This window comes from Equus asinus, chromosome 14 (assembly GCF_041296235.1).
Source record: "Equus asinus isolate D_3611 breed Donkey chromosome 14, EquAss-T2T_v2, whole genome shotgun sequence".
NCBI classification, from domain to species: domain Eukaryota; kingdom Metazoa; phylum Chordata; class Mammalia; order Perissodactyla; family Equidae; genus Equus; species Equus asinus.
In genome coordinates this window covers 6515225-6576172 of record NC_091803.1, presented here as the reverse complement: position 1 = coordinate 6576172, position 60948 = coordinate 6515225, and the positions used below count along the sequence as shown (strand labels likewise).

The 60948-nt window shown below is 44.8% G+C and overlaps 1 protein-coding gene across 1 annotated transcript; it reads right to left on the bottom strand.

The window, feature by feature from the left end:
* Window positions 1–406: 406 nt before the first annotated feature.
* On the bottom strand, window positions 407–31827 carry ARPC1A (actin related protein 2/3 complex subunit 1A). The gene is made up of 10 exons (XM_014855990.3): window positions 28465–31827; window positions 23606–23698; window positions 18972–19076; window positions 12281–12503; window positions 10173–10280; window positions 7610–7822; window positions 5489–5564; window positions 5074–5267; window positions 2627–2717; window positions 407–781 (listed from the first exon to the last, which is right to left on the bottom strand). The coding sequence occupies exons 2-10, from the start codon at window positions 23667–23669 to the stop codon at window positions 743–745; spliced, it is 1113 nt and encodes a 370-aa protein (XP_014711476.1). The 5' UTR covers window positions 23670–23698; window positions 28465–31827; the 3' UTR covers window positions 407–742.
* Window positions 31828–60948: the final 29121 nt, after the last annotated feature.

The following is a 60948-nucleotide window of genomic DNA, read 5'->3' as shown; positions in this document are numbered from 1 at the left end:
TTCGGGGACAATAATCTCTAAACCAAAATGATAACTTGTTCCTTTCTCACAGCACTGCACACTCCCATGCAGCACGCCCTTGTGGGTGCACCCTGGGCAGCAGCTGCCCCTGCTGTGGGCACAGGGTGCAGAGGCCTGACCTGGGGGTCTCAGGCTCCCATCTGGGCCCGGCGGCTGAGTGGCGGTGCCTCACGTGCAATATAGGAACAGGACACCCACTCCGCAGAAGCACTGCAACGCTAAAACATGGCATTCAATAAATGGCTCTTTTGGTCAAAGGTTGTATAGACAGCTCAATTTAAGAAACTAAGAATCTAAGATTTTACTCTAAAAACTAACCAGTCTAACAAAGAATTTACTCTTTTTCCACTAAAAACGGAAATCGTATAAGGAAACAAAATCAAAGTCACATTCAGTATTTTTATTTAATTTTTAGTAGACAATTTCCATACCTCCCCACCCTTTAAGTTAGTGTGACAATTTTCCATAATAAACTACTTAAAGAGAAGCTTTGGTCAAGAATGGAATGAAACAGCAAAAACAAAAAAACCCAAATCACTGCCGCTTTTAAAAAACCAACACTTTCACCAATTATATTCAAACAAAAACACACGATATTTGCACGATACGTGTCTTCAGTGTTTCCTTGCGGCTGGCTCTCGTCGCCATCATGCAAATGGCGGGCGGCTGCCGTCGGTGCGGTGTGTCAGTTTGTCAGGCGATCCGGGAGGCTCACTCAGCTTCACATTATCCGAAGGCCCTGGATAGAAGACTCCAAGGTCTTGCAGAGGCAGGAAGAACACTGAGCGTTACTGAGGACTGTCCACCCTGGCGTCGTCCCCACGGCACCACACTGCTCCCCCTCCTCCTTGGCTGAGGAGCAGGACCCCGCACCCCCAAATCCGGTCCTACCCCCCTCTGAGACAGCTCTCCCGGCTCTGCCCGGCACACTCCCCAGGACTGGGCTCCCCCTTCTGGCCCTTTCAGGCCATGTGCTCCCTGGTCCCCATCGCCCGAGCCCACAGCTCCTCTGTGTTCTTGGGGCACGCGCTTCTTATCTGTGTGGTCCTTACTCATGGGGGCCATCTGTGTGCACATCCCTTGCCTCTTCACCGCCTTCTAGACACCCTCATGGCAGGCACGCCTATGTTGTGCAGGCCACACAGCAGCCAGCCTCGTGTACAACACAGAGCAGGCCCTCCAAGGGGGATGGATTAAAGAGAATACTGCACGGGGACTTCCTGGCTTACACAAGGACAAAAGGACAGAAAAGGACTCGGCCTGAGGGATCAAAGAACAAAGGGCCCAGCTGGTGCCAACTACACAGGAGCTGCCACGTCCAGGACACGAAGCATGTAAAGGTGAAAAGGGGGGAGGGGACTTTTAGAAGACTTCCTCCAGAGCGTTCCGGAGGCTTTTCTGTACTAGATATTTGACCCGGGGAGGGGAAGGAATCGAACATCATGGAAACGCACAGGCAGCCGCGGCACTCTGTAAACGGGCGCCTGTTTTGGAGGTTAACCAGGAGAAGGTGGATTCAGAGCCACACACAGGAGCCACCCTCTCTCACCCCTGCTCCTCCTCCCTGGCCCCTCATCTCACCCACCGTCTGCCAATCCCTAAGCGGGCGTGTGCAGAGTCCTCCCGGATTTCTCTCTCACCGTCACAATCCCCTTCCATTCGGCGGCTAAATCTCTCTAGTCCAGAACCTCATGGCCACACCCCCTGCCAGAGCTGGAGCTCCCACGGCATCACCTGTTCACTGCACTCGACGGCCTCTGCCCGGAGCCCACGGCTGCCCAGCCCACTCACACCTTACAGCCTGGTGCTTTTCTACTCGGGTTCTGGAACAGCTCCTCGATGTCTGCAGACAAAGCCCAGCCTCCTCTCTCTGACCACGCCACAGTTCTTTTTTATAGTTCCATCTCATGCTTCTATGACCCACACATAGCCTAACCCACTGGCAGTGCCTCACATGTGGTGTGAGCTCTCTGAGCTCCAGGCCTGGTCTGCACACGCTGCTCGTGCCACTTAGAATGCCTGCCCCCACCCACCCCGTGCACCCTGAAATCCCACTGCATCTGGACACGCAGCTCAGGCACAATCTTTTCCTTGCTGTGCTGACAGCCCATGCATCCCCCAAAAGTCCTGAAAATAAAGACAGGCACTGGCTTCTCTTCTGGAGCTCCACCTAAGCCCCCACCGCCACTCCCTCTTTACCAGACAAGCTCCTCAAGAGCTCCTTCAGCTCAGTATCCTCAGGGCCTCACACCATGCCTCGCACCCAGTGGGCACTTACTCAATGTTTATCAGATTAATCAGTGTAAACCATAAAAATATATGTCTGTAGTTAAGCAGACTGGTGCCCAACACAGGGCCCACTACAAAAACAGCACTCAGCTTTTCCTCAAGGACTAAATGGACACCCAGAAGTATGTATTCCAGCGCCCTGACAAAGCGTGCTTTCTTGCTGCTAATGACTTGTAGGGTTTAGAGAGAACTTTAGTCCAACGGCCTACATTTCTATGTGTGCTGGACTTGACATTTTGTTTCAAGAAATGAGAAACATTATTCTCACGGGAAAAGTTTAACACAAACAAGATTTGTTCTGAAAGATAAAAAATACCTTGAAATCCCAAATTGTCATGGCTCCATCGATGCCAGTAGTGCAAAATTTGCGACAATCTTGCTTGTCCACCTCATAAATAGACACTTGACTGAAAAAAGGCCAAAAGAAGAGAGATTGTAAGGTATGTGAGAGAAGTGAGCCCCACCCTTCCTAACAGTGCAACGGCATTTTAAGGGAACGAACAGTCTATCAACTCTTGGATGTTAAGTTGGCCATCAATATTAGGCTGCAGCAATCTGACTCAAAAAATATTCAAATGCACTTTATTAGCAGATGTCCAGAAAAGAAAAGACAGCAAAGAGGGAAAAGTCAAGAACTTGCATTAATTAGAGTGACGTGGAGAAACAGGACAACCAGGCCACACAGCATGCAAACTGCCTGGAAGCAGGGTGTGGGCAGGACCACAGCAATGACTGAAATGGAAACAATTTAAAAAAAACTAGAGACATGACAAAGCATGACTGAAATCCAAGTGGCTCCAAAGAAAACCTCCCAAGTCACCCTCCAAGGCTGCCAGGGCATATAAACCAAGAGCTCTCCTTGCATTTGAAAGCAATCACCATAAACATTAGCAACATGCAGACCCACCACAAGATTCCAAAAAGCAAAGCAGAGGAAGAGACTAATGAAACAACTTGTCTCAGCCTAATTATCTGCAGAGCTTTCAAGAAAATCAATTCCACATCTCAGACAATATTGTTTTCTCCTCTAAAATGTCTAGAACATTCTCTCTAGGGGATGGGATGGCCAACTATGGCACACACGGCCTGTTTTTGTACAGCCTGTGAGCTAAGAATGGCTTTTACAACTTTAAATGGTTGAAAAAAGATTAAAAGACTATTATTTCATGATGTGAAAATTAGGTGATATTCAAATTTCACTGTCCATAAAGATTTACTGAAAGACATCCACGCTCATTTATTTATGTATCGTCCACGGCTGCTTGCGTGCCACACAGCAGAGTTGTGTAGCTGTGACGGAGACTGCAAAGATCCTCAGAGCCTAAAATATTTCCTCCAGCCTCACAGAAAGAGGGCTGACCCTGCTCTAGGGCAAAGAGGATTTCTATCTACAGATAAAAGTAGACATGCCAATCTGCAAGAGTTTGTCTTTTTATTTTTAACCTCAAAGTCTCAAAGAGGCAAGGAGAGCTGTTTCCTTCCTGATACAGAGTCTGCATAGAAGGTTAAAAAATTCACAAGAAACAATTCTGAAAGTCATTTAAGACAGAAATCTGAAAAGCGTGCAGAAAAGTTTCGCTATGCCTTCAAGTTCTATTACTTGACAATACAGCACAAACATTTTCAGCCTATTTTAAGGCTAGTGGCCATTTACACTGAACAGGATGAAAAGCACAACCTGCGTTTAATAATTCTCTCAAAAAGAAAGTCTAGAGGTTTCCATTATTCTTCCCAACATCATTACCAACATAGTCCCTCAACACAGAAGGTCTAGTCAAAAACGGAAAATTCTATGGTAGCCAACTCTGAATGCAATAACTTAAAATATCAACAATATATTGCATTTTTCCTCTAGATATAAAAAAATAAAGCTTCTTGGATCAAACACAGTTCTAACTATCTTATATAATCACATATGCCTGATGAAAAGTAAGTAACCTCCTCAGCTTTGTCATAATGATGCTAAGGAATTCTGTTTCTCCAACAAATGACCTTCTTACTTGAAAACATTACTTGAAATCCATGGTTGAAACGACAGCTAGAAGTACCCTTCCAAACAGGATAGAACTAATCTTCCTGTCATGTGATCACTACCAGAGGAACGTGACATGATGGAAGGTCTCCTTTTGTTCTCAATCACGTTTTTTGTTTTTTTTAAAGATTTTTTATTTTTTCCTTTTTCTCCCCAAAGCCCCCCCGGTACATAGTTGTGTATTCTTCGTTGTGGGTTCTTCTAGTTGTGGCATGTGGGACGCTGCCTCAGCGTGGTCTGATGAGCAGTGCCATGTCCGCGCCCAGGATTCGAACCAACGAAACACTGGGCCGCCTGCAGCGGAGCGTGAGAACTTAACCACTCGGCCACGGGGCCAGCCCCTCAATCACGTTTTTGAGGAGGCAAAGCCGGGGAAGAGGCTGTAGGCCAGCCCAGCTCACAAGTTCGCAGTAGGATCTGCGCTCCTCACGAGCGACACCTTGTACCACCTGGACCTTGAAGGACAGAACGACTAGGTGGGGGTGGTTCGCTCTCTCACAAGCTGAAAGTAAGAACCTGCAGTTGGGAAGCTACAGACTTCTCGCTGCTCTCGTTCCTGAAGGGATGTCTGGGGTAGTTCACAGAACTTTCATGGGAGCCAATCAAGAAAGAGACAGGAAGAAGGGCAGCCTGGTTACCGAAACATCTGTCTACAGATGGGCGCTGGCTACAGGCGGCGTCCAGGGAGTCAGACCCAGCCCAGGGGGCCCCGGGGGCTGGGGGGCACCTACGTGATGCTGTTCTGGTGCAGCGTCTCCAAGGCTGTATTGCGGTCCTCAGTGGTGGCCCTCTTGTCCATGTTGCGGAAGCGCTCCATGGCAGACATGTTGCGCTGGATGCTCTGTTTTGGAATGTCTAGCTTGGAGACGAAGGTCAAGCAGCCACGGTCATCGTAGTTAAAGAGCATTGGGCAGCAGTCATGGCCCTGCAACAAGACATCAGTCAGCCCCTGGAGGGCACGCGGCCCACCCAGCAAGCCCACAGCAGAACGTTCCCCACCACAAGCACGTCTGACTATTAAAGGCCAGCCGGCTCTTCTAAAAGGCTGCTCTACTTTGTATTCGGGCAGTCACAGAGCACGCATTGTTCCTGTTCTGGAGAATTAAACACGGTGCACTACAAGGAAAAATGAAGAGAAATACTTACAGCAGCTACAACGCTATTCTCCGAGACAAATGATACACTCAGGAGGGGCAGGAACTCCGTCTTTAGAGTGGAGACCCTGAACACAAGAACACTTGTTAAACCGAGATGAAACGGACCACGCAGCTTCTTTACCCACACAGAAGACGACAAAGGCCCCATTCTCACAGGGGCTTCGGCAGTACAAACACACACTATGTTTAAAACGAGCCCCAAGGCCCAGACTTTCAGGAACCTCCAGCGGGAGACGGCCCTGAGACAACCTACAGAAACGGAGGCCTTCGGCTCTCTCTGGCCGGTGCTCCACTCCCTTCGGAGCCCCCCTCCTCAACTCACGACAAACTGGTCCCCAGCAAGCCCTTGCTTTTCCTGTCTCTGACTTTGCTCCCACACCCCTTCAGCCACACGCCGTCTCAGCTCCTCTCGCTCATCCAACGTGCACCCTAGTCTTTGAAGCTCAGCTCTAATTCATCGCCTCCACGAAGCTTTCCTGGACCACTCCAGCCTAAAGTGGCTTCTCCTTTCTCTGACCTCCTGGAGTTCTTACTGTCACTGGCACTCAGGATTGAACATCTTAGTCTGCCATCCTCTCCTCACCTGCGCTCACTGTGGGCCCCAGAGGGCTGGGACCACAAATATTTATGGGAGCCTATTCTTCTCCTCCACCAGGCAGTGGGTTATGAGCTGGGGCTACCACTGAACAAGCAGCAGTCTTAGCCAGCCAGGGGCTCACATGCAAAGAGGCTGGGTTTGTGTTTACAAATACACGTATACTCAGTAGTCATCTGCTCCAGCGCCTGGCCAAGAGGTTACAAAGATACGGCAGGCAAACACATCTGCTGATGAATTAGGACCATATACCTTCATATTAAAGATGATGCATTTTGAAAACTAACTATGTCTCAGAAGACTGGCCCTCCACCCGCCTTGCCCCTTGCCAATACTCCTGGTATTAGATTAAGGTCCTAACACCTCATCGTAAGGCCTTACTGTGGCACATGCGGCTCTTACTAGATGAAATATTTATGTTTGAGGAGAAGAGTGGAGAATGTAATTTGACTTGCAGGACTGGAAAAGCCAAATAAATCAATATGAGGATAGACAGGGGCTTGTAAAAAGCACACACTAAGAGCTTACTATGCATTACAACAAATCATAAATAAATCAAATTACGGTATCAAAACATTAAGAATGACAAAAAGCAAACTACTCCACAAAATGTACAGCACAATCCCACGTGTGCTAAAAATATATATATATATATATATATGTGTGTGCCCATATATGTATAAAAATTTCCTGGAAGACTACACCATTTATAATGGGGGGAGGATGTTTTAAAAAAACAAAGTTTAAAAAAAAATTCAATCCAGTTCAGAAAAAATTACCCTCTCTGAAATGTCACTGCGCAGTAGAGTCAGTCACCTGATGTGACCAGTTCTCGGCAAACAGGTCGACAAGTCAGGAAAGCTTTAAAGGTGGGTTCCCTTTAGCTGCCAGTGGAAAGGATTCACCAGCAAAGAACACAGACTCACAAGAGGAAGAGGGTTCCAACCACCTCCTCTCTCCCTCCAGCACGGGAGGAGCAAGTACGCGTTGTGAGGGCTGACAAGATGCCCACGCTCTCCTTAAGGCCGAGCAGGCACCTCACTCACGACTGAGTCATCGCAATTCGAGTTCTTCCGGCACACACCAGAGGAGCTGGCATCAAGGGTTTGAGTATTACTGAATGAAATTCCAAATTAATGGAGTCATTGTTCACGGACTACACAGAGTAAGAACATTTCTTCTATCTAACTTGAGGTGGATGACATCTACGTGTTGTAAGGAATTCACAGTAGCGGACTAAACTGGCCATTTGCAGAAACTCTTATCAAACCAGGAGGGTCCTTCAGAGGACTCACTCTCAGTACTCCCATTAAGGAGTGTTTATGGAAGTGAGACCTAACTCTTTAAAATTTCCCCAGATGGACAATCTAAGTGTGTTTGTGACTTTAAAGGCTGCCTGGCAGTTCTGGGATGGCCTTTCACGCTCACACCCTGCACTTCCACCCAGGGAAGAAGAGTCTCCGGCCAGCTGCTGAGAGATCCCAGTCCGAAACTCAAACAAAGGCAAATACTCACTGGACGCTTTTGGAGGCATCAGCAACGGACACGGTGCTGTCGTGGCTGACCCAGGCCAGGCGGCTCCCACTGGCGGAAAAGCTGACCCCGTGCACCCAGCCACCAGTGCCACTGCCACCAAACTCTGACATCAGCTGACCAAAAGGCATCTTGCTGCCCCAGGGGGTACTGGCTGGCTTTTCATCTACTTCTTTAATGTAGGCAGAAAACACTCTGCGGTTTAAGGGGCAGGGAGAGAAGGAAAAAGTAAATAAAAATATACGTATATAGAAATAGGCCACAGGTAGCTGCTGTAAGGTATCCCAAAACGCAAAGAGATTGACTCATAAAAAGCAAAACACGAAGGACAAGTTCAGACGCATAAACTTCTTAAGACACAGAATGGTTCTAAGGGCTGCCTGCAGGCCACCCCAGGTTTGGCAAATCCATACTCAACGAGCAGACATTCACAGAGCGCCGATGATGTGTCAGGCACTGCTGTGACGTGCGGTTCTAGAAGCAACGAACACAAAAGCCCTTCCCTCCTGGTGTGCACATTCTGGGGGAGGGTCTGGGTGTCCCCACTCTTCCCTGGCCCACGACAGACTCTGCTAAATGAGCACAGCGTTTAGGAGAGAGTAAACCATTCGCCCCCCCGACAATAAACCAATGGTATTAATCCATTTAAAGATGGACAGGGACCTCCAAAGAGAAAGTGAAGGGAGGTCAGCGAGAGAGGGGGCAGGCTCTCCCTGGTGCTGTCAGAAGGAGAGCTGGCCTCAACTCTCAGGGCCACTGTCCAGCCTTTGTGGCAGGTATAGTCGGAGATGAAGGAGGGGCCTTTACAGCCTCGTGTCATTAGTCTCTCTAATTCCATGAAGCTGTATGTGAGGATGTTTTGACCAAAAGATAGGAAGCAGAAGTGATAAAAAAAAAACCAGCTGGGAATCTATTCTTTTAGTCCCTTTTGCCCTCCAATGCTATTTTTACTTTGTACAGCTTCTCTTCGAAAACTTCTGAACCCAAAGACTCGCTAAATGACCTGGGATATTTCCCCCCAAAATGACAATGGTGGCAGCAGCTCTGAAGAGGCAGGGCACTGGAGAGACTAACGGCACAGTGAGCTGTCTGTCAGTTAGGTGACGTGACCTCAGAATCTGTGTTTTCGATCACCACCACGATGGCTACTGCTTTAGCCATGAGAGGCCAGGAAAGAACAGAGGGCTCTCAGCTGCCAACTCGAGAGTGTGAATGGAACAGACCCGGACCCACGGGACCACAAGTCAAAGCAGTCTACGTGGAAATCAACATTAACAAAAGAATTGCAACCTATTTTCACAACCAGATTTTTAGACACAGCCTGATAATCCAGGTGGTATGGATCAGTACCACTTAGTCCTCCTTCTAAGGGAGCGAGAATGACTGCGGATAACACATCACAAACAACGAAACTCCTGAATATGAAACAAATCTAGGGAATGTCTATGTATCTTTACTGTTGCATTGGTTGTTACTGAGAAGAACCAATCTTTTTCTAAAAAGCGCCTTGACACTACTATACCTCCACTCTCACACATATCTTAAAAAAAAAAAATCAACCCAAAACACAAAAAATCCTCAGATGTTTTTGGATATAAAGCACTATCCAGGTTTTTTGGAAATTCTCCACATAATCTACTAAAGAAAGATGTGTCCCATCTCCCAACCCACCACGCAGTCAACATCAAGTAACATTTACTTGCTTTTTTTTTTGGCTAAGGGAAAAAAAGCCTTCTTGATAAAGAACAACTTTAAGAAGCAAATTACACGGTATGATCCTTAAAGCTCTGAGCAAAGTGGCTGTGTTTCTTCTAGCCTCATGCTAATGACAAATAAAAAGCTTTAAGTGGAAAGGAACAGTACAATAAGAGCTCAGCAGTGCACTGTTCAGCTATGTGTTGTTAATCTTAGTTTCGCTCTGGAATTTGCCGAGTCTGCTGCCTGGGTCACGAAATGACAAACAATACTGTAGTTGGGGCTGAGGTGGGAGAACACTATACTTTCTTTCTTTTGTTTTTTTTGAGGACGATTAGCCCTGAGCTAACATCTGCCGCCAATCCTCCTCTTTTTGCTGAGGAGGACTGGCCCTGAGCTAACATCCGTGCCCATCTTCTTCTACTTTATATGTGGGATGCCTGCCACAGCATGGCTTGATGAGCGGTTCGTAGGTCTGCACTCAGGATCTGACCCTGAGAAGCCTGGGCCCCCAAAGTGGCACGTGCGAACTTAATTAACCGTTGTGCCACTGGGCCAGCCCGAGAACACTATCCTTTCACTCCCAACCATGGACGTTCTGCCTGAGGAAAACTTCCGGGGGCCCGCCCTTGCATCTCCCTCCTACCGCACCTCCGAGTCCATTTCTTTCTACCTCAGTGATTTATGCACCTGCTTTAGCTCCTTTTCTAGATCACAAGCTCCTTTCATCTCAGAGTCCCTCACGGTGTCTAGCACAGTACCTTGCAAAGAAAAGGAACTTTAAAAATGTTTGTTGAAAGATGAACAACAAACAGCTCGAGTCTGCCTGCCAATTCTCATTTGTTCCCACCTGCATTTGAAATCACAGGATCCTGCTGCCAGCAAGACATTGTTGGGATGCCAATCCAAGCTGAGGACCGTGGAGCGAATTGGCTTTTTAATGTGCTTGCTTACCCACCTACAAAAGGAGAAAACCCATTTTAGTCTACCCACACATCAAGCAACAGTCCCCAAATGACCCAAGAATGTGTGTCAGGTGAAGACATCCAGACACGGTTTGTGGCTACCAGGCCTCCTGCCAGGGAAAAGATGCCTTTCTAAAGGAAGAGAGGAAGGAGAGCCACAAAGGGTCCCTGAAAGACAGGCTTTGACTCTCCCACGAGGGCAGCTGGTTCCGAACTTTCCCCGCTACCAGGGGACCCTCATTAGTAAGTATATTCATGGATTAACTCTGGTACTGCCCCATGGAGTTTCAGCTTATGTGTGACTTTAACCGCTGAAACAAAAATTGAGGTTTGAAATTACTTGAATTTGCATTACAAATATTCAGTGATTTGTTACTTCTTTTTGGGTTAAGTTCAGGTTGTAAGATAGCTAAGTCTCCGTGAAGCTGCAAATTCTTTTTTCATCAATTTTTTTTCACCGAGAACTTAGCAGAACCTCTTGTTAGGGACTGGCCTCTAGGCAGGTCTCTGCTCCACTCCAAAGTTTACTTACGTCTAACATCAGTCATTATTCTGGCTGAACTAACTAAATTTCTGCCCCTGAACTGCTGCTTAAAAACCAGACACGTTCTGCTGTTCAAAAGTTGAGGGACTTAATGTCGAGCCAGATGCCTTTCCTTGAATGCTAAATTATTACTCTTCTATAGAATCTTTTTCTTAAGAACTTATCTGAAAAATTTCATTGTGAAAAGCAGACAATATTATAACTTGTTTTATAATGCAGTCATTTAAAACTAAAGGCTTTTCAGACGTTGTTTTAAAGTATGCGCATCGTACCAATGAGAAACTCCCCTGAACATACAGCTTGTTCAAAAGACAGTACCTTGTACTACAGTAAAGCCCAATTTACCTATATTTGAGACCATGTTTCAACGAATAAAAATCTGAACAATCGCTAAGGTTGAAGCTTACCTAGGAAGAAAAGTTGCTTCTCATCTATTCCTAACAGCAAGACTCCAAGTGATTTTTAGCAGGCAACATTCTGATAGCCTTATTTATTTTATGCATGCTTGAAAGAAAAATGCATGTCTTAAATTCATAAATCAATCTTGTTGCAAATTCAGAGACTTTTGTTTCACAGAATCAAAATTTCTGCAGTTTTACTAAATTACAAAATGCAATATGATAATCTCTTCCTTTCACTATTTTAGCAGAAAGCAAACAGTAACACCAACACAAAGAGTAATGTGTACTCTGCTATTTTTAGTGCAAATACAAACACTGCCCGTTTCATACTGAATGACAGCTCTATGTTGAAAGGTATTTCCCACCCTTTCTGAATGCATGCCAGGTACAGCAGAGTCATTTTCTTATCAAAGCAAGCAGGAAGGAGTAGTTCAACTACGTTATGCATAAAAACAAATCTCTGTATTTTGACTGGCTCAGCTACTCGTGATTTATAAAAAAAAAAAAAGTACAACAGTCTGATTATATTTCCAAGATTCTGGTCAGTTTATACTTCAGTGGTTTAAACAAGTAAAATAATTATCTCAAGACAGATTTGCTTAGCAAACAAACTTTAAAGAAAGGAGAACACTGTTATCTGTAAGAATCCTAGTTGATAGTTAAAGAGAGAAAAAAAAATGTTCCTCAGGGCACCAAGAATCTTTGAGTTTAGAATTTATCTATAAGAGGGAGAAAACAGCAATTTGGACAGTACAGCGTGAGAAGAGCAGCAGTATCTTAACAACAAACAAGTCAGGAGATCAGTACATGGAAGCCACAGCATGACATTAACATGAGAAAGAGGTGGGATTTGACTTAAGGTGCACCTAAGAAGGAAAAATGCTCAATCAGAGAAAATGGAGAATTTCAGAGGGGAAAAAAGGTCCAGCTGAGGAAAAACCTGAAGTTATATTTAAGGCTTCACCTAGTGCCTCAAGACACCAACGACACAGCGGCCTAAACGTACAGTTCTATAGAAAGAAATAAAAAATATTTAGATGTTGCTCACCAGTCATTTTCAGACTCGAAGTAACAAACAGAAATGAGCCGCGCTCCACTTCCTACAGCAAATTTGTTCTCTAGCGGGGACCACTTGACAAACGTGGCTGCACGATTAATTCGCAGGATCACCAGGGTTGGCTTCCAGACACCATCTTTCTGACTCCAGACATAGGCATTGCGGTCTGCCCCGCAAGTGACAATGCGGTCGCTCTTGGGAGCCCAGTCGATGCCTGTAATAGGTAAGACATGGTGTCATCTGCTTTGCTTGGCCAATGACACTGACATGGCACAGGCAGGTGGGTACTGGCAAGGCGGCACCAGATATGGGCCTGGTACCTTCCTCCCCGCCCCATCCTTCCCCCATCTATGGTCCTGGTCACCACCTCACACACAAAAGCAAGGATGTTTCTCTGCAAAGTTCCCGTAACTCAGGATCCTCTATGAGGCCAGGTAGAACAGAGCTACGTTATAATGCAGTTTTATAATTGCAGAGGTTACAAAACTAAACACGGCATTCTTTCTACCCACTCACAGGTTTCTGAAGATATCTGGCCTGAAGATCCATTATCTTTTTCTTCTCTATTAGAATTTTTTGTTTTGGTCTGAAAGTAACTTCATTCATTAATACCAGTCATTAATAGACTCATTCCATGATATTAACTGAAAGTCTGCTATATGGCATCCAAATAAAAACAACATACAGTGTAAATAAAAATAATCTTCAATACATAGAGGGGAAAATATAAATTGAGATTCATTATATATTCTTCTAAAGGTCACTGTCATTTAAACGAACCTAAACACCTTTTCGATATGATGTAGGTTCTATGAAAGAGTCCTTGAGCATCTTTGCACCTCAACAGGAAGAGACCTAAATTTGCATCTGAATGTAAGGCTTATTTATTTATTTATTTTTAAGATTTTATTTTTTTCCTTTTTCTCCCCAAAGCCCCCCGGTACATAGTTGTATATTCTTCGTTGTGGGTCCTTCTAGTTGTGGCATGTGGGACGCTGCCTCAGCGTGGTTTGATGAGCAGTGCCATGTCCGTGCCCAGGATTCGAACCAACGAAACACTGGGCCGCCTGCAGCTGAGCGTGTGAACTCAACCAATCAGCCACGGGGCCAGCCCCAGGCTTATTTTTCTTATTTGACCAGACTTTTACTTATTTGACGCCTCTGTGAAGGATCCCAAAGTCAAGGTCAGTTTGTTATACACCTAGAGTAAAATTTGCTATGACTGAGTCATTTTATAGTTATTGATGAGATATTTTCTGCAATTTCACAATGAAAGTATAAAAGTACTACTACTAAGTTTTTATTACAAATATCCCCTAAAAAGTAATAATTAGCATTCTTAATATTTGTATGGAAAAAGTAAAGTGAATATAAATTCAGAGTCTCCAGTCATAAGGCACAGTGACTTTATAGTATGAAGAGTTATTCATTCATTCACCTACATGAACAGTCCGCTCAATTTTTTTTTTTTTTTTTTACTACAGAAGACTCGCCCTGAGGTAACATCTGTCACCAATCTTCCTCTATTTTGTATGTGGGTCATTGCCACAGCTGGGCTGCTAATGAGTTGGTATAAATCTGCACCTGGGAACCGAATCTGGGCCCAGAAAGCAGAGAGTGCTAAACTTAACCACTAGACCAGCAGGCTGGCCCCTGCCCCTGTTCTTTATCTCCACATACTTTCCTCCCCCAAAATGATATTATCCCGCTTTTTATAAATTAGTAGTGGTTATACTTTATTTTAGAACATTGATCTTCTCATAATAATTTCCCAAAACACCCCACTGTTGAATAGTTTGTTAGTTTCCAATCATTTGTTAAAACAGATAAAATTGGAATAAACATTCAGGCACATACATTTTTGCTCTGGTTAAATTATCTATGATAAATTCCCAGAAGTGTGATGCAAAATATTCTTATTTTTATGACTAACTTGGTTACAAACTTCTTGAAAAGAGGAAGCAAGTATTTGAAACTACTGTGGTGGGCAGACCCTAGGGTCGTCCCCATGATCCCATCTGCTGGCACCCATGCCTTTGTGTGACCCCATCCCTTGGGGTGACCCCGCCCCTTTGGGTGTGGGCAGGACTTGTGACTCACTTCTAACCAATGGAATGCTGGAAAGTGATGAGATGTGGGTGATTAGTGTACAAGATTACTACATCAGAGTGCAGAGCCCCGCCTGCTAGAGATTCTCACGCCCTTTCTCCATTGCTGGCTCTGACGAAGCAAATCGCCACAAATCTTACAACTGCAAGGAAGTGAATTCTACCACCAACAACCTGAGGAAGCTTGGAGGCAGATCCTTCTCTGCCCGAGCCTCTGATGAGAACCCTCCTCTGGCTGACACCTACATTTCTAACAGCTTGGGAGACCCTAAGCAGAGGTCCCAGATAAGCTATGTCCAGACTCTTGACCCACAGAAACTGTGAGATAATAAATGTGCTTTAATTTAAGCTGCTAAGTTTGTAGTATTTGTTACACAGCAACAGAAAACTAACGTATCCTCTAACATCCAGAACACTGCCTTGTAAAGAGAAAGCTCAGTGATTTTGTAAAGATTCTGACAATCTCAAATTTCACCCTTTATTCCAAATGACCATCACTCTAATTAAACACATACATGTTTTACAAAAATTTGTGAGGTGCTTATTAAGCATGAGGTGCTTAAAAAAAACAAAATCAGGGGCTCGCCCAGTGGCGTAGTGGTTAAGTTCGTGCACTCCGCTTCGGTGGCCCAGGGTTCGCAGGTTTGGGTCTTGGGTGAGGACATACATACCACTCACTACACGCTGTAGTGGTGTCCCACATACAAAACAGAGGAAGACTGGCACAGATGTTAGCTCACAGACAATCTTCCTCACCAAAAAAGTAAATAAATAACAATCAATAGCTCCTTACTCTCTAAGAAATATGCAAGGAACTGCCTTCTGCTTGGTTTTATAGTTCTAAGCTTACTTCTATAGCTACATCTTTCACTTGAATATGGGAGTTGTAAACCACAGTTAGAGCCTCAAACAATTTTAGATGACATTAACCTAAAACTTTTTTAAAAAGACACACTTGTTAAAAAACCTTCAGTGAGAGGCAAATATTCTTTTTTTCAGTTTTTCTGCCATCAGATGACTTTAAAGGAAAAGGAGGGGAATCGAGCATCTATCCTATCTTTCCTGTACTAATTATGTCTCAGGGTAACCCAGCAGTAATGAAGGTAATTGACTCTTTTATAAATGTATTCCTGCTAACAGAGAAGAAATAGTAGATTTAGAATATCACCATGTTGCAGCCACTACTAAATGAAAGGAGATGGCACCAATCATCGACAGATGCTAACATCACAGAAAGAAAGACGACGAGACATTCTGTGCCTCCTTCATGAAAGAACCACCCACCACCTAACTTCAACTAGCAATTAGAGGAAACACAGAGGGCAGAGGAATACGTAAAGCACCATGGGCTCGCAGTCAGTAAAATCCGGGCTCTGGAAAACAAAGGACTTGATTTCTCAATTTTCTCAACAAATAAATTGCAAAGGCTTAAAAGAGGGAAGAAAGGGAACCTATAAAGAAAAGAAAACAAAAAGATTTAAGAGAGAGATCAATCACAACCACGTGTGTACCTTGGTAGGATCCCAATTAGAAGAGACTAGAGTATTCGTTTTTACTGAAGAGTCCTCATCTTTTAGAGATACCAACTCAAACATGAAATGATGCATCTGGGATGTGCTTTAAAATAGAACAGCAAGAGGGAAGGTGAGTTGAAAAGGACAGGACTGTCTGTGAGTTGATAACTGTTGAATCTGGGTGATGGGTACATAGGGGCGCATTACACTATTCTGTTTTTGTCATCTGTTTAAAACTGTCCACAGTAAAATGTTTTTTTCAAAAGAGACAGTGATCAAACATTTAACACAAAAGCATAAACTTACAGAAAACAACACCAGAACTCTGCTATCCCTTTGATGTTTGCAATACTCTTTTTCTCTGTAGTACTGATTGATTAGTCTTTTCTTCTAGAAAGCTTCAGAAGATAGTTTTTTTCCTGTAGTTACTATCCTTCTGAGAAAATATGTTTGATCCTTGGTCTCCTGCCACAGAGTTATATTTAGATTTTTCCAACAACAGTTTTTTCAGATCTAAAAAAAATGTCATTTGAGCATTTGGACAGAAAACAGGCCCAAGTTCAAAGGATTCCAAAAGAGAAGCAGGGGAGAAAAAGGACATAACTAAATATTTCACTTTTTGTTTTTTTTTGCTATTTCTTTGGTCTTTCATCTTAGCCCTTTGTCATTTACAAGTATTTCCTAATGCTAAAATTCCCATTTAAAATATGAGCATTCTTATTTTTAGGCCACAAAGCCACTGGCAAAGGGACTTCAAGAAAATAGGCCAAAACTAATAGAAATAAGGTCATGGGAAAGCAATAGTGACAAAAATAGAAATTATGTTTTTGGTGCTGGTTTGGTAATCCAGTCAGTCGGCTCCCAGCACTCACTAGCATCACATACAAATCACCAGTCAAAGCCAGAAGGGATGGTCCTGGGTTTTTGCTGGGGCGCACAAGGTCAAAACATGCGCAGTTTTTCTCTGTTTTGGGGGAAGGATATCTTTAAGTTAATCAGAATGTTAGGGGATTAGAGGCAAAATTCCAGGGTCCTAATTAAACAAACAATCCCTATCAGTCCCTTTGCTGCCCACTTAAGTGCAAATGTCATTGAGAGGAGAGGGGAAACTCAAGACTGCAGTGAGAAATGCGTAACTGAAAAGCTACAGAGAACCAGCTTTAATGTGCTTGGCCAAACTGTTGAAAGCAAGCAGTTGAGTCAAGTCTGCCAGAAAACAGGATGAGAAAACTCTACTAGGAAGGATCAAAGAACAAGACTTCTTTCTGAACAAAGCAGTAAGTGAACATGTGCTTTTTAAAAATAGCCAGACATGACTTAAGAACAAAGCCATACATTCTTTGGAAATTTGGATCAGAATTTGGTTTACTAAATTCTGAAAACCACTGCAAAAATTCTCCGTTTTTACCTCCTCCTCCTCCTCCTCCTTTGACACTTGCTTCATAAAACTTAGCGCTGCTGTGCTTGCCCCCTCTATCCATCTACTCACTGATACTTTTTGTCAAAGATGAAAGTTAATGTACACTCAGGAATCTGCCACAGAGCCAATGCTTTAAGATCCCGTCTTCTACAAGTCAACAAGAAAAAGACAAAAACTCAATAGAAAAATGGTCAGGAGTTATGAACAGTAAAGTCACAAAAAAGAAATCAGATGGCATATAAACATCTGAAAATATACTCAACCTTCCTATTAATCAGGAAAACGCAACTTATAGAGACACCATCTTTCACTCATTAGACAGTGCGACCATATCGAGTACGCACGGGATGTGGGAAAGTAAGCACTCTTACACAGGCAATCCGATGATGCCTCGCAAAGGTGAAGAGGGACAGACCCCTGTGCTGTGACAACTCTGCCACAGACAAACATTCACACGTGAACAAGGAGATCTGCAGAGGGACGCTTGACTTAGCACTTGAATGTAATAAGGAAAAACTGGAAACAACCTAAATGCCCTTCAGTGGAGGAAAGAGTGAATAAATGAGGTCTGAAATGCTAAACAGCGGTTAAAAGGAATAAACTTGATCTAGATACACAAACATAGATAGAGCGCAGAAACAACGTGGAATGCCAAAGCAAGCTGCAAGAGATGCACAATACGATGCCATTTATGTAACATTTAAAAATACTAGCCAATACAGCAGTGCTAAAGATTGCTTACGAATGTATAGACAGGTAGGAAAAAGTATTAAAAATGGATTGGGACAATGTCATACCAAATTACAGACTGCAGGAGAGGAATGGGATTGGTGGCAAGAGGGGACTCTACCATTATCTGGAATAATATTCCTTATTAGTAAGTCTTTCTTTCCTAAGTTTTCCGGCACAGGTAAAGATAGTTAATTCTGCGTGGTGGGAATATTGACGTGCGTTATATTACCGTTTGCTCTTTTCAGTATTTTGGAATGTCTTCCTTGCCCCAAAAACAACATGCAGGAAACTTGTGGAAGACACTGCGTTCCCTCAGCACCTGGGAACGCAGTCTGGCTTACATTTTCACACAGCTGCCACGCTGTCTAGTTTTTGCTTTCACGTCTCATCTCCTAATTTAAGCTCTTCAGTCCTCAGAGTAGGGTCAGCGCTTTTCATGACACTAGCAGAGTGCCGTGCACCAGTGGGGCTAAAGGAAGCACTTACAAATTGAGATCACTATTATGACGTTTCCTCAAATTTTCTAAAGAAAACTCAGTCAATGCTGCACAACTTTTGTTTTTGAGGAAGATTAGCCCTGAGCTAACTACTGCCAATCCTCCTCTTTTTGCTGAGGAAGACCAGCCCTGAGCTAACATCCATGCCCATCTTCCTCCACCATATACAAGGGACGCCTACCACAGCATGCCTTTTTGCGAAACGGTGCCATGTCCGCACCCAGGATCCGAACCAGCGAACCCTGGGCCGCCGAGAAGCAGAACGTGCGAACTTAACTGCTGTGCCACCGGGCCGGCCCAATGCTGCACAACTTTAAACATTATGGCAGACTTACTGTGTCGAGCTCTTTGTTTAAACAGAAGAGTGCACATGTGTCAGTACAACAGAAGCTCACGGTGGTCTCCCCTTACCTGTGATGTGTCCGTTGTGCTCCTTGAGTTCATGAGCTTTCACCCACTGGCTCCCGTTCTTCTTATAGATGTGCACTTCGTGATTATTGGGGCTAAGGGCAATCTCTGAAGGAGAAAGTCAACAGTGAACATCTGAACTTGAAACTGTCACCAAAAAAGGGGATATGTTACAGCTGGCATTTTAAAAACAGACTCAAGGAAGGAATAGGAAAGCTGTTTCCAAAAAAGCATTCCCAATATCTACCCCTGAAGAATTCCTTCCATTATTTTTACCTATTTGGACTCCATATTTTTATTATTTAGTTATTTTTTAAAAAATATTTTATTTTTCCTTTTTCTCCCAAAGCCCCCTGGTACATAGTTGTGTCTTTTTAGTTGTGGGTTCTTCTAGTTGTGGCACGTGGGATGCCGCCTCAGTGTGGCTTGATAAGCAGTCCCGCGTCCGCGCCCAGGATTCCAACAGGCAAAATCCTGGGCCCCAGAAGCGGAGCGCACAAACTTAACCACTCGGCCACGGGGCCGGGCCCTGGACTTCATATTTTTGAATGTTTTGTAGAAAAACTAAATTTAAAAATTCATTTTATCAGAGACATATACAACTGTCACTTAAAGATTCTAACCAGCAAGAAATAACAATGTTACTATACTTAGCTGACACAATTTTAGCCCATAGCAAAGATATTCAACATTTTAGTTCACCTGTACAACAGTATTAGCGATAAATATTTAATTTCTGTTAGACTTTCTGAAACGCTGAAAATAGCATATAAGCTTTCATGGACTCAGGTTGGAACCACTAGTTTATTAAAAAAGCTTGATTCTGCTAATAAATTATATTTAAGTTTTCCTTTAGAACAAAACCAATATAAATCACAAAATAAAATTGTTTTCAAGAGAAATCTCTTGGACAAATCTGAAATATTAAAACTATATATAATGGATTTTTTTGAACTTACATTGATTTTTTTTTCTAGTTTTAAAAAAACAGTGATTTCTTAAAATTAAAATTGGGATCTATGACCCAAACTTTAGGTCAGTCATTTAACGTTCCCCCATCTATTATATATCACCTTTTCTCCCCTCCTTAGGGAAGCTTTATCTGTTTTACAGATGAAACTGTGGAACTAGATAATTATCTAGTGCTAAAATCCTAAGACTTTAGGTGCTTTTCTGGAAACTAGTTATATATTTCTCTAAATTTCTAAGATGTATATAGGGATTTCAAAAGCTAAACCCAAATTATAACCTGGAAAATGTTACAGATTTCAAATTATATGAGGCATAACAAAAAATCTGACAATATATTGAGTTTATCAAGTAGTTTAAATGTGGACAATGATAACTTGGATTTCTTTTTTTTTTAAGATTTTATTTTTCCTTTTTCTCCCCAAAGCCCCCCAGTATATAGCTGTATATTTTTAGTTGTGGGTCCTTCTGGTTGTGGCATTGTGGGATGCCGCCTCAGCATGGTTTGATGAGTAGTGCCGTGTGTGCGCCCAGGATCTGAACTGGGAAAACCCTGGGCCACTGAAGTGGAGCGTACAAACCCAACCATTCGGCCATGGGGCCAGCCCTGGATTTCTATTAAAAATAACTGGAAATACTCCAAAAACCTATTGTTAGATGGAAAAATGGAGACAGAAGATACAGGAAACTCAGCTACGAAACTCTGAGAGACAACCACAAAACAGAAGCTCTAGATTCACTATCCTGCCAAGTTACGTATTTTCAAATACCCAAGACAGGGGCTCATATATAGGTCTTCACTTCATCCAACAATAACCTGGAGTGTACTGTTTATATACCAAAGATTTATTTAAAAATGAGTGAATTATGTCTGAACTGCTTTAAAAAAGATAGTGAATCTACAGATTCAAAGCAATCCATATCAAAATCCTACTGGTTTCTTTGCAGAAATTAATAAGTTGATCCTAAAATTCATGTAGGAATGCAAAGGACCCAGAAGAGCCAAAACAAGCATGAGAAAGAACTACAAAGTTCTCACACTCCCAATTTCAAAACGTACAGAGCTACAGTAATCACCAGTGTGGTCCTGGCACTAGGATAAACATAAAGATCAATGGAATAGAATTGAAAGTCCAATAAAACTCCACATTGACAGTCAACTGATTATTGACAAGGGTGCCAAGATAATTCAACAGGGAGAGAATAGTATTCAACAAATGATACTGGGACAACAGATATTCACATGCAAAAGGATGAAGCTGGGCCCCTACCTCACACCATATACAAAATTAACACAATGGATCCAAGACCTAAATATAAGAGCTAAAAGTATGACTCTTCTAAGGAAATATAGGTATACATCTTTGTGACCCTGAATTAGGCAATGGTTTCTTTATCTAAGAAAAGATAAAGCAAAAAAAGAAAAAAAAGATAAAATTCAACTTCTCCAAAATTAAAATCTGTTGTGCTTCAAAAGACACCATCAAGAAAACGAAAAGACAACCCACAGAATGGAAAAAGATTTTATAAATCATATATCTGACAAGTGACTTGTATCCAGAATATATAAAGAACTCTTATAACTCAACAATAAAAAGACAAACAACCCAATTTAAAAAATGGGCAAAGGATCTGAATAGACATTTCTCCAAAGAAGACAGACAAATAGACAATAAGCACATGAAAAGATCTTCCACATCATTAATCATCTGGGAAATACAAACCAAAACTAAAAATAGACACTACTTTATACGCACTAGGATATAGTGGGTATAGGGCTATTATTAAACAGACAGACAATAACAAGTGTTGACAAGGATGTGGAGAAGTACTAGAACCCTCACATACTGCTGGTGAGAATGTAAAATGGTGTGGCCACTTTGGAAAACAGTGTGGTAGTTCCTCAAAATGTTCAACACGGTTACCATATGACCCAGCAATTCAACTCCTACCTATGTACTCAAGAGAATCAAAAACATATGTCCACATAAAAACTTATATGTGAATGTTCATAGCAGCATTATGCACAATAGCCATAAAGTGGAAACAACCCAAATGTCCACTATCTGATGAATAAACAAAATGTGGTGTGTCTATACAATATTATTCAACCATAAAAAGGGATAAAGTACTAACACATGTTACAATATGGATGAACCCTAAAACATGCTCAGTGAAAGAGGCCAGAAGCAAAAAGCCTCATAGGTATCGTATGATTCCATTTAGACAAAATGTCCAGAATAAGCAAATCCATGGAGATAGAAAGTAGATTAGTAGCTGCCCAGGACTGGAAGTTTTGAGGAAAATTGGGAGTGACTACTAATGAGTATAGAGGGTTCCTTTTGAGTAATGAAAATATTCAAACTACATAGTGGTGATTGTTGCATAACTGAACATTCTAACCACCACTGACTTGTATAATTTAAAAAGGTGAATTTTACGTTATGTGAATTATATCTCAATACAGCTGTTATTTAAAAAAAGATAATGAATATAATTTAACTTTTTAAAATAACGCATGGGCATGATACTACACTTCTGTCTCTGTTTTTAGATTTTTTTTTGCTTCCTCCTTGTCATATTATCTGACGTTTTGCTTGCTGTACTGTACCTATTTTTCTTTTTTAAAGATTTCATTTTTTCCTTTTTCTCCCAAAGCCCCCCAGTACATAGTTGTGTATTTTCAGTTGTGGGTCCTTCTAGTTGTGGCATGTGGGATGCCGCCTCAATGTGGCCTGACGAGTGGTGTCATGTTGGCGCCCAGGATTCAAACTGGTGAAACCCTGGGCTGCCGCAGCGGAGCGCAGGAACTTACCCACTGGGCCTTGGGGCCAGCCCCCTTGTGCCTATTTCTGAGAGTCTTCTCCACCCCTTTCTAGTTTGCTGGAGCTGGAAAACTAGAAACTTAAGCTTATTATAAATAACATAGTAAATACTAGTTCAGGGGCCGCCCCGTGGCCGAGTAGTTAAGTTCGTGCACTCCGCTTCAGCGGCCCAGGGTTTCAGCGGCCCAGGGTTTCACCGGCTCAGATCCTGGGCGTGGACATCGCACTGCTCATCAGGCCATGCTGAGGTGGCGTCCCACCTAGCACAGCCAGAGGCACTGACAATTACAATATACAACCACGTACCTGGGAGTTTTGGGAGAAGAAGAAAGAAGAAAAAAAAAAGATTGGCAACAGTTGTTAGCTCAAGTGCCAATCTTAAAAAAAAAAAAATTACTAGTTCATACTGCTCTCGGTACCTCCGGAGTAAACCATATGTCTCTGTCAACAGGTTATTTCTAGGTCCTAGCATTCTTAGTAAGTGCTGGATGAGTGTGATGTTATTGTGAAACCACCCCAGACACTGGGTTCTTAGGACAATGACAGATCTCTCTGATACAAACTGTCCTCCAAGAGGTACTGTGGAAAAAGACGTGGACAGAGTGCCAGAAGCCTTGGGTGTTAGCAACTGGCTCTGACATCATCTTGGTGTAACCAGTGGAAAGTCCTTCCAGTGATCGAGGCCTCAGTTTGTCTAGCTGTAAACCAAAGGACTGACTGAGTTCCCTTCTAAGTCTATGTCTTTTTCACATGTGACACTGAAATGCGCGATCCCTAAAGGTCCCTAAATCTCAAAGTATCCAAGGTACCAAAATAAAGGAGCAAAGTTAACAGTGTACTTACGGGTACGATCCCTGTTCCAGGCATGACAGGTGATCGGCTCTAGTAAAAACTGATGCAGGGACATTATTCTTAGTGTTTTCAAAGGACAGAAAGCTGCAAGGAGCAACAGAAAAAAGCATTTAAAATGGCAAGCAACCACTATTTAAGTTGTCTGAGGAATCCCGAAATGTTTGGGGATAAACAAAAACATTATTGTCCCATTAAAAAAGAATCAATTTCAATGTTAAAACTTAATCATTTAAATACAACTATCATTGTAACCACCAAGGTATAATTTATTCTGTCAAGGCTCATCAAGGGACACTAAAACGATGGGTTAAAGATTGTTGGGGTAGAGGATATTCACACAGCCTCAAATTATCATCCCACAGATTACGTACTAATTACAATGGGAAAAACGTGCCTTTCCAATAAAAAACTACGTCTCCACCTCAACCAAGTGATCGAACTCAGTATTATAAATAGTGGAACAATCTAATCTGATGGGCCTCTGAGGGGAAGCAACACGAAGTGCACGTGATCACTTATAAATAGTGAGCACATGATTAATCCTCCAGACCAGAACACTTTTAAGAGAACAAAAAGGGGCGCTATTAATAATCACGCTGTGACAATAGGTCATAAGACTACCCGGGAGAAACCTGGTAATATGGCCAAGCTACCTACGAAGTATTTATGCCAAACGTATTTACTCTAAATCTAATCAACATCCAGACCTAATTTCCAGTTTACAGGAAATAAAGGGTGGAATTAGTTAAATAACACAAGGGGAAATAAACTAGTTAAAACCAGAACGTGTCCCATTCTATACAACAATTGGCCTAGACTATTCAAAAAAGGCAAATGGAGCTGGGGGGACTGTTCTAGATCGAAAGAGCTATGAAAACCAAATCTGATCAATGAAGCTTGATTGGAATCGACATTTTTAAAATAGCCATAAAAGATGTACTGTGTACAATAGGTAAAAGTTAAATTTGGACTACCTACTACATGACAGTAAGGAATTATTTTCAATTTCTTAACTATGGCAGTTGTTTGCTGTTAGGTAGGAGAATGTCCTAGCACTTAGGACATAAATATGATGAAGTGTTTAGGGGTGAAGTGTCATCATGTCTTCTGTAACTTATTTTCAATCTTTTGGAACAAGCAGGTAGAGAGTAAATGTGGCAAAATGTTAACAACTGGTGCATCTAGGCAGAATATGCAGATGTTTGTTGTATCACTCTTTAAACTTTGTATCGTAACTAAATGAAAAGCAGGAATCTGTGAAACATCATTAAATTAAAAATCATATAAAATTCTCTATCTCAGCCAAACCTAGATCCATTGAAGAAGCAATCACTACCTGAAATAGGAGACATTTTTTCAAAAAAGCAGCCAGCCTCCCCTGCTCCTCCGCCCCCCCTTTTACCATTTCTAAGAGGGGCTCTACCAACACTCTGAAATTTCAATACACTTAAGTACAAGTCACATTAACCTAGGGTGGAGACTGAAACGTGAGACAGGAATCCTGATGCAAGCAGGAAACGAATGGAAGGGCCACCAGAAAGTTGTGAACCAGTTCAGCAGACAAAGCAGAAATCAATCTCAACGGAAAGCAAAAGAAATGTCTCTGCTAATTGTCGTAAAGGAACCCAAAGGTCAAAAGAGATAAGTGCACCCTTAAATAAAACATCTGATATCTGCAACTAGCAGAGAAATGTCAGTGTTTCACATTCTATTCTCAGAGTGAAGATACTTACGTCATTAATTTTTTACTTTTACATGTTCCAGAACGCAAATTGCAACTCAAAAATAAAGAAAAGACCTCTAATTGGAAATTTAAAAAATGTTTTACAGGAATTTAAATGAGACTGCTTAATTTGTTTTTTAAAAAATAAACTTCCAGGGGGCCGGCCTGGTGGCCCAGCAGTTAAGTTCACACGTTCTGCTTCAGTGGCCCGGGGGTTCGCTGGTTCGGATCCAGGATGCGCATCTATGCACCGCCTGTCAAGCCATGCTGTGGCAGGCGTCCCACATATAAAAAAAGTAGAGGAAGTTGGGCACAGATGTTATCTCAGGGCCAGTCTTCCTCAGTAAAAAGAGGAGGACTGGCAGCAGATGTTAGCTTAGGGCTAATATTCCTCAGAAAAAAAAGGAACTTCCAGATGCTCACTGCATAATCCTCTTTATCTCTGATTTCAGATGCTTACCTCCTACAACAGGTTTTACTCATAGTTACTCAACATAACATGTGTCACAGATATCTCCCTAATTAAAAGCAATTTAGTTCGAAAAACACATTTTATAGGCTCATTTGCAAAGTGAAACAAAATTAGCCTGCAAATTAATAATGTAATGTGAATATCTACATGCCATCAAAGCAAACATTTCATGAGCTGCGGACAAAGGCTTTCGCATTTTCAGCTCAGTTTTATAAGCAATGCAGCAAAGCCTTCAAAAGAGGTAAATATTTACACAACGGCATAATTACTTCTAAAATTGCCTTTCTAATTTCGTTATGTCATTCAAGTTCCATATTTGGACAAAGACTCAGACCTATACTTGTTCTATAATCATGCGGCTATTTTGAGTCTGTGGGCCAAAACAACACTCACGTTAGTCAAATTTATAAGGCACCCAGTAAACACAGCCTGTATTCATCAAACTCAGTGAAAGCAGAAGTATAATAGCAGCTTAAATCCTGCACCAAGAAAAGATGTCTTCTGTCATGGAGGGTGATAATTATAAGTTCTAAGCTGTGACTAATATTTAAGTGAAATCTGAAAACCTCTGTCTTAATGAGGGGTAGAGAAGACAAAAACGGACAGACAAAAAGGTGGTGACGTTAAATTTAACAAGCTTCTATTGATGAACTTTTATTGTCCAGCACTGACAGAGAGAACGATTTATAGCACAGTATGATCCCAGGAAGACGCCCGCCCCCAACTCCTTTCTTTACCTGTCACTTTGAGTACAGTCATTCTGATGTTTGGCGAGCTGTGGGCTCTGAAGCCAGGGGGACCTGGGTATGAAACCTGACTTGGACACATACTACCTATGAGACTCTCGGCAGGTCACTCAATCTCTCTAAATCTCATTTTTTCATCTGTAAAACGGACCTACCACTGACATCCCGAGGCTGTTGGCGGGAGGATTAAATGAGATAACAGTGAAAGCATGTAGCACAAAGCCTAGCCCCAAACAGATGCTCTGTAAGTTAGTGCTCTTTCTTCCTTTGACCCAAGGCTTCTGAACTATCCCCAGAAGCACACACCAGTTGGTATCCTCCGAACATGGAAACATCTACATATGCTTTAAATTCTTGGCCCTGGTGCTGGCAGGTATTTGTACAGTGGGAATTCCAGTTCCCTGCTCAGGGTCAGTTTTCAAGACTGTGATTCACCCAGTTTCTAATTGCTCTCATTACACAACCAGTACCAGGTGCTCCAACAAGGTCACCACACCCTCCACCACGTCCAGAGACAGATTCCAACTCCAGGCGCCAGCCTCACCAGCAGACCATCTTAAACTTCTTTATGCAGAATTTGTCTCAGCCTAGGATTAGCTAACTAGATCAAAATCCTGCCACTCTCCCTCCAAGCAGGAGTTTTCATTTTCCAAGATGATCCCTTCCTTTAATGGTGATGTCAACAGAGTCACCTTGGTAGGAAGCAGCCATAGGGCAAAAACACCTTCCTGACTGTTGGACTGTCCTTTGTTTTTCTTTTCTTTTTTTAAGATACCCGAAGAACCCAGGGCCGAGGTCAAAACAAAAGAGCAGATAAAACTGACAAATGAGGTCAGAAGTAGGATAATTCAGGTCATTTAGGCAACGAGTGGAGGTAGAAAAAAGTAGGTTAGCCTTTCCTTCAGGTTCCAAAACTGCAGTATGAGAACAGATGGCTTTATAATCAAAGATCTAAGCAGTGTACAGTAAGTACCGGGTGGGAGCCAGAAACACAAATAAATCTGACACTTTTCTGGTCCTCGAAGTCTGGGGGAAGGGGTGTAGGAGAGGAAGGGAAGAGAGAATAGATGTAGGATGCTCAGAAGCAGTAATAATAGCTAACACTGATTGAGCACCTTCTCCGGGCCAGGAACTCTTCTAAGCAATTTATGCAAACAAACTCACTCGATCCTCAGAAAAGCCCTAAAAATCTTCTTTCTTTAGATGAGGAAGCAGGGACTCGGAAAAGCAATCTTCCCAGGGTCCCCCAACCGAGTGGCGGTGCCGGGACTGTAGTGGGGCAGTCCCACGGGAGGGTGGGAACGCGCAAGTGCCATCTAAGAGGTTCCATACAGACAAGGAGCGAGGAGGAGCGAGGATGTGCCATTCTAGCTCAAGGGAAGGAGGCCTCGGAGCGGGGGAATCTTAAAGAACTCCGGGAAGGGTTTTTCTCGAGTTCGGGAGGGTCCCCCAGCAGCTGAAGGCTTGAGGGCTGCCCTAGACATCCCACGCGCGACGACTGCGTGCAGGGACCTATTCTAGATGCTAAAGAGAGAAATGAACGGGCCCTCGTGACGCTCGATCGGGGGAGGGGCTCCCATTGACCACAATTCCACAAATTGTGATGAACGCCCACAAGAGGTGCAAACAGGGCAATGGAAGCGCAGGAGGATTCGTTAGTTCTGGCAGTGAAGGAGGCTTGGAGCTCGCAGATCTTGGGAGATGCGATCTCTCAAGGGGATCCCAGGGGTTCGGCGGGCCCCACGGAGAACAGGCATCCCCGCCCCCTCAGGAGGCCGGGCAGGGAGACCCGGCCCGCCCCTCGGCCTCGAGCCCCGCGGCCTACGCCCCCGCCTCCCCGCCCCCGCGGAGGCCAGTCCGGGGCCGCAGACGCCGACAGAGCCAGAAGCTCGCCCCAGTTGCCCCTTACCTGGGGTCGGGGCAGTCCGGACGGGCTCGGAGCGGAGAATTCGCGGACTCTGGTCAGTCGACGCGAACAGGCTCCGGCGGGCGCGGGCGGAGGACCGAGGCCCAGAGGGAGCGGCTGACAGATCCCGGAAATGGCAAGGGCGCCTGCGCAGCGCGGCCGCGCGGGCGGTCTGCGCACGCGCACAGCTCGGGCGCGCGGCCCGGGTCCCGGGCGGGGGTTGGCGAGGGGAGGGTCGGGTCGCGGAGTGCCTGAAGCGGCGTCACAAAACGGCTGGAGAATGGTGACGAGAGGGCGTCACCTCGAAAGAGCTGTTCCTCGAAAGAGCGTCTCCGTTCCTCGGAAGAGCTCTTCAGACTCGCGGCCGGAAGTGTGGAACCTTGGCGCTTTCACGAGTGCTGTTGTCAGGAAATGAATGACTGAGAATTGGGGCCTTTCGAGCCACATGGAGCCGACGAACGACTGCGTGCTTCTCCCCGCAGAGAGCCCCCGTCAGAGGCAGTCCCCCTCTGTGGAAAGCCCTCTCCGAGGAACCTTCTCGACCTTTCCTCAGTCAGATCACTTGTACCCTGCTCCCAAGATGGCGCCACAGGACAGAGGAATTGGGGGAATCTAGCAACTCCCCCCAAACACGTGCGGACAGAGCTTGCTGTGCCCATGTGGCTTCTAGAGATGCTCTGAACCCCACTTTCAGCCACACCCGCCGCCCTTGAACCTGTAGGAATTCTGGAGCAGCACCCCTGCCCTTGCGGCCACTGCGGATGGAACTGTGTGGTTCCCTGGGGTGCTTTGCAAGTTTGACCCCAATGCTTAGTGAACCCGTCAAATTCCCGATGTCACCGAGCCACACTGTGTTCTCTGGGGCTAGTTCATCCAGCTGTTCGTGGAGCACGCGTGCCCAGGAAGTAATTGGTGTCACTGTGTCCCGTGGCTACGAAGTCTTGGGTCCCAGGGAGATCGAGGAGAGATTGAGACGGCGGAAAGATCATTGTAGATTAACTGCCTCCTCCCGGAGACAAAGTCTTGGAAAAGGAAGGACAGCGCCGCGTGGAAGCAAGGATTCCTCGTGTGTCTGCAAGTTACATGAGCCAACCCGGAAGTATGTGGAGTTGGTACCCAGAGTCTACATGCCAACAGTGTTTTATTTAGATCCCACCTCTTTACAAAGGACAGTGCAGTTCCTTCTTCGAAGGAGTTTGTAATCTGGGTAGATGAGAATAACACATACAAATGAATAATACCGGATGTTTTATGATAGATGACAAGGGGAGAAATAACTTAGCCCCAGAAAAGTATCAATAAGCCCTTTAATATTAATCTCTGGTTCTATCTTTTGAGTTCGTGTTTTGCATTTTAGCCTAAACAAGGCTTATCATTTGATGCATTTCATTTCATACTTTATGAGTCATGCCAGATGGTAGAATTTTACTGCTGAAGGGGCTCTTTGGGTGGAAACCATCTTATTCTATAACTGGGGAAACAGGACCAGAGGATTCTGAGATTTCATGAAAGTTTTGACACAGGTCAGCGGCAGTCCAGAGCCACTGTCCTGATGCCTAGTCCAGAGCATTTCGCATTATCCCATCATGCCTGGGTATAAGAGCCGTTGGGTTCTAAGGAGGGTGAGTTATTTTTAGTTTTTAGACTTGTGTAATGACACTGATTTAATATCCAAAATGAGGACTCTCCCTGTTAAAAAATTAGTTTCAAGGAAGGAGGTACTGAGAAATGGGAAATGGGAAGGAGTGAGGGGTTGGACACTGCCACGTGATGGTTTTGTCTGCTTTGTTGATTAAATTGGAACTGGAATAGGATTGAATTGGAATTTGGTCAAGCTTCATGCGATTAAATGTTTACTGAGTACACACCAAGTGCCAAGTCTTGTGTTAAGCATTTCCTGCAATGTGCTCAAGAGTTGATTAATATCTCTCTGTCCTCAAGGAACTTAAAATGGGTTAAGATCAGTTCACAGGTAGTTTTAAATAGAAGGAAATGCACAGTGCCTCGAACCTGCAAGGTCCTGGTTAGTGTTTGTTGAATGAAACTATGAATGAATGAAATAAACAGTCTAGGATTTCAAAGAACACAGAGGTTACCACCAGTTGGGAATGGGGGGGGAGGGGCTTGTATAGACACATCAGGACTATCACCAATTATAGATCCAAAAGATTATGTGTTTGCAAAGCCCTAAGGATTTCCTTCTGCTCAAGAGAGCTTTGGTTTAGTATCTGGAATGTGGGTTTGGAGAGTAAGAAGATTGGTTCTTACTTGTGCCACCAGCTGAACAACAGTGAACACTGAATGCCAATCTGCTTCCATTTCTGTCTTACGTGGGTCAGTGCCTGCCACCTACTCACCACAGAGACTGTTGGAAATATTATTGAATCAGTGCCTGTAAAAACTATGCATAAGCAAAAGGGTAAAAACGTAAATGCATACTCTGTGTTAATCTTTAGGCTTTAGATATTGTCCTATTTGCTGGGTATCGTGCCAAGGAGGGAAAGTTTCCTGTAGAAAGGATCTTGTACAATTCAGTGCAGAGGGACTGAAAAATGCAAGTGGATTTTTCCACTGTAGGCTGCTCACCCGGTTCATTTCCACAGCGCAGGGATGAGACCAGTTTATAGGGTGTCTAAGGGCATAAAGTAGTCCAGATGGTATATAAATAGCATGCTGTCACAAATACCATCCTTACAAGGCAAGCACATAAGCGTACTTATGAATACCAGGTATTGTTTTTCTGATTTGATAAATCTGCAGGCCATTGGCCTGTAAATCTGCTGGAGGCAGCGCCACTTCATACGCATTTTGTTTCTAACACTTTTTCCGTGTTGTTATGCAATCTTAGATTATTTTAATAAAAAGGTAGTATGATGGAGTGCTTAAGAGAGTTCCTTGACTTTGGAAATAAATAGAACTGACTCTGCAGCTTACCAGCTATTATGACTTTGGACAAGTCAATCAACTTCTCTGAGTTTATGATCCATTTGTTTTGCTTTGAGGAAGATTAGCCCTGAGCTAACATTTGCCGCCAATCCTCCTCTTTTTTGCTGAGGAAGACTGGCCCAGAGCTCACATCGGTGCCCATCTTCCTCTACTTTATATGTGGGATGCCTACCACAACATGACTTGCCAATCGGTGCCATGTCTGCACCTGGGATCCAAACTGGGGAACCCCGGGCTGGCAAAGCGGAAGGCGCAAACTTAACCGCTGTGCCACCGGGCCAGCCACTCTAAGTTCATTGTCAAATGAGGGTAATGGTTCCCACCTCTTAGGGTTGTTCTAAGGATTAAAATAGACAATGTATATAAAGTGCTTGACAGTTCAAGACACGTTAAAAGCACTCAATAAATTGTGGCAATTATTATTCAAACATATTGTACCAAGTTGATTGTCATAATTTACTATTTCCCGGTTGTTTTTCCCCAGTCTGTGGCTTCTCTTCATTCATTCTCTTGATGTCTTTCAAAGAGCGGAAGTTTTTAATTTTGAGGAAGTCTGTTTATCAGATGTCGTGGCTAAGAAATCTTTGCCTAATCCTAGGTTATATTGATTTTCTCCTCTTTTTTTCTAGAAGTTTTATAGTTTTTTCATTGATTTTAGACCTTATGTTTTTGATGTGTTGTCCTTAACCTAAACTTGAGTTGTTGGGAGAAGTCCTACTTCGTCTTGATATATTATTCTTTTTATACGTTATTGTATTCAGTTGCTAAAATTTTCTTAAGAATTTAACAATTTAAAATTTAATTTAAAATCTTTGCTTATGAAGGATGTTGTTTTGTAGTTTGCTTTTCTTGTAATTTCTAGTTTTGGTCTCAGTGATTCTGGCCTCATAAAATGGCTTCAGAATTATTTCTTTCTCTTCAGTTTTCCGGAAGACTTTGTATAGGTTTGGCATTTCTTAGTTTCTAAACATGGGAGTTTTAAGTTATATTTTTGTTAGTGATTTCTACCTCAATTGCATAATTTCCAGCTTCATTACTCGTTTGTTTTTGCTTCTTATTCTTTCAGTTACTAAGAAAGGTATGTTAATGTCTCCCAAATGATTGTGGATTTATCTGTTTCCACTCTAATTCTGTCTTTTTTTTTTTTTTCCAAAGATTGGCCCCTGAGCTAACAACTGTTGCCAATCTTTATTTTTCTTCTTCTTTTTCTCCCCAAAGCCCCCCAGTACATAGTTGTCGATTCTAGTTGTAGATCCTTCTAGTGGTGCTATATGGGACGCCACCTCAGCATGGCCTGATGAGTGGGGCTAGGTCCGTGCCCAGGATCCAAACCAGCAAAACCCTGGGCCACCAAAGTGGAACTCGCGAGCTTTGCTTGGCCACGGGGCCAGCCCTTAATTCTGTCATTTTTTTCTTTTCTTCTTTTTTTTTTTTTGAGGAAGATTAGCCCTGAGCTAACATCTGCCAATCCTCCTCTTTTTTTTTTTTTTTTTTTGCTGAGGAAGACTGGCTCTGAGCTAACATCTGTGTCCATCTTCCTCTACTTTATATGTGGGATGCCTGCCACAGCATGGTTTGCCAAGCGGTGCCGTGTCTGCACGCGGGATCCGAACCAGCGAACCCCAGGGTGCCGAAGTAGAACGTGTGAACTTAACTGCTGCACCACCGGGCTGGCCCCTAATTCTGTCATTTTTAAAACTGTACTTTGAGGCTATATCATAGGTGTCTCTGTGTTATAAAATTCATCTGCTGATGAATGTTTTTTCATTATGAATTGTTCCTTTCTAATAGTGCTTTTTGTCTTAACATGTACGTCTCTGATATTAATGTAGCTATACTAGCCTTCTTTTCGTTAGTGTTTGCCTAGTGTATCTTTTTCTCTCTTTTTGCTTTCAGCTTTTCTGTTACCTTATGTTTTTAGATGTGTTGCCCTTAAACAACATATAGCTGCATTTTATTTTTATAGCATATTTATCTCTTGACTGAAATATCCAGTCCACTTACGTTTTAAGTAATTAATGATATATTTGAGTTTAACTCTACCATCTTTTTATATGCTTGATTTTTCTCCTGGCTATTCTGTTTCTTTTTCTCTTCTTTCCTGCCTTTTTTTGCGTTGATTATTTTTTATTATTCCATTTTCAAGGACTGATTCAGAGGTGTGCTGGAGCTGACTCACACCGGCTCAGGAGAGCCAGTTGTGCCCATCTCTTCCCAACTCCGTGTTCAGTAACCTCTTGTTGGTAGCTTGAGATCAACCAAGGTGGGAGCACTTCCAGCATAGAAAGTAGCAAAGGCTGCAGATCAGGGCTTTTGTCCTGTGGAGAGTTGGTTGTTAAACATTTACCAGCACACCGCTGATTAGTACTTTCTCTTCCTGGATAGTGCAAAGGTCTTAGAAAAGCTTAACTCCATTATTAGCCTTCTTCACAGTTATATTCTGTTCTTGTCATGCATTTTAACTCTATAGTAAATACATTTTGCTATGTAGATTGACATGTAAATCAGTAGAATGAATAAAACAGATTGCCCTCCGTAATTTTGGTGGGCCTTATCCAGTCAGTTGAAGACTTGAATAGAACAAAAGGCTGACCTCCCCCAAGTAAGAGAGAATTCTATCTGCCTGACAGCCTTTGAACTGGAACATTGGCTCTTTCTGGTTCCACAGCAGCTTCTGGCCTCCAGAGTCAAACTGGGACGTAGGCTCTGCAGAGTTTTTCTCACTAGCCTCCATAATCATGTGAGCCAATTCTTTATAATAAAGTCTCTTTATATCTATCTACCTACCTGTATATCTCTATCTGCGTGTCTGTCTATCTGTCTCTCTCTCTCTCTCTCCTATTGGTTCCATTTCTCTGGAGAACTCTGACGAGTACAAGAGACATTTACCAGAACTCTCATCCTTGGAGGGCCCTGGATTCCAGCTTTTGTCTCTGTGGTCGTGATAGGCTGTTCAAAGTACTTCTCAGGCTCTCAGCCATCTATTCTGGAATCAGCAAATAGCCCTTGGGGTAAAGCAGTCCTAAAATGCTGGGCTCGCTCTCTGATGTTCTCTTTCCTCTTGGATATTGACCTGCTATTTACTACCTTATCACCTCTCTCTTATCTTTGAGTAGATGTTTTGTATATTTTGTCCACCTTTCTAATTGTCGTTAGAGAGTTTTCTGCTGCCCTATTTCTCCATTACCAGAATCCTTTGTTAAGTAACCGTTTAAAAAAGTCATTTTATTTTGTGAAATCCTATTGCATTAATTACATATCGTTAACACATTATTACGTTGTTTATTTGCTCTGTAGTACATGTTTGTTGCAAGTTAAAGGGAATACTTAATTCTCATCCAATAGAGCGTATATTGTTGTGTACTCCTTGCAGAAGTAATCACGGTGGAGTTCAAGTGTTAAATAATTGGGTAACTGGTGTTTAAAATGTTTATCTTATGCAGAAGTGTTTGGAGAATTATTTTTAGGTGTTTAAGAGGGTTTGAGCGATATTTAGAGAAATTGGTTGGGAGTTTTTGGACAGGCGGTGAGTGCATTCTTATTTTCTCGTTTAAAAGAATGTGATATAGGCTCCTTTGATCTTAGAATTATTTTCAGGAATGGATTAGCCCGTGATGACTCTGGTTGTAATTGTAGCACATAGCATACCTCTGATTTTGCGAAGATGTCGGCAAAAGCTGAGTAATTCCACTCCTGGAGAAAAGTTGACCCACAAAAACAGTCTCTCTCCAGGAACAAATTTAAAGTGGTAGAAAATTGCATGTCTAATGATTATTTTTGTAAGAACACCGAATGAAATAGCTGGTTTGCTCGTGGGCGTAACTGTTCTTGTTTGAATCCTGCTTCTGGGCCTGACGCTTAGATGGTGATGAACCCAAGTGTCTGCCTCCCTCTGCACACACTCCCTAAGTGATCTCCCAAGCTCTTGGCTTCAGTTAGCACCCATAGGTCGCCGACCCTCAGAGGTGTGTCTCACTTCGTTCCTCACCCCTGATTGTTCTGACTACTACTGAGCTTCTCCACCTGCTTTCTCATCGGCTCCCGCTCCGATTCAATACCTACAACCTGTTATTTCTCTTCCCTTCCTCTCATGAGATTCTACTGTCCTCTCTACCTCTCACTTTGTCATCTTCTACCATACATTGATTACTGACACTCAGGCAGTTGCCAAGTCATATCAAATCTATCACCTATGTATTTCTTTTTTTTTCCCACGGTAAAACTTGCAAACCTACAGAAAAGTTACAAGAATAGTATATGGCATATCGATATCCCTATTTACTTCGATTCACCAGCTGTTAACATTTTGTCACATTTGCTTTATCTCTTTGTATATATATAAGTATTAATAAAAATGGTTATTATCATTATTATTATTATTTGTTGAACCATTTGTAAGTCACAGACATCATCACTCTTCATCCCTAAATACTTCAGGGTGCATCTCTGAAGAACAAGGACCTTCTCTTACATAACTATAATACAATGATCAAATTCAGGACATTTGACAGTAATTCAATATTATTTACTATAATAAGAATATAAGTTAATTACAGACTTAATTATATAACATAATATATAAGTTCGTCTTCAGATTTCATGTTATTCCAATAATATCCTTTCTAGCAATTTTTTTCCTTGATCCCAAAGCCAACCCAAAATCATTTGTTGCAGCTGGTTGTCATGTTTCTTTAGTCTAATCTGAAATAGTTCCTCAGCCCTTTTTTCTCATTGCCTTTCACAGCATTGACAGTCTTTAAGAGCCCACACCAATTAGTTTATAGAATATTCTTAGTTGGGGTGGACACCGCCTTAATCAAGTGATCAAAGTTAACAACACAGTGGCACACATTGACATCATATGTCTTCTGGTGTGATGCAGTGGGTGGGACACAACTTTGCTTATGTGGTATTCCTGCCAAAAATGTATAACCTGAATCAAATCATGACAAACCTCCCTTGCCCTCCGAATAAAATCCATACTCCATAATGTCACCAAGATCTCTCGTGCTCTGTCACCTTCATCTCTCACCATGTCCTCTGTGTGACAGACACTCTAGCTATCCACATTTCCCCTCTCCCCCCTTGGCTTCCCACTTTTGTTGAGGTGGCTCTTGGGGAAGCTGGGCCCTTCGCCAGTCCAGGGAATGAACCACAATTGGTCCATATCTTATGTGGCAACCCCATTACCATTGCTGCTGGTCTGTTTAGGGATGGGCGTGTTACCCATTTCTGCCAAAGACTCAAGAGGAAGTCTCTGGGGAGCTTTTTGCTCCTTGATAACAAGGATGGTGAGGAAGTCTTTATGCTTTTCCTATCTTGAACGTGGTTGTGGGAAGATACGACGGTTAGAGCTGGGGCAACTGTCTTGACAGACCCAAGGGTAAAGCAGAGTGGAAAGGGAAGACCTGCATCCTTCCCATGGCACTGATTCTGAAACCACCTGTGACTGCAGGGGTTGGTGTGTGAGATCATTGAATGTCTCTTGTTTGCGCCATTGTTGGCTTGGGTGCTGCTACTTGCCACCAAGCACACACTTAGCTGGTCCTCCCCACTTCCACCTTCCGTTCCCGCATGCCCTCCCTCCCCTTGATGCCTAACTCCTACTCATCCTTAGACTTCGGCAAAGATATGATTTCCTCCAGATCGCCTTCCTTTGTCTTCCAAGACTGGGCTGAGTGCCTCTCCTGTAGCATCCTGCACCTACCCCCGCCGTAGCCTTCCTAATTACTAAACCTAATTCTTATAATACAGTTTTCCCCCTGGTCTAAATGTCTGGTTACTATTTTGCTACCTATATTTAAAGGTGGGTTTTTTAAATGCCTGTAGAGAAAAGTTTTGTAGAATGACTACTCCAAAGCAGCAGGGTACATTTTTCGTTAGCCTAAGCCAGGGTTCAGGAAGTAGAGGAAAGACTGGTCCCTTCTAACAGCCAGCGGGTTCCCTTCCAATGTTGTGATTCTACCGTAACTCAAGGTTGGCCTTTCCACAACAGATCTCCAGCCCCCATTCCTGGTAGCTTGTGGGTGGAAGGGTCAGGGGTCTTTGTGACGATTTAGTGATTTCTGGAAACACCCAAGGGTGTGCTCCATCGGAAGACCCAGGATTGATTCCCATGGGAAAGGAGGAGGAGGATGATTGGTAGTTTTAAATGTACCCAGGATTTTTTTTAATCGAGTGTGATAAGACACACAGACATGGAAATGATAGTCATGGAGGAAGACGTTTTTATACTCAGATTCACCATTAGAAGCAGGAGGCACAGCATGGCCTGCCTCTCAGGGCCATGTGGGGAAGTGCCAGGGTCGGTCAGGAGGCAGAGGAGTGAGGGGACAAGCCTTTGTTGTGGTTTCCATGGGAAGGACTGGGCAAGGCAGGGTAAGCAGGTTTAGGATTGGCTAGTTTGAATAATTTCAGTGGGCTCTGGGGCATAGGAGCTGTTCCCAGTTGTCTGGTACCTGGCCCTGGGATGATTAGGGCAAGGGGATATTGCCTCCTAGAATATAAGAGCTAGACGGAGGAGGTGGTTTGGAGTGGGGGTTCTGGATTGGTTAGTCTGTGTATGAAAGCTGTCTGCCATCTCTAAGAATTGGCTAGCCCTGGGAGAGGCAGTGTCTCCTCAGTCAGGGAAGCCCCAGGTGCTGGAGCGCCAAGAATACAGAAAATAAGAAAATACAGTTAATACAAAATTTAGCAGCCTTAAAAGCTAGCACAAAACATTTAGCGAAACCATTCAGATAGTCTTCGCTCCATTTACTCTGCAGAACATGGTGCCAGTGCCCTGATTTCAATCATCGTGAATACTAATTAATGTTATTATATTGCAAGGCTATAGATTATATCCTTTTAGGCCTTCAGGCCGTTCTGAAATTACATGTCCCTAGGCAAAAACAGCATATATATGTGCCTAAGTTAAGGTCTATTTTCCTGTAAATACTGGGTCAGAAACCTCACCTCATCTCATGCTACAAAGAATTTCTGGCTCTGCCGCTAACTGAATGGTGGTGGGCAAGTCAGTTAGCCTTCTACATTCCCCGCCCCGTCCAGCAAAGTGAGGAGCTGCTCTGGACTTCTCTGAGTGTGGCGAGACCAAAGATGGACTCTCCTCCAGGAAACAGTGATGAGGTCTTAAAACCTCATGGAACGCCGCTTGCATTTTTCCAGCAAGAGGCCTGTTCCTGTCAGCTACTAGACTGACAGGCCCCGCCAAGCCTCCCTGGGGAGGTCAAGTGTTGAAGTCCTACGGAATGCTAGAAGAAACTTGGCAAGTGTCATGCATAATAGGCTCTGTGCCGAGTTGTCTTGTTTAAACTACACAGTCCCACGAGGCGGATGCTGTTATCATTCCTCATTTAATAGTTGAGAAAACAGGACGTGAGATAGGTTAAGTTGCCCAAGGTCACACTGCTGGGAAAATGGAACCCATATCTGTCTGACTTCAAAGTATAAGAATTAGGCTTATTTTATATAATTATAAAGGTGAAGACCAGATCCAAATAAGGGCAAAATAGAGCGAGACATGTTCTGGTTCGATATTAGGTGGGACTTTTGAACCACAATTGTCAGTCAAAACTGCCATGAGCAGCGTTTCTTCCCTGGAAAAACGGTACACGTTGGATTACCGTTTTTTCAGAGATGTTATGGCTGAGAATTGGAATAGACACTCTGAATGCCTCTTCGAGCCCTAAAATTCTAGTATAATTCTAAGATTCCGTGATTTGGCGTCCCCCAGGAAATTCACACACAGCAGGAAGCGACCCCACCACCAGAGGGCGGTGTCTTCACATTTGGCTCATTTGCACAGAAGGAACCCAACGCTGTTCCCTGTGGAGCTCCCTGGAGAGCTCCAAGTTTAGAACCATCACAAGGGAGATATGGGCCTGTGTGAAGATGGAGAGGGATCCACCAACGGAATATTAATATCCTTTCCCACTCCAGCCAACAATGAAATCAACAATGATTTCAATAATGATTCTGGAGAAGAGAAAACTTGGAGGGACCGTGAGAACTGTCTTCCCTTAAGGTGGTTCTGCAGGGTCCTGGGTATCAAAACCAGGATTAGAAAAGGGGATACCACCAGGGGGCAGGCCTTAGCTTGATTTAAGGGAGAACTTTCTGGCAACATCAGGAAGGACTACCTTGAGAGGCAACTCACTCTCCATCATTCACTGACTCCACATGTATTTACCTTGCACCCATTTCAGGCCTGGCACTCTCTAGTTGCTGAGGATACAGCTCTGAATGAAACACACAAAACTGCCTGCCATTCCAGAACGGACATGCCCGTGTCTGAGCATCCTGGGAGATGCTGAGGCAGAGCATGCAGAAGCCTTGTGGATGGTTAGCCTGCGGATCTTAACATCCTTCAAGGGATCCCATAACTTTCTCTCGTTTATGAAATCTAGTTTGTCTTCATATCTCTGATATACACTTCCAAAATTTGCAAAGCACCTCATCAAGACTACATAGATTTCACTGTTTCCAATAGAAACAAGCCTGTGAATTAGGATATAGGGACATAACAGAACTCTGCTATATTGTAAAAATTGCCTTCTGATTTGGAAGTCTTAGAAAAATAAAATTTCTTCACATAAGGGCTCGCCCCATGGCTGAGTGGTTAAGTTCGCGTGCTCTGCTTTGGTGGCCCAGGGTTTCGCTGGTTCGGATCCTGGGCATGGACGTGGCACCACTCGTTAGGCAACTCTGAGGTGGCGTCCCATGCGCCACAGCTAGAAGGAGCCACAACTAAAATATACAACTATGTCCTGGGGGGATTTGGGGAGAAAAAGCAAAAAAAAAAAAAAGTATTGGCAACAGTTGTTGGCTCAGGTGCCAATCTTAAAAAAAAAAGTTTCTTCACATAAAAACAATCTCCAGTCAGTCTATTTTTCGTGTTTCCTTTATTTAAGCTGCATTGGGACAAGGTATTAAAATTGTCCATGTGAGGAATTATTTCTAGAGAACAGCCGGGTCACACAGACATTACGTATTCCGTCCTTGACATGAACATGTAGCATCTCAACTAAAACAGACCCAGTCACTGTTAGCTAAGTGCTTACACAGCATGATGCAGGCTCAGAGAAGCCAGGCTAATTTTAACTCCTCTAATGGCTGGCTATTTACATCCCCAAACCCATTTCCCCCACAGCTATCTTTGTTCTTTAGCACCTGTCTCTTTCTGACTTGCACTTTCCTTTGCATAGTAAACATTCTCAGGATAGACCCAGTTTTCCATTTTCGTATATTTTTCCTCTCAATGGTCTGCTGTTAAGATCTGTATCACCCTGGAAGGGAAAAGAGAGGGTGAGAAAATCCTCATGGGCCAGAGCTGGGAGTTCTGACATCTTTGCCCCCTTCTTGCTGGAAAAGACAGCACCCCAAGATGCCTGGGCTGCTTCTGCACAGGGTTCTTTCCTTGAAATGGACACCTTTGGTATACCTGGCTCATTCTGCATGAGGCTGTGAGGGTTTAGAGACACCTTGTTTGGGCTTGGCTTGCCCAAGTAGGCCTGAACCCTACACAGGCCATTGAGAGGGCCAGAGTACAATGCCCCATGATGCAGTGCTCACCTGCCTGCCTGTGGTGTCTCCTGAGGGGCCAGAGGCTTGCTTTCCTGTTGTGATGTGTCTTCCCGAGAAGGAATAGCTATTGCTCATTATATCCCACAAACAGATTTTTTAAATTAACAAGGTTTCCTCATGGAGATTATGGAATGCTTGCACTCAGCAGGGCCCTTCACAGCCTTACCCATGCTTATCCCACCAGCTTCGCCTCCCACCCCATCCAGCACTCTCGCTTCATCCTGGGCCCCTCTTCTCCAGTCCTGCTGTACCTTTGTGCAAATCCCACCTCCGCACTTTTGCATGTGTTGGGCCTTCTATCTGGAATTCCCTTCTTTCCTTCTCTACCTGGTGAGGCATCAGTTTTATTTATTCTTTGTAATTTCCATTACATTTTTTTTTCTTTTATTTTAATTAATTTCAGAGACTAATACTTTTGTAAAATACACCGACCGTGCACTTGGTTGTCATGGCAGTATCATTTGCTATCAAAATTTCTAAAAACTTCCTCAGTTTCTGTACTTCTCTTGTCTCAGGCAGGTAACAAAGGGGGGCCACCCATTGAGTAGCATGGCTCTAGACTCTTGTACCGTTGTGTCGTCTTTGCGGCTGGTCCACCCAGCCACCTCAGGTTGAGCCAGTTGGTCTTCCTCTGTGATCCTCTCCCATGAGATGCAAACACTCCATCCCAAAACAGTCACTCACAGCCTTGTGGTAATTGATGTGTGCATCTACCGCCACCAGATTCTGAGTTCCACAAGGGAGGACGTCCTTTCTTAATCATCTCTATATCCCAGAGTACAGGCCTGGCCCATATCAGAGCTTGGTCAATATTTGTGAGACTAAATATAATGCCACTTTGGAAAACTAAACTCTGTGGGGTCTTGGCTCAGTGCTGACCCACGTACCAGTTTGCTTAAGACATGTCATGGCTCCTGATGGCATATCTAGCCCTGTGACCAAGGGGAAATGAGATAAAGGAGTGAGGATGGATCAGGACATAGAGAGCAGACCCCTGGGGCCCAGTCTCGTCACCTGTGGGTGCCGTTGGCAGGACTGTGGCCCAGTGGTGTGGAGACAGAGCAATTGGACCAGGGCCAGCAGACCCCAGGAATAAACAGTTGCCAAGCCAGGGCAGGGGATCTGCTTTACATGGTGTCTAATCCTAGAGGCTACGACTCAGCAGGAGGGAGGAGCTGCAATGCCTCCTGAGTCCGGGTCGGGCAGGAAGCCTCCTGAGTAACCCCTACCCAGGTAGAGCTCAACAGAAGGGACCAGTTTCAGGTTTTTGCCCTGAAAGGAGATGGTTACACATTAATCGTAGGACTCATCCAGAGGCAAGCCTCTGGTTTCCTTGACTTCCTGAGCTAACCATTATTTATGAGAGAATTAAGAAAAAGACTCTGTGTCCTATTTTTTGTTTCCTCCCTAAGGAAATGGTAAGAAAAGGCTCAACTTGAATTCAAAGGTCAATGGGGTTATCACTTTTGGCTAAAACCCAAACTGACCCAGTCCTGAGAGATGGACAGCAGGGACCTTCCCCTCGCCAAGGGCTGACTCAACCAGATGTTTGAACGCAGCCAGAAAAAATTTCCCAGAATCCGTGGAGATTGTACATCAACACTGAGGCTCCTGATCTCTGCTCCTCCAACCTAAACGAAGGCCTTGATGTCGAGTTGTCCTGGTTAATCCTAAATGGACGGCAGCCTCATCAGTCTCCACAGTAACTAAAATATAGTCACGTGCTGCATAATGACATTACGGTCAACGACGGACCGCATGTGCAACGGTGGTCCCACAAATTAGTACCATAGCCTGTGCGTGTAGTGGGCTATCCCATCTAGGTTTGTGTAAGTGCACTCTGTGATGTTCGTGCAATGACAAAATCACCTAAGGACGCATTTCTCAGAACATATCCCTGTCGTTCAGCGCCATGACTGTAAACCACAGCTTGCCTTTCCATAGGCTTGTATGACCATGGGCAAATCACTGAACTTCTCTGAGCTCATTTTCCTCACCTGACAAACATATTTATACCTACCTCATAAGATGAATAAGATAATGAAAAACATTGACCATGTGCCTGGCTCCTGTAAAGGTAGGAGAAATCTCTGCTCCCCGGCTCCGTGCTTCTGTAAGCAGAGATTTCTGCTACAGCATCGGTTCTCAAACTTGATCATCCACCTGCATCACCTGGAGGGCTGGTTAAACCACAGATGCTGGGCCCTACTCCAAAGCTTCTGATTCAGTGGTTCTGGAGGGAAGCCTAGGAATTTGCATTTCTAACAAGTTCGCAGGTGATGCTGAGGTTGCCGCTGGTCCAAAGGATGATGTTTTGGGAGCCACTGCTCTAGAATAATGTTCTTTGCCTCTCTCCTCACCCTTCCGTTGTTCCTCTCATGGGAAGAGGAATCATTTATCCTGTGTTTGAAAGGAGGAGCCGGGAAGGCAGGGATGAACGCATCTGGCCTTTCCTTTTGGATCCACCTACAGGGGCGATGAGTTCCGGTCATTCCTCCCCTTGGAAAAGGGGATGCTCCCCAGGGAGCAGGGCTGTGGTTGTTCAGTTCTGCAGGTTCCTTTAATTCTGGGGTGAAGTACATGGATGCCCATGGTGGACACCCGTTAAATTCTCAATCTAGAATTACAGCATAATAAAACTAGCATTTTGACTTATATATTTGTCTCCTGTATTTTTTCTCAATTGGTTCTGAACTAAGGAAAATAAGAAAAGACTATTTTAAATCGTCCCCCTAAAATCCTACCTGCACTCAGTGCTCAAGAAATGGCAGCTGTGATGATTATTTCCTTAATGTTAGAAACCTAAATTCAACCAGTATTAATGAAATCCTCAGGACTAATGATATTGTGGGGGATGTGAAAGATGCATACACACTGCCTGTAAGCTTGCAAATGTGCCTATGGTTCTCCAGTGAAAACTCAGCTCCTATCTGCCAGGCCTAGTGTCAAGTGGCATCAGACACAGAACCTGCCTTCAAAGAGCTTCCAATCAGAAGGGGGAGCACGTGACCACCAGCACCTGTGATCCAGGTGGACAGCACCATGCCCGAGAGCTTTGAGAATCCGGAGAGGGACTGTTGTAGCTGAAGGAACACGGGAAACTTCAGGGTTCCCCTTCCATGAGATCACGGCATGACAGATGGGAAGCCAGGAAGCACAGAAGTTGGAAACAGCAAAGCAGGAGCAGGGAAGGTAAGCTTGGAGCAAGAGCATTGAGAGTGGAGTCCACGCCTACCGGCCGTGGGCTGGGACATGAAGAAGCTCACTCTTCAGAAAGGGTTTTGCTGGAGCCTATCTCGGACGCCTGGATGATCTCCTTAGAGGTGATGCCCTTGCCAGCCACGTGGTGTCTGGTGCACAGCTTGTTCAGGGCAGTCTCTGCCATGCTGGCCATCTCCCTGACATCATCCAGCTGGTGCACTGTCTTCCTGTAGCGATCCAAGGTCTGGTTGGCCTGCTCCTCCTGAGGCAAAGGCACAGGGGTGTAAACCGGGCTTGTTCTGGTTAGACGTGCATTGTTATCAGGTCTGCATGGACATCTAAGAGTCCAGTCATTCTGTAAGGCTTGTTTCAAAACACAGCAGTCCCAGGTCACGGGCATCCTACAGCCCACCATGGACAACCACCATCAACGCTTTCAGCTGATTCTTTTTGGCCTTGGTGTTCATATTTCTAAATAAAATATGCTCTGTTGCCGCTTCTATAACTTGTGGTTTTAGACACTAGCTATTGTTACCCCACATGGAAGATGTGGATTTAGTACTTTTCCCAGCCCCCACCACACATTTCCTATCTGCGTGTCTGCCCAGTAGACTCATAATGTCATTTTGGTTAGAACCATATTTGCTGTAAGTGTGGCCCTTATCGAGCTTTTTGGGAAGGGTGTTGGGTGTGTGGGTGGCTAATGGATTCAATGCGGTGGCCCCAGAACTGGCAGCAAATGACAACAGAATCAAATATCTATGTCCTGGAGTCGCGGGGTGGGGTGGACATGTGGTGTAGAGTTGAGACTTGAAGCTACCATCTGCTAACCATTTGACTTTAACGATCACTAGCATAACATAAATATCTCACTCTGGGCTGATTCCTCACCTGTGAAATGGACTAAGAATATCAGCCTTCCTGCCTCACTTTGGGAGGATCAATCCTTGTGTTCAACAGTATGACCAGGAAGGAGGGGTTATCCCAGCAGAGGCCACAAGGGGTCGTGGAAGCAAGACGAAGGCAGTCAAGACCCTTCCCCATTTTAGATCACACCCTGCAGGGTGTGCTTAGCCAGCATGGATGTTCTTAGGGGACATTTCCATTGTTCACATGCTCTTATCTCCAGCGTGTAGTGTCCACTTCACTTCCCACACAATAGCGAGGATGAAGTGCCGTGGACACGAAGCTCCTGGGAGTCATCTTTTCGCCAATACTTGATTCCTTCCCTGTGGTCAATTCTAATCAAGGCTCTCCACCGGGGCTGGAGAGAGAGGCAGGTTAGGGACACGCGGGAGCAATCTTCAATCTGCCTCTTCAATCTGCCACTTGTAGATCTTCAGCTTGTCCTGCAGCTTCTCCACCAGGTCCTGCGTGCGCTGGGTGGTCTCGTGGTCCTCCTCCGTCTGGGAGACCAGTTCTTTGAGGTGGCACTCGTTCTTCCGCAGTGTTGTACCATCTCCATGTGCCATTTCTACCTGCTGTCCAGCTCCATCTCTAGTTCCTTGATCTGCAGAAGAGAGGAATGTGGCAGAGGGAATGCATGTTTTTGAACTTCAGAGCTCAGTGGCCTCAGGTAGAGGTGTCGTGGCTACAATGTCCACTTCCTACCCAGAGGGGAGCTGGCAAGCCCTGGACGGGAGGGCTGGTTGGGCTCTGCCTTTCGTGGGCCACACTGTGCTTGTCAAATGGGCCTCAAGTTTCCTCCTCTGGGAAATGGAGGAAGGAAGGGGTCATGCAAGGTGACCAAACCTCCTGGGCCCTTCCAGCTTTGACATTCCATGAGGTAAAGGCTAAGGTGTGTTTCAAGTAAGTAATAAGAGAGGAATAATGTTGGGAACCGAGACTTGGAACAGAGACAGAGGAAGAATATTGGGAACTGCTCTTCTCGGGGGCTAAAGACATTGTTGGGGGGAAGGTGACAAGGAGAAAGGAGGAGGAAGAGAGGAGATCTTTGCATAAATAAATTAGTGCTGTTGTCTCAGATTCCTTTTCTTTCCTAGCACCTGCATAACCTAATTCCTCATCAAGCCCTGGGCTTGTTTTTTGGCAAAATATACCCCACATCCACTCCCGACCCCAGCCATATCTCCCTTTCTCTTTCCTGGCTCAGCTCACCCTGGCCTGCAGCTCCACCATCGTGTACCTCCGTCTTTTCACAGCCAGTTGCTTGGTCCCCTCCATCTTGGCCTGCAAGTCTTTGATGGTGATCTCATAGTCCTTGATTTTCTCCAGGTGCCTGCAGTGGTCTTGCTCTTGCTGGAGTTCCTCTGCCATGCGGGTGGCCTTTGTTGGGGGCGAGAAGAAGTGAAGAGCATGGGGTGGAGCTGGACTCCCATCCAGGCTCATAGCACCTTTGAGAGACAAGGGACCTCATCTCCTAGTCTCTGGGAAACCAAGTGATTGATGAAAGGAACCTTGCTGACACGGTGCTGGGGTTTGGTGGATGGGGTGCCCCATGCTCCTGTGTTCCTCCAAGTGAAAGGGAGGAGGCAGGCTCACGCATGCACAAGCAGGCCCCCCAATGCCATGAACTCCCACCAGCCTGGTGCTCTCCAGCCCAACTCTGTTCTCGCCTCCCCAAGGGGCAGAGCATGGAGGGTGGGAAAAGCACAGATCTGGAGTTGGATGACCTAGGCCTGTGTCCAGCCCCTCTGTGCCTTTGACACACTGTTTTACCCACTCATTCTTGCATTCATTTTACAAATATTCATGCAGGGTCTACTGCGTGCCAGGCATGGGTCTACACTCTTGGGACATAGCACCAAATAAGACAACAACGTTCCTGAGCTTCTGACATTTCAGTCAAGTGCAAGGAGTCCTCGACTTCAAAGTGGGAGTACAGGCTACCCACTACTCATGTGAGCACCCAAAGGGATACTGGGGTGAAAACACTTGGTGGCCCCTCCTGCCTACATCCACCCCTGACTCTCTGGGTACGAACCCATCTTCCTTTCACTAGCCCTGTCCTCAAGGCTGGTTTAACACTGCTCCTTGCCAGAAAGCCTGCCCAGATGAGCCCACCTTGATGGCTCCTTTGATCTGCAACCCTAGGTCTCACCCTCTAACCTTTCACATAATAATGTATAGCTTGTAATTATTCCTTACTTTCCTGCGTTTGGCCTTTCAGAAAAGTCTCCAGACTCCTCAGCAGAGACCACGTCCCCACTGTCAGGGCACGGGGACTCCACAGTGATCCATGAGGGGGGGAGGTGGCCATCCCTGCCTAGGGTGGCCCTCTTGTCGGCCAAGTGGAGCTCACTGATGAGCTCCTCATGCTCATTGGAGATGCGCTGGACATCTGACTGCAGCTTGAGCTTGACCACGAGCAGGCTTTGGTTCTGGAGGAAGAAATGGAGACATCACCGCGAGCCAGGAGTCTGCACAGCCCTGCCCGTGTCCAGGAAAGAAAGCTCTTGCCACACCCCCCAACCAAAAATGGCCTCCTGCTTGGGCAAGGGACTCCCACTGCGCTCCTCTCTGGGTTTTGGAGCAGAACTTGCAACATGAGTATCCCAGGAATGACATCATTTGGGCTTGTGGGGGGTGGCAGCTCTGGAACAATCCTGAACTCAGAGCTGGGAAAACCTGGGTTCAGGCCCCAGCACTTCCTCCTACGTGGATGGATTCTCTACCTCTAGGCTTTGGTCTTCTTATCTCTAAAATGGGCTTATAATCGTTAGGTGTCTCACACACGTTTTTCCTTTTGGAGAATTCTCATGAGATGATAAGTAAGGATGAAGCTGTGCTGGTAAAGGACTGCGCTGTGAGCAGTAAACGGGACTGGTCTTACTGCTGGCGGAAGACAGGGTCCCTGATGTTGACCATGGAGAAGCCACTCAACTCTCTGGGCCACGGTTTTTCAGTCATAAAACGAATGTCAGAATTTGGAATATTCTAGATCCCTTCCAGTTCTAAAGTTCCATCCTCAGCTATACTGGGGGGAATGGTGGTTCTTAAAATTGGCTAAATCATCAGAATCTCCTGAGGAGTTTCTAAAGTTTAGATTTCTGGGGTCCCACCACAGACCCACTAGATCAGAATCTCCAGAGGACAGTCTGGGAGTCTGTCTTTAAAAGCTCTGCACAAAATGTGCATGTGGTTAACATTACTGTGCTGTGCACTGAAAAATGGTTAAGATGGTATAGTTTACGTTACAAGTTTTTTACCATGTAAAAAAAGCTCTGCAGGTGAGTTCTGAGGATTTGCCAAGTGGGGACACTAGCTGCCTCTAAGTTTTGAGGGCAGCCCACAAGATTTGAGCACCGTCCTGGCCTCGTCCCAGGGCCCCAAGTGTGAGTCCATGTGGCACTGCCCAGGGAGCCACCATCCTACCTGGACATTGATCTCGTTGTGCTGCTCGGTGATCTCCACCACCTCCTGCTCCAGCAGCTCGCGGGAACGCTCACTGCCCTCCAGGGCCGAGCGCACCTCCTCCAGCTCCGTTTACAGCAGGCTCAGGCGCCACTCCTACAGGTCGTCCTGCTCCCGCAGCTCCTCATGCTGCCGGGCGTCCTCGTCCATCTGGACCTGCAGGTCCTCGGGGGCAAGGGGATCCGGCTTGAGCGCGTCTGCTGGGCCCTGGCATGGCCTGGGACTGGCCAGGCTTGAGAGTGCTGTGACCTTCATAAACCAGGCACAGCAGGGAGCTGGGTGGGAGTGGGGAGGTCGAGGCCACAGAGGAAGAGAGCGAGGTATAGACTGCCCTTGGGGAGTTCACAGTCTGTTGAGGCCTAGCTGGGCCACATCCTATGTGTCCACAGTGGGCGGTCAGCATGAAGTCAAGGCTTTCCTGATAACGGAGCACTTCTCAAGGAGGCCTTCCTCAGTGATCTTTGACAGATACAGGCCCGCCAGCTAATCCCCACCTCCCTTCTCCTGTCTTGTTATTTCTCCATAGCATTTATCACCATCTTTAATACTACAGTTTTATTTATTTGTTGCTTATTGTCTGTCTGCAGGGATTTTTGTTGGTTTTGTCCATTCTCGTACCACTAGCTCCTAATACAGTGACTGGACAGGGCAGGTCTCCAGTAAACAAGTGTTGAATGCATAGATCCAACTACGTGTGCTTTAAAGACCGCCCGATGGCAGAAACCAAGAAAGGGGGACTTCAACTCTACTCATGTGTATTTCTTAAGGTGAGTGGTGGGTACATGGCTTTTTGTTGTGTTCATTTTTCTATGTCTGAAATCATTTATAAAAGTCAAAAGTGATTTTAAAAATCAAGACAGGCCCAACTTCCTGTTTCCCTCCTTTCTTCCCTCTTCACAGTGGTCCAGGATGTGGACTTTGGTGGTTGGGGCCTCTCATTTATTCAGTCCCCAAGTCTCCTGCTCCCTGGACTGCCAGCTGGCCCGCATTCTCACTCTCATGCTAGCTGAAGACGTGCGTGGAGTTGGCTCCCTGTGAGCCCGCAGACTCGGGATGGCTTGCTTTTGGATTTAGTTCTTCCTTCTCCCAGATCACTACCTTGATTTGCTGTTGCAGCCTTTTCGGTGTCTTCACAAGTTCGCTGTTCTTGGCGTGGTCCAGCTGGATTTCCATCTCATTCAGGTCCGTTTCCATCTTCTTCTTCAGCCAAATTGCCTCTGCCCAGCCTTTGGCCTCTGCCTCCAGGCTGGCCTGCAAGGACTCAATTGCCTACCCATGGTTCTTCCTGCAAGTCCAGGCACAGAAGTCCTTGGCATACTGGGCCCGCTGTTCAGCCTGTGCTAAACCTCCCTAGATAAGCGAACTCTGAGCATCAGCGTGGGTACGGCCACCATGTTGTGAAATTAAATTGTATTTCCCCTTAAAGCACTTATGTCGGGGAGCATCATGCTTTGGGAAAAGGAATAGAAGGTCACTGTTTACCACATGTCTCAATTCAATTAACATGCAAAACAGCCCTGCAAGGAGACTGAGGCTCCAAGATGACAAAAAATGTGCTAAAGGTCACCCGTTTAGCCCACAATGGAGTCAGGATTCAAACCTAGATGCTAAGCTCCTTATTTTTTTTTCATTACAAAATGTGAGCTTTGGCTATACAAGTCAGGTTTCTATCTCTCTTCAAAAGAACAGTAATGGATTGTATTTAATAGACATTCAATTATATTGTAATCAACATAATAAACATTTCCATAAAGTCCTCATATAAGCTGTGGTAATCTCCTTTTATAGGAGGGGACCAGAGGAGGTAATTTAGATGTTCAAAAAACATTTATTTCATTGAGGCAAACAAGGGGTTAGCACGTAAAGATCCTGTCACCTGCCCCACGCTGTGTTCACCTGCACTCCATCCCTGAATACCCACCGTGTGCAGGCACGTTGCACATATACAAGTTGCACAAATACAAGCCAAAACTGCAAAACATGTTGAAAAAAGTTAAAGAAGATCTACATAAGTGGAAAGACATTTGTGTTCATGGATCAGAAGACATAATGTTGTTAGGGGGCATTCAGTGCAATCCCTATCAAAATCCCAGGGGGCTTCTCTGCAGAAATTGACAGGCTGGGTCTAAAATTTATACAGGAATGCAAGGGACCCAGAATAACCAAGATAATCTTGAGGAAAAAAAGAACAAAGGTAGATGATTCCTACTTCCCAATCTCAAAGCATCCTACAAAGCTACAATAATCAAGACAGTGTGCCCAGGCATAAGGAGAGACATATAGATCAATGAAATAGAATTGGGAATCCAGAAATAAATCCTCACATTTACAGTCAATTCATTTCCCACAAGAGCGCCAAAATCATTCAACGGGAAGAGAATAGTCTTTTCAAAAAATGGTTCTGGGACAATTGGCGATCCATGTGCGAAAGAATGAAGTTGAACCTCTATCTCACACCATATGCAAAAATTAACTCAAAATGCATCAAAGGCCTAAATGCAAGAGTTAAAACTACAAAACTCTTGCATAATCTAGGAAACATAGGCACTAATCTTTGTGATTAGATTAGGCAATGAGTTTTTATTATGACACGTAAAACACCAGCGACCAAAGAAAAAAACAGATAAATTGGACTTCATCAAAATTAAATACTTTGGTGCTTCAAGGGATGTTATCAAAAGAGTGAAAAGACAACCTTCAGTGAGGGAGGAAAGTTTTGCAAGTCATATATCTGATAAGGGTCTAGTATCCAGGATATATAGAGAACTCTTACAACTCAAAGATAAAAAAAGACAACCCAATTTTTTTAAACGGGCAAAGGACTTACATAGACATTTCTCCAAAAAAGGTAAACAAATGGGCAATAAGCACATAAAAGATGCTCAGCATCATTAGCTATCATGGAAATGCAATTCTAAAGCACAATAAGATAGACTTCACATCCACTAGGATGGTTATAATCAAAAGATAGATAATGATAAACGTTGGAGAAGATATGGGGAAATTGGAATCCTCATACGCTGGGAATGTAAAATGGCGCGACTGCTTTGGAAAAAAATCTGGAAGTTCTGCAAAAAGTTAAACATAAAGTTACCACATAACCAGAAATTCCACTCCTAGGTATATATCCAAGAGAAATATAAACGTGAGTCCACACGAAAACTTGTATGTGAATGTCCATAGTGGCATTATTCATAATAGCAAAAAGTGGAAACAATCCCAATGGCCATCAACTGAGCAATGGATAAACAAAATGTGGTACATCTGAACAATAGAATATTATTCAGGAATAAAAAGGGATGAAGTACTTACTGATACATGCTACAACGTGGATGAAGCTTGAAAACATGCTAAGTGAAAGAAGCCCATCACAAAGGACCACATATTGTATGATTCCATTCATATGATGCATCCAGAATAGGCAAATCCAAAGAAACAGAAAGTAGATTAGTTGTTGCCGAGGGCTGGGGGTGGGGGTAGTAGGGAGAAATGGGGCATGACTGCTAAAGGATATGGGGTTTCTTTGGGGGGTGATGAAAATGTTCTAAAATTGTAGTGATGGTTGCCCAACTAAAAACCAAAACCATTGAATTTTCCCCTCAATGTGGGCGAATTGTATGGTATGTGAATTATATCTCAATAAAGCTGTTGCAAACACACGCACAAGCCACATAGTGGCATAGCTAGAAATTTCGGGTGGAGGTCAGGTTTAGCCCGATGTCTGTAGAATTGTTGGGCTTCTCCTTGCAGTGGCTCTGCCTACAGCCGTCTTAGAAGGAGTGATTGTGGGGGATGTCGCAAACTCAAGAAGTGATAGTGCAGGAAGATTTCAGGCAGACAGGTTAGCCAGGATGCCAACGAGGACAGTCCCAAATGTGAAGATCTCAGAATCACAGCAAATCATATTTCTGTAAACTAAAACCTAGTGATGAATCCAAAAACGTCTTGAAACCTCAAGCAGCAACATTGGTCACTGAATTAAACAGAAATCTCCAAATCCAGCACTCCTTGGTCTTCCAACCAATCAGTTCCTTTCCGCAATGCGTTGGATGTTTTCCGAGAGTTCATGAACGGTAACAGTAACTTATATGTGTATGGCTTTGCGGGTTACGGTGTGCTTTCATATCTACAAGCTCATCTAACCTTCACCGCGTCCCCGAGAAGTGACGTGGAAGCTGTCATCACTCTCATCTGTGAGATGGGATAATTGCACCCATCTCATGGGGGTCTTTTCCAATATTTTCATTGTGGTGAAATCCACATAAGGTAAAATTGACCATCTTAGGCCATTTTTAAATGTACAGTTCACTGGTATTAAATACATTCACAATGTGTGCTACCATTGCCACCATCCATCTCCAGAACTCTTTCCATCTTGTAAAACTGAAACTCTATACCCATTAAACAATAACTCCCTTATTTCCTCCTTTCCCCCAGCCCCTGGCTACCACCATTCTCCTTTCTGTCTCTATGATTTTGACCACTTAAAGTGCTTCCTACATACAGTGTTTGTCTTTTTTGTGACTGGCTTATTTTACTTAGTATAATGTCTTTAAGGTTCATCTATGTTGTAGTATGTGTCAGAATTTCTTTCCTTTTTAAGGCTGCGTAATATTCCGTTGTGTGTCTATCTCACATTTTGTTTATCCATTTATTCGTCAACAGATATTTGGGTTGCTTCCACATTTTAGCTATTATGAATAACACTGCTATGAACATGGGTGTGCAAATATCTCTAAAAGACCTTGCTTTCAATTCTTGGGGGTATATACCCAGACATGGGATCGCTGGATCATATGGTAATTCTATTTTAGGTATTTTGAGGAAACTCCATACTATTTTCCACAACAGCTGTTCCATTTTACATTCTCACCAACAGTGTACAAGGGTTCTGATTTCTCTGCATCCTGGCCAACACTTGTTATTTTCTGTTTTTTGGATAGCAGCCATCCTAAAGGGTATGAGTTGGCATCTCTGGAGTTTTGATTTGCATTTCCCTAATGATTAGTGTTAATGAACATCTTTTCATGTGCTTCTTGGCCATTTGTATACCTTCTTTGGAGAAATGTCTATTCAATTTCTGTGCCCATTTTTGAATTGGGTTATTATCTCATGGGGTTTTGGATGAATCACTTAAAGTAGTGTATTTCAAAATGTTTGTAAACCAGAGAGTGCCACACCAGTATAGGGGACTATCATCATTCCCATTCAACAGATGAGGAAATTGAGGTTCAGAGAGGTTCATCTAAATTGCTCCAGGTTACGTGACTAGGAGGTAGCAGAGACCCAGGTCTCTGGACTCTCCTCCATTGTGCTCCCTAAAGTCACCCTCCCATCCTGTCAATTCCGTACCTTGTAGCTTCAAATTCCTCTTCTTTCTTGTGGATTCTTCAGTCAATGTCAGCTTTGACCTGAGCTAGTTCCCGCTGGATTCAAATCACCTTGCTCTCTTCAACCTGCCAGGAAGATAAATATCAGTCTTCCTGGCCGAGCAGGTATGCAGCCCCTGGCCAAGGGTGCAGCTCCCAAGGTGACAGCCATGTGGTTACCTCCAGGGAAGACTCAGCTTCCTTCAGGCCACCTGGAGGAGTTCTTCCCTCTTGATCTCTAATTTTTTCTTCAACTTCTGCAGCTCACGCACGCTGCATCCTCCCTCACCCCGCTGATCAATCAGTTCCTTCATCTCCTCTGAGAAAGGAATATTCTCATTAATAACGCTCATGAGGACCAGCTTCCCAGGGTCAGGGCACGTGGCGCAGATGTTCCTCTGTCGAGGTGAGAAGCAGGCACTCCTAACCTCATTGTATCAAAAAAGAAGCAATAGACTCCAAGTCACAGACTCGTGGAGCATTAGGCCTTGGACACTGGACAAAAGTGGGTTCTAGCTCCCTTTTTATAGCTGAGAGGCTGAGGCCCAGAGAACAGTGAGCAAGCACAGAGCGGCTTTGGGGCCAGCGCCCAGGACTCCCTGGGCCTGTCAGTCCTACATGTGAGGCCTCCCTTTCTCAGAGAGCCCCCACCCAGTTCTCACAACTAACTGTACAAGAACACCATCCGGAGGATCAGAGCCTTTCTGATCTCCTTCCTCCATTGGGAGACCTCTCTGTTGCTTACCCAGAGGAACTCCCAGGGACCCACAGCTCCTCAGAGCAGGTCCAAATCTCAGCCCGCAACAAGAGGCGTCCGAGAAATGCAACTGTCTTGATTCATCCATTTTGACATCAAGCCTCCTTGAGTTCAGAGAAATCTCGTTGAATCCAGGGTCTTCCTACCTGGGATTCTAAGTTCCAGCGGGTTTTTGGAGAGCTTTAGGTGGCATCATCTAGGTCTCAGCTGTTGGTGTCTCTCTGTGCTGGCATCACTGACATGCCGGTGGCCCACATGGCCTCCCAACATCTGTCCCTGGAAATAGTGGCTGTTTCTAGAATGTTCTCTACTGCACTGCCCTGGACCACGAGGAACGCTGTGATGTTGCCTCATACTCTCTCAGCCCAGGCAGGCTGCTCAGCCATTCTCCTCAGTGGCTGGGGCTACTTTACAAGTTTGCTCCTAGCTGGGCTTTACCTGCCACGTGAGGTGCCTATTTCTCTGCTCTTCACCCCCAGGTTACCTGGGAGCTCCATCATCTGTACCAGGAGCTGGTGGGGGCGAGGAGGCAGGGCCCGGGCCATTGGCAGAGGCCTCAGGAGCACCTGATCACACCCCCTCCTGTTTTCCTTCCTCTCCTAGTCTGGGCAAGCTTTACCTGGTTCAGCTGCTCCTCCCTGGTCTTTGACTCATGTATTTACTTTGTGCTCAAGTCCTTCAGTACTTACACTTTTGAGATTAAGACAGCAGAGGCCTCACACCCCAAACACTTAGCTTGCAAGATTATCTCCTCCTAGCAGAGAGCTCCCCAGGGAGAGACCCGTAGGACCTTGGGCAGATTTGGGGACATTTGAGGACAATCTGCCTCTACCCTCCACTGCAGTGACCCTACATCAGCACCCTGGGACTCAGATACAACCCTAGGGAGAGAGCAGAGTTGGGTAACCTGGACTGAGGAAACACTGCATGGACTGAGATTTCCTTTCTGTCACTCAGCAGATCGGGCACCCGAAAACAGTTCTTTGAAATGAAAAAAGTGACTTGTCTTTCACACTGTCTTGTTAGAAATGAGTGCCTGCCACAAAAACAAATATTGCAGTCAAATCCTTGCCTGGCAAAACAATCTTCAACAGATAGCCAACATTTTTCAAGCAATATCCAACAGAACGAAATTCCAGCCAGAGACTCCTATATCTAAGAAATATATACACATATTATTTACATAGGATAGATATAAGGGCTCAGTACATGAAATCTATTGAACCCTTATCTGTGGCAGCTACTCTACTGAGTGAGGGCTTTACACATTTTGTCGTATTTCATTACACAACAACCTTACAAGGAAGGCAGTGTTATTTCCCCATTTTACAGATGAGGAAACTGAGGCACAGAAAGGCTAAGTAACTCACCGGCCTGAAGGTATATTGCCGAGTGCCCAAGTGCTTTGACAAAGCTCTTGCCAGCCAATCGACAAACACTCATTATGCATCTACCATGCGCTGGGTGCTCAAACCCATGATGTGTGCAGGAGGAAGGGGGCCTTGGCTGTGTCTTCGTCCCTGTGGGCCCACCTGCCCGCCCTCAGACTCACCCTGCGGGGTCTTGTTCTCCTTGTTCACCGACTCGAGGTGCTGCAGGAACTCCTCGTAGGCGGTCCTGATCTTGAAGCTTTCTGTCATGTACACGCGGCACTCCTTCTGCGAACTGTCCGCCTCCACCTGCAGCTCCTCGCACTCCTGCTGCCACGCGGCCAGCACCTCGTCAAAGACCCGCTGCTTCTTGTCCAGGGCAGCAGCTGCAGCAGGGGCCTAGGGAGAGGTGGGGGCGGTCCCCCAGGGTCTGACTTTCCTGCCTCTTTCCCCTCCTTGTGTCCCCCTCTCCAGTAACTCTGGGGACCACAGACTTCTTGGGAATTGGGATATAATTCAACATATGGCACAAGCACAGAACAGGGAATCTGGAAAGAGTTGTTCCCATTCTAAAACTTCTACTACTAGACGTGTGACCTTGGGCAGTCCACCTTGTCTTCCCAGGCTAGGATTTTCTCAGGTGTACAATGAGGATCTGGGCCACAACGGCCTTCCCAGATTTACGATGCGCACCTAACTGCCCGTAATGTATTTCTCTGTAATGTACTAATATGTTTTGTATGTTGTGGTCCAACTCAGAGATGGGTTTGCTATTATTCTCCTTGTGAATCAAAGCTGATTATTCCTAGACAATATTTTTCACAGACCTTTCATCTTTTGCATAACTCCCTGGAATTTGCTGCTGTGAAATATTAGATTTTGTAAATTTCTACTTAATTTCTTAATTTGGGGGGAGCAAAAACTTTTTGGGTCTTATCTCACATGGATAAGACCTTCTGCCTACGTGCCCCTCACAGCTGGCATGAAGCCATGGTCCCTTCTTGACCGAGATCAGGTTGGTGTGTGCCAGTGGAAGTCTTATTTAATGTGGCTAGAGACTGGCAAATCGGTCTGAACCAGGGGTGCAAACAGGAATATTTAGCCACACAAAGTGTGTGGGACATGGTTTGTGTGAGAGAAAGGAAACAGGGATGATACATTGCATGCTTCCTGGGACTAAGTCTTTTCCTTGTCAAGGACCTATTTCAACAGTGGCTTGTTGAATGTTAAGATCTCAGAATTATGAGTATACAAACACACGTTCAAGCAGGGGCCAGTGTGTAGTGGGTCTGAATACAAACCCAGTGCCCTACCCACTTGGGTCACCTGTTTCTTCTTGCTAACCCCGGACATGTGATAATCTCATTCAGTTCCATGTGGGCCTTGGACCCCGCAAATAGGCAGCTTGTGAGCATCTGACCCTCTGACTTTCTCCAAGTCAATGGTGTGGTCCTCGACTTCTGCTTGGAGTCCCTGTTGATTTTTCTCAAGGGAGGTGGCCTGGGGCCTGGGCAGCTTCGGCTGTCTCTTCCACTTCCTGGAGCCTGGTGGCTATTTTCCTCCTGGGAATGGGGACAGGAGGGGCCATCAAGGAAGCATAGGAGCCTACGGAGGCGGTCCGGTGTGTGGCACTGAGCTCTGGCGTCACGATGGAAAAGATGCTGACAAAATGGAGAACACTTAGAGAAAAGCAACCACTGTCCATTCATTCATTCCATGAATGTTTATTGTTTCTACTCCACGCCAAGTATTGTTCTAGGTATCAGGGAAACGGCAGTGACTAAAACAGACTGGGATCCCAGCCCTCATGAAACTTCTGTTCTGGATGGTTGATTGACAATGCACAACATGTAGACCTCAGCACTGTGGAGAAATGAAGCGGGGAGGGACACATGAACAAAGGCCGAGAGAGGGGAGGGTAGGGACCCTGTGGGTGTCGGGGGAAGAGGTTCCCGAGGTGAGGGATTGAAATTTAGGCTTAGCCCCAGACTGGGAGGCTTGGGGTAGGACTAGGCAGCTCCCAGCAGCTCTCAATAAAAAACAGAAAGGGGCTGGAGGACAGGAGTGGAAGCTTCAGGAAGGCAGACATAGGCTGAGTGTATAAAGAGCTTTAGATAAAGGATTTGTCAGCTGGAAGGCACTGCACTTATTGCTATCACGTCACCACAAATTCCAGTGGATAGAAGGTGCCAGCAACAGGCTGGGGTCCCCTCCCTGCCTAGCACAGGGTGGGTCACACGCAGGGCTTCCCTGGATGCATGTGCCCACGGGCACCAAGCCAGCCTTTTCTTAGGCAAGATGGTGGCTCAGAGCCGCATTCACGTGTCCGCGCTTATTTCCTCAGCCCCAGCAAACAGAACATCCACACCTCTAATTTGTGAACGGGGAAGAAAGCTCAAAAGAGTTGAGGGCATATACCGCAGAGCTGGGGGACTGTCAGAGTGGAGACCTTCACCACTGAGCATGGTCAGTGTCCTCCTGGCATTGCCAAGTGGCCCCACCCCAGACCCACCAGGCCTGTGGAGGCTTCCCGAGCACGTCAGAGGTGGAGAAGCTCTGTCTGGAGGAGGAGCCCTCGCTCCTGACTTCTGTGCAAGGAGCCCAAGCACTTTAAGGCAGAGGGTGTAGGTAAGAGAGGCCTTGAAGATGGAACCTGAAGGCTGGCAGTGCTTGTACTGATATTCTGCTGAGGGCACAAAGTGGGCTCTCCTGTCCAGACATTTGTCCCCCCTTTAAGTGGAGCCTCTGAACTTCCTTCTCCTGGATGTGGCCTTGGCCTCAGCAGTGGCTGACAGTGGTGAGACCCCCAGTGCCCACCCACTCGCTCAGCCTTCGCAGCTCTCCTGGCACAGAGTGATGCTCACTTGGTCTCCTCCAACTCCTCGGTCCTCTGGATGGCCTCATTCTCATACTTGGTCCTCCAGGTGGCCACCTCAGCATTGAGTTTGGATACAAGGCACTGCAGCTCTGACTTGCTCCTTGCTCTTCCTCCAGCTGCTCCTTCAGCAGGTCCAGGTTGTGCTTGGTGTTGGTGAGACTCCCCATAGCCACGCTGCGAGACTGTGGGGATGAGATGAACCTGTCAGGGGTCCACAGGTCTCTCTATGGCCCCAGGGGCCATCACTTAGATGTACGCAATGTTGGACCAACAGCACAGCAAGTAAAGGGAGGAAAGACACAACCCAAACCATCAGGGTTTATTTTCCTTGTTTTCTTCCAGTTATTGTCCACAAGGATATATAATTTTGTTAATTTCATCGTCATACAGACTATTGTAGTTTTGTAGTTAACGTTTTTACTTCCTGTTGAACCAAATATTTTTTATGTTCCTTCTACATCTTCATCTGTACATTGACTTTCTTCAAGGAGGCAGCGCTGTGACCCCAATCCAACCCCACCTCCAAACGAACCTTGGCCTCTTCATCCCAGCTGCCCCTTGTAATCGTCCACCTGTGCTGTCAGCCATGCCTTTATCTGTAGGATTTGGTTGAGCCGGCACTGGGATTCCTGGTATTCCCAGCTCACTTCACTATTTTCAGCTGGGAGAGAAAGGAACAGGAGAAATATTGGACGAAGAGCTGCCCCTGGACGACACTCCCAAAGTACCCAATAAATATGGCGGCTTGGCTGACTGAGCTGGCACAGGGAGCACGTGAACCACCACACCAGCCGCCCAAATTAAGTGAGCCCGGGACACTTTTTTTGCACCATAAAATCAGACATGGTTTGTCAGCCTTTATTAACCAAGAGCAAAGCCCAGCTCTAGAGTTTCCTTTTAAAAAACCCAACCTTGTTTATGGAAAACAATGATTTCATTATATATTCAATACTACAGAGCAAGAATTGATCACTTTCCAATCACTTACTCTTCTGAGATTAAAATACAAGTATAAAACGGTTTATAATAAGATTCTCCCCAATGATTTAAAATATAATTCCAATTGAAAGATGCTTCAAATATTATGTATAGAACTCAGGACCCAAAAGAGACCTTAAAACATGTTGATCTTTGAGGTAGCACAATAATGCTGAATTAGATTTCTTTTATGACAGTGAGCTTAAGAAAACAATGAGGAATCTACCTTTTGCTCAAGCTGGGCTAAATGGTTTTCTGCAAATCCCCCATGAGGCAAGTGATAATTTTCTCCTTTTTTTTTTTTAAGTATAAGGATAGCTCTGCAGTGTATAAAAGGAAACCCATGGAAAGGCTGCTTCCCATAAAATAGACATTAGAATCATTGAGGCAGTCAGCAGTCAAGACGGGAAGAACAAGGGGTAACTGAAGGGCCCACGGTCGCCAACCTCCAGGTGACTTGCGTGGGGTAAGGGGCTTCAGATAATGAGGTCCCCGACTCCCGGCAGGAGATACAGCAAAGGGGTATGAAGAAAACAGTGCGGCAGAGAATGTTTACTTTGTAAACTGTATTTGTCACGGTCCCAGAACCTACACTCCTGTCATTCGTGGACTGATTCCTGGGGCCAGAGGCCAGGAAGGGGTGCGTGACCCTCTTCCGGGTTTCCGGTTCTGCTCTGTAAGGCGTTCATTCTGTGACCATGGGCAAGTCACCTCATCTCACTGAGCTTCACTTTTCTCATCCATCAAATGGGGATATTGATCTTAAAAAGTATTCAGGATGGGGGAAATAAGGTCAAAGGATGCTTGCAGGTCGTCTGGTGTCACACTGCAGCACTGTCTCCCTGGCCCGGCCTGGGAGTGTCTACCTCTCTCAGGGAACGTGCCGACTCACTGTCAGAGCCCAGCCTCTGCAGAGTTAGGTGTTAACCTGTATATCGATAAGTCGCAGATTAGTTTTGTCCTAGAGATGTGAAAGAGTTCTTCTGAAAAAAGACCAAACCAAACCCAGAGGCTGCGGTATTGTTCTCACAG

Coding starts and splice junctions, on each gene's coding strand:
- ARPC1A (XM_014855990.3), bottom strand. CDS start 23,669: ATGTCCCTGCATCAGTTTTTACTAGAGCCGATCACCTGTCATGCCTGG. Junction 10,281..12,280: donor TTCGAGTCTGAAAATGACTG/GTGAGCAACATC, acceptor CTCCTTTTGTAG/GTGGGTAAGCAAGCACATTA. Junction 2,718..5,073: donor CTGCACCAGAACAGCATCAC/GTAGGTGCCCCC, acceptor GCCTTTTTTCAG/TCAAGTGTCTATTTATGAGG.